Source organism: Microtus oregoni, unplaced genomic scaffold (genome assembly GCF_018167655.1).
Source record: "Microtus oregoni isolate MIOR12 unplaced genomic scaffold, Mior012 000006F_ref0000085, whole genome shotgun sequence".
NCBI lineage: Eukaryota > Metazoa > Chordata > Mammalia > Rodentia > Cricetidae > Microtus > Microtus oregoni.
In genome coordinates, this window is record NW_024543065.1 from 11034843 (window position 1) to 11091330 (window position 56488).

Here is a 56488-nt window from a genome sequence, read left to right on the forward strand (position 1 = left end):
GTGGAATAAACAGGTTAACATTCCTACAGTCACAAAAACTCATGTTTCTGGGAAGGATATTATAAGATATTATAAATGAAGGTCACCAGCCATTCAGGCTGTACAAGAACACAAAGCAACTAGAAAATCTTCAGAGGTACTAACAGCTTTGCCTTTAAAATGGTTAACTGAGAAACCCATATGAGTTAAACAATGGCCTTTAACAGAAGACAAACTGCAGGCTTTAGAACAGCTGGTACAGGAGCAACTAGATGTTTACCATATTGAATAATCAATCAGCCCTTGGAATTCTCATGTGATTATTGTTAAAAAGAAATCTTGAAAATGGAGAATGGTGATAGATCTAAGACCTGTCAACAAGGGAATTCAAGCTATGGACCCTCTACAACATGGAATTTCTCTGCCTTCTCTATTATGAAAAATATAGTTCTTATAGTTACTGATTTAAAGAATTGTTTCTTCACTATACCTTTACAAGTAAAGGATAGGAAAAAATTTGCCTTCACAGTGCCTAGTTATAATAATTCTAAGTCTACTAGGAGACATCAGTGGACTGTCCTCTTACAGGGAATACTCAATAATCCCCCTCCCCCATGCCAATACTTTGTAAATCAGCCATTGGAAATAATATGCAAGCAATTTCCTAAGTCTATAATTTACCATTACATGATGACATTTTGTTATCTGACTCAAATGCAGATACCTTAGAAAGAATGTTTGAAGGAGTAAAAAAAAGGTAGGGATTACAAATAGCTCCTAAAAAATATAAAAAGGAGATTCTGTCAGTTATTTAGGTTACAAAATACGTTTATAAAAAATTAGGACACAAAAGACACAAATTAGATGAGACTGATTACAAACTCTTAATGACTTTCAAATATTGTTAGGAGATACTTCCAGTCTACATTCTGCTGTTGGGATAACACCTGATCTTATAGTTCATTTAAACAAAACCTTACATGGTCACAAAAACTTAAATAGTTGCAAGGAATTAACAGCTGAAGCAGAAAAAAACTGATGGTCATTGAAGAGAAATTACAGGAGTCACATGTAGAGTGAATCCAAATCTCAATTATATTCTAGTCGTATTGCCTTCCAGAATTTTCCCTACAGGAATTTTAATGCAGAGGAAAGATATTATCTTAGAATGGACCTTTTTGCCACACAAACCAAGCAAAAAATTTAAGCACTTATGTGGAAAAAGTCTCTGAATTAATTGCAGGTATAGACCCAGCAGAGATTATAGTTCCTTTCCTGCTGATGGAATTTAAACATTATGGGAAGAAAATGAACAATGGCAAAGAGCTTGTGCTAATTTCTTGGAAGAAATTAATAGCAATTATCCCAAAAGTGATAGATTTAACATTATAAAGAGAAGTACTTGGATTCTTCCCTAAATTGTACTTGATGCACCAATAACTGGAGCTTATACATTTTATACTGATGCAAGTAAATCAGGAAAGGTAGGTTAAAAATTAGAAGAATTAAGTAAGGTGGAACAAAGCTCTTATAATTCTGTCCAAAAGGCAGAATTATTTGCTGTTTTCATGGCACTAAGGGATTTAAAAGAACCTCTCAATATCGTTATTGATTCAGATTATACAGAAAGAGTTGTCTTGTATATTGTAACCATTGACTTTATACCCAGATGATTTAGAATTGACTTCATTATTCATACAGGTTCAAGATATCATCAGGAATAGGCTTTGTCCCATATACATAACACAATCCAATCCCATATGGGTCTGCCAGGTCCTCTAGCTCAAGGTAATGCAGAAATTGATCAATAGTTGATTGTAAGTGTGATGAAAGCCTCAGAATTTCATAAGAAATGTAATGTCGATAGCAAAGGTTTAAATAAAGAGTTTTCTATTACATGCCAACAAGCTAAGGAGGTTATAAAGAGTTGTCCTACTTGCTCTTTTTATAACCGAACACTGTTAACTGCAGGAAGTAACCCAAAGGGTACTCAAAAGAATGAGATATGGCAGATGGATGTGTTCCACTTTACAGAATTTGGAAAATTAAAATATGTACACTACACCATTGGTACTTATTCAGGTTTTCAATAGGCAACTGTGTTGATCTCAGAAAATGCTAATTCAGTAATCATGCATTTATTAGAAGTTATGGTCATTATGGATATACCTGCACAAATAAAGATAGACAACGGTCCAGCATATGTGACTAGGAAAGTGAAACAGTTTTTTTGCTTATTATAATATAAAATATATTACAGATATACCAAACAATCTTACAGGTCAAGCAGTTATAGAAAGATTAAATCAAACTATAAAGAATATGTTAAATAAACAGAAAGAGGTGGAAAATATCCTCAGAAATAGATTGCATAATGCTTTACTAACCTTTAATTTTCTTAGTACTAATGAGAAAGGGACAACAGCAACAGAGAGAAACTGGATAATAGAAAAAAAACTTCTGAATTAAATCAATTGTTATATTTCAGGGATGTGCTAACCTCATGATGGAAACCAGGAGATGTGCTATGTTGGGGAAGCGTTTTTGCTCTTGTTTCCACAGAAGAAGAAAAGTTATGGATACCAAAAAAATATTCAAAATTTGTTTTGAAAAAGAGAAGCCACTTGAGAAAGAGAAATGATATCTCATCCACAAAAGTGACAATCATACAGGTGGTAAGAAAACTTCATAAGGGTTGGGGCAGGCTTCTGTTCTTGTCTTTGTGGGAAAATATTCATCTTCCAAGAATCAAGAGACTTTAGACATCTAGATGCCTAAAATGAAAAGATAACTATGTAGAAAGAATTATCAAGCAAAGAGAAATTTGACTGATGATGCTGTATTCCCTCTCCCAACTAAGTTTGGCCTCAGAGTTAGGGACACCATTTTGGGGTTGATTATTACTCGTATAAGGTTAGAGGGTTGAAGTGAAAGTTAAGTAGGTCCAGAGATCACAAAAAAGAGAGAAAACTGATTGGGATAATAGGTAGATTAGTGTGAATTTACTCATAGTAATAACAGTAATAGTGAGTAATAGAGTGAATACTTGTTAACTATTATTTATGGACTTTTTACATTGGTATAGTCTTTTCTTGCACCCCTTTTTAGTGACTCTACTACCAAACACTTAAATGGTGTTGATAAATAGCCAAAAGCATGTGTCTTGGTGGTGGCAGGGACCTTGAAATGCCATTGACTTGTGGCAATAAATTGGCTCCAGCCAGTACCTCCAACATGTGGCTATACTCTCAGAAATCTAAGGAATATGGAGGATCCAGCAGTCAAAGCCACGGCTTAAATCCTAGACACATCACTTAGCAAATTAAAGACTCATGTGGTCAGAAAAAGAGAGATATACAGTAAAGATAGATTCAAATGAAGAAAACCTCTAAATTATTTACAGTGTGTTAAAAATATATATGTAGGCTTGAGTGAAAAAAGGATAAAGTTCTTAAAATAAAAATGAAAGAAAGAGAGGAGTTGGGTGTTTTAATCCCAACACTTGTGAGGCAGAGGCAGGCAGATCTCTGCAAATTCAAGGTGTGGTGGTACACACCTTTATTTCCAACACTTGGGTGGCAGAGGTGAGCAGTTCTCTGTGAGTTCATGGACAACCTGATCTACAGAGTAAGTGTCAGGACAGCCAAAGTTACACGGAGAAACGCTGTCAAAAAAAAAAAACCTAAAAATTAAAAATAGAAATAAAAAAATATGGAGTTTAAAATAAAACCACCTAAAGATGGAATGTACACATAAAGTCTGGATACTGTATGTTATTGTGTTGTCTTTGAATGGTTTCATGACTGAGGAAGGAACACAGCAGGTAAAAGACATTCGTCTATAAATGCTGCTGGATTAATCTAAGATAAGTATTTTGAAAATGCCTTGACTTCAAAATTGAAGTTAAAAGATATTTTACTTTGGAGAAGAGGTTTTGCTTTTGTTTCCATAGGAAATGAGAGGCTATGGATTCATTCTGAGTTAAGAAAACTCAGGCTTGATAAAGGAAGACCCCCTGAGAAATCTCTCATAAGTGCAGATGGCCCAGATGTCTGAGTTCTACATCCAGAACAGGTTCAAGACTGTTGCCTGAGATGATCAAGCCTCACTGAATATTCCAGTCAGTGATAATATTTCTAAATTTTCTTTTGGTTTCTGAAAGATTGTAGCACCCCCTCATCAGCAGGAAGTAGCCTAGAAAACTACACCCACATACCAAAAAATGGAGTATTGATATTTTTCTTTGTTTAGAGTGTTGGTTACAAGTGGTTATGGATAGTGGTCAGGAAAAAAGCTAAACATGTGAGATTAGATTCAGAATTCTTGTTTTGAAAAAAAGGGGGGGGGTACTGTGGAACAATGGTTTTTACCCTGTAAAGATTTGTTTCTTGTACTTATTTAATAAAATGATAATTGGCCAGTAGTCAGGCAGGAAGTAGCGGTGGGCCTACTATCCAGGAAGTAGAGGCATGACAGTGAGAACAGGAGAATTCTGGCAAGAGAAAAGATTTAGTCTGCAGTCATCACCCAGTTGCAGAAGAAGTAAGATGAGACTGCCTCATGGATAAAAGCCATGTGGCTAACACAGACAAGAATTGTGGTCTAATATAAATTATAACAGTTATAAGAATCCTGTGCTAACAGGCCAACCAGTTTATAATTAATGTGGACCTCTGTGTGTTTCTTTGGGGCTGAACTGCTGTAGGACCTGGCAGGACAGAAACTCTGTCAACACTGATTGGTAATTGCTGCCCTTAGAGAAACATAGAAGAGAAAAAATAGAGAAAATCAACCTGTTGTTAGCAGAAGTCATAATTACTGTCCTATCAGAAAAGAAAAAGAGGAGAACTGCTCTACCCTCCAACTATCTGAGCTCCATAAGATTTAGTTACTAGGAGCCCAAGATGACAGCAAGAGTAGGGAATAAAACTGTTAACTTTCAACCAGATGAAGAACAAGTGTCCCCTGCCACTCACCATGGACTATTCCCTTGTTCTGTGTCCTGAAGCCTGGGACTTGACTTCCAGCCAGTACAGGATTTAAGAGAAGTCAACAAATGAGTGGAAATCATCTACCCCAGAGTACTAAACTCTTATATCTTCCTAAGCTTGCTGCACCCCAAAGGAAGATCTATATATGGTCCTGGATCTGAAAGATGCTTTCTTCTGCCTTCGATTTTCTAAAGTCAATCATATTTGCCTTCGAATATACCACCACAGAGGGTGGATATTCTGGTCAACTAACATGGGCTATCTTCACACAAGGGTTCAACAATTCACCAACATTGCCTGATGGAGTTGAGTGAAGATATATTGGAACGTAGACAAAAATTCCCACAAAACACCCTACTTCAGTACGTAGATGACCTCAAAGATTTGACCACTGAGACATAGTGTATACAGGCAACAGAAGATCTTTTAGAAACCCCAAAGCCCTGGGAAACATAGTCTCTGCCCAAAAGGCTCAGATGTGCTTCCCTCAGGTCACAAACCTAGGCTCCAATCTAGAGAATGGAAAGAGAAGTTGTTTTTACAACCACATTTCAGTCATCTTGGGTGTCCCCACTCCCATATTGAAAAGACAAATACAAATACTTTTAAGGGCAGTTGGATATTGCTGGATATGGATAAGGATTTGGTGAGCTAGCAAAGCCTTTCAATGTCAGTATCCCAGATATATAGCCTTTATAATTGACTGAGATTGAACAGAGGGCCTTCTAGGTCTTGAAAAAGTTTCTGGTGTAAATGCTGGCCCAAGTTTTCCCAGGCAATACTAAGCCATTTCCCTTGTATTTGAATGAAGCCAGAGGAATTACCAAGGGAGTGTTCATGTAAAAACTGGATCCCTGACCATGATCAGTGGAATATGTGTCCAAGAGACTTGACCCAGTCAAAGCCAGATAGCCAACATATACAAGTGCCATAGCTGTTACTGGCATGTTGGTAAAAGAAGCTGACAAATTAACTTTGTAACAAAAACTGTTTCTCACAGCCCCACATTATACTGAGGGTCTCTTAAGTGGAGCATATGATAGATAGATGTCTAACACCCAGATGAGCCAATACCAAGGATCAACCTTACATTTCGTTTCATAAGATATAGGCTCTCAACCCTCTCATAACAAATCTGTGAGGGGTATCTTCTATTCATATCACTATTGTTTTAGCTGAGCCTATAATCTCAGAACTTGGAAGGAGGTGGCAGGAGGATCAGGAGTTAAAAACAGGCTGACAACCTAGTGAGTTTGAGGCCAACCCAGGCTGCATGAGACCCTATGTCGAGAAAACAAAACCAAGTGTTGTAGTTTTAAAGATACCATCCATAAGAACACCAAAAAATTACTAAACATCAATAATTAAGCCTAATAAAATGAATACATGGTGCTAGTTCAGAAAACAAAATTATTATTAAAATAAATGAAAGAAATTATCAAATATATGAGATGATAGTCATATATAACTGATGCCTACTATAATATCATCACGCACACATATATGCATAGACAATTCGAATTTTTTTTCCAAATCTTAGTTAAGCTCATTATGAACCTGAAAAACTGGTTTGTAAATGCTGCGGTAGCCAAAAAAAAAAAAAAAAAAAAAAAAAAGTCAAGAAGAATGTCAACAATAAGATAAAAAGAGCTTGCTCAATTATGTAGCAATGTTTATTACAAATCAGTCAAAGCTGAAATGTTGTATGGTCTTAGAGCAAATAAACACTGCAGTAACTCAGTATCAAGCCTATAGATGATTACATAAATGCTGCTTCATGTATAATTGAGTGACTTAGGCAATTGGTATCAAAGAGAAGGTTATTTCAATAAAGATGCTAATTATTCATATGCATAAAAAGTATCCATATGTCATAGCATATTTAAAAGTCATCACTTAGATTGAACTCATAAATATAATAAACAAATTGCAAAACTCAGGAAATTATGAGATATGACTTTATTACTTTGAGCAATAAAAATGCATAAACTGTTTGTTTTGTATTTTTGAGATTAATATAATTCCATTTTTCTCTTTTTTATTCACATTTTGAGATTAATATAATTCCATTTTTTTTCTCTTTTATTCCCATTTTGAGATTAATATAATTCCATTTTCTCTCTTTTATTCCCTCTCTCCAAACCCTACCATAAATTGCTCCTTGTATTCTTTCAAATTCATAAGTTCTTTTTTTAATTAATGTTGTTAAATGCATGATATATGCATATATATATTCCTAAATATAATTTTCTCAGTCTGTATAATGGTTCTTTGTATGTATGCCCTTGCCCATGTCCAACAGGTGTGTTCTTCCCGTGGGGAGACTATTTCTTCCACTCTCGGCATTCCCTATTGGCCGTAATACTTTGTGTAGTAGGGTTGAGGCCTCACGGGTTTTCCTCATTCACTTAGGAATATCTACTATTGAAGACACTATGCACTTCAGACACAGGGCTCAGAGATCCTCTAGCTGGAACAGACCTGAATGCCTCCTCCCCAAGGACTAGCTTTTATGGTGCCAGAAGGCATCATGCAAGCTTCCAAAAAGTGAAAGCAATCAATAGTCCTACCCAGGTATGACGCCTATGAACTGCAACAATAGCCAGTATGGTACAGAAACCCCAAGGTGCAGTAGTGCACACATAATTTGGTGGTAACAAACAACCCCTTAATGGGATTTAAGACCTTCTTAACAAGGGGGAACTCGTGCCTAGTACTGGAAACCTGGTGGCTACCAAGGGCTAGTGAAGTCATAAGTCTTGGAAGAGAATCCACAGTCACCACTTTACTAAATGAGCATCATTTCTAGCTATAGTCTAAGTATTTGTCCTTATGCCCCCAGATAACTGTAGTCCTCACCCTTCATCAAGGAAACATCTCTTTGCAATAGACAGGGACCATACAGAAAACCACAGCCAATCAAAATGCACAGTTGAGAATCCAGTCTCAATGGATACATGTAGAATACAGTTCCAGCACCTAGGGCACTGGGGTCACTGCAAAAGAGGGAGCAGAAAGATTGTAAGAGCCAGAAAAGAAGTGAGTTTGCTGTGAGATTGTGTCTCCTCTAAATGTCAGAAGCTACACCCAGAAAGCCTAACCAACATGCTGTCCAAATATAAGCTGAACAAGAATACATAAAAGGTTTTAAACTGTTTCAGGGGCTGACAAAAAGATTGGTCAGTGGTTTAAAACACCTGCTCCTCTTGCTAAGTACAAGGTTCGGTTCCTAGCACTCATACTGCTGCTCACAACTGCCTGTCACTGATGTTCCAGGGGATCTGACACCCTCTGTTTCCCTTCACAGATACTATGGACTTTCATGGTACACATACATAGATATTCAGGGGCAGAATACTTATACCCAACATGTTTTAGCCTATTTAAGCAGTTTAAAGTAAACCAAATGCTGGGAGAAGACATTTGCAGTATGTATGAAGAGTTCAGCTTCTGGTATCAAACAGATTATCAAATATTTTTAGCATAGAATTTGTTTTCCCATTTTAGAGATTCATTAGGTATTCATGATTCCATGAATGACTAGATAACAATTTTTCTCCATTTTCATTTAAGGAAAACGCAGTTGTAGACTATGTGTTTTTAAAATTCACACTGTATGCTGGAAGCCTGAGGATTGAAACCTTACTTCCTGTGTTTCAAATGCCTGAGTTCTGGGTACTACTGCTCCAGGTTTGGGACTTACCCAACTCCTCCGAATTGCCTTTTACAGATATAAGACTTGCTATGCCACACATATACTGTTTGTAGAGCAGTGTCAAGACTTGCTGCACAGCCACGTATGCCCATGATTAAAATAAAGCCAAGCATATCTTCCCTTCGCATTTGCTGGTAAGCCAGTCAAGGATGCCAAAGTAAACCCAAGGCATGCCTGCCCACTCTCCAGAAGCTCACAGGTTTCATAAAATGGAAAGTAACATTTGATATAGTCAGGAATACATTAGAAAATGCTGTCTAAATATTTCAGATAAAAGTTTGAATTGTTTCCCTGGCCTGACTCGAATGCCTGCTCGCTCTATCTCCTTTATTTTCTACCTTCAGGCACAGCTATATAAACCTGCCAGCATTATTAATGCATCTCACAATGGTTCTTGGTGTTACTAAATATGGAAGAGCAGAGGAGTGAGGCCTTAAAAGAAGAAAAAAGTATCACTGTTGAGGGAGGAACAGTGCTGCCCCCTTCCCTTTTCTTCTCTGTACTTCAGACCTTCACACAGGAGTCTCTGCAAAGAAAATTAAAAACAGCTAGCTCGATTGGATTACACACACACACACACATCCCCTATGGAGAAAAATGCACTTTACTTACATCTTAGGATATATTCTATTCTCTAGAAACTCCCAGATCATGTATTGATGGTAGGGTAAAATGTTTTAGTGTGGAACGAGCTGTATTGTTTTGTTATAAGTCAGTGCCTGCCAATAGTTTAGCCATCTGGCTTCTTTCTTCGCGTTGCATTCTTCCTGGTCTGTGTGATGGCTAACGTTATGTCCCAAGTTTAAATTACTGTGTTTAAAAGTTCTATAAAACAAAATGCTTCGAACCCATAAGTGCCACTTGCCCAAAAACAGATAACTTCCTGGAGTTCTGGGGGCTGTTGTTTATGTAAAGTAACACGCAAGTGTGTATATGCTTCTGTAAACAAACTTGGTTGCCTTGAGTGTGCGTGTGCATAGCCTTTTGATTTTTGCCCTTTATCTCCGTACATGGAGCTAGGAGACAGAAGAAGAGGGAAAAGTAAATTTTAAGTCTTTTTGAAAGAAACAAGAAATAAATTAAAATGTTGAAACTGAACTAATTGTACAAAGGCAGGAAGTATGTAGCCTTGTGTGTTTTTCCTTTGTAAGTTCCCAACTAAAGTAGTTCTGAGTTATACTCCGAACATGAGCCTCACATATGGACCTAGTCAGTATCTATGGTTCTGGCCAGTATTTTAAAAGGCTGTTACTTATTAAAATTTATTCATGGTCAGACTGGTGAATCTCTAAACAACCCCAGACAGATAACAGTCTGAAAGCCATAAACAGGCTGGAAATCGTAAATGAAGGTAGACTCAGAAGTTTTCTATATGCCAGGGTTACACACACTAATACCTTACGATATAGACCAAAGTGCTATTTCTGCTTGTTCTTCAGTGCTGATTTCAGAAATTTCTTTTCAGTTGTCACAGGTCTTATCAGCATTCTGTAAGCTTGTCTTTAAGATCTTTGTCTTCTATTTCATCTGGAACTGGACGCGCTGTACTACTCAGTTTCAACAGTGACTCCCACGTCTCTCTCAGCACCTAATCTCATCCTTCGTGGTTTGTTTTCCATTGTTAAAGGTCACTGCTCCATCTTTATGTGCCCTTGGGCTTCCTTAATGTCTATTTCAATGCCCTTCTTTAGTTTAGTTTACCTATTCAGCCTCTCCCTGGTTATAACTACTTCCATGTTTTTCCTTTTTAGCATCAAAAATTTAGAAATCATTCCAAGAATTTTAAATATGTGTCTAGCTCCCATCTTTGCTTTTCCTCAGAATGCCCAGTATTTACTGTATGGACCAGGATAGTCATAAATGGATCAAGTAATATTCTTCTAATTTTTGCTTCAATTTCAACAATTTTATTTCTTATTTCTTCCAAAGAGACCTCGAAGTTGACTTTTCCCTTGTCTTCTGTCTCTTAGTTCCACGATAGCCAGTTTTAGGTTAAGTAGAAACTGTTTCTTCATTTGACTTCTATGGTCTCTCATCAACAACTGGTTTGTCATCAGATCACTTTTGATGACACAAAAGTCATCGACTTCCTGATCTTTACAGTCCAATAAGCAAGGATAATCATAGCTTGATAGCAGGGGTAGGGTGAAGAGCAGGATTCAGTTTCTTTGTTGGTAAGCCTCTTTAAGGAAGCAGAAACTGGCCAATATACTCTTCAGAGCCATAATATTCACAAGAGGCATTATGATTTCTCCAAGCTAATCACTTCATCTTTGTCTGAAAGCCATTCTCAGACTTAGTCAGCAAGCACCACAGGCCACAAGTCCCCACATGTTGACAGTTCTTAGTGGCAGGCCTTACACAACTCCTTGCTGTGGACACCTGCACATATGGCTTCCCAGAGCTACCAGTAGGACCAGACTCCATTTGTCTATTGTGTGGCTAGTCATAACTTCTTGCCTTCCCACAATCACCTTGACCATGTTCCTTGAAACCTTCAAGACAACCAAGTCACTTCACCGGGATCTAGTGGGTTCTAGATCTAGGGGAGAAGAGGATGAGGGCATTCTAATGTGTAATTTCCTGAAACTTACTCCTGGGGATCAGAAACTGTACCATAGCTAATCCTGTGGGATGAACCTACAATATCTACCCTGACTCCCAGACCCTAGTCAGCCTTGGCAACAACCATGGTCAAGGCCAGTTTGAGAACCTGTCTCAAAACATAATTTGCAATGACATCTTTTACCTTTCTCCCTCTTTAAAATATGGAGGGGGGGCATATTTCCTCTTTAAAAGTTGCTTCTTTCATTTTTATCTTTATTTATTTCTTTACTTATTTGGTTTTTTGAGACAGGGTTACAGTGACATTTCATTTGTATTTTAATAAATAAAGCTTACCGGAAGATCAGAGAGTAAAATAGCCTCACTGGTCAGCCTTATTGATCAGGCAATGGTAACACACACCTTCAATCCCAGTAGACACACTAGTAGCTATAGAAAACGGGAAGTTCATGCCTGATGGAGGAGGGTCATCTGTCTATCTGTTGCTTTCATTGGTTAATTAATAAAGAAAGATGCTTGGCCTGATAGGGCAGAATTTAGATAGGCAGAGTAGACCGAGCAGAATGCTGGGAAGAGGGGAAGTGAGGCAGTTGCCATAGCTCTCCTCTCTGAGATGGATGCAGATTAAGAATATTCCCAGTAAGACACCACCTCGTGGTGCTACACTCATTAGAAATGGGTTAATCAAGATGTGAAAGTTAGCCAGTAAGAGGCTAGAGCTAATGGGCCAAGCAGTGTTTAAAAGAATACAATTTGTGTATTGTTATTTTGGGTATAAAGCTAGCCGTGCGGGAGCTGGGCGGGAACGTAGCCTGCTCCCACTACACATGCCTTTAATCCCAGCCCTAGAGAGGAATATAAAACGGGAGGAGGAAGTTCTCACACAAAGTCTCATTCTGAGATTCCTGGAGGCAAGATCACTATTTTCAGAGTGAGGCAGAGGTAAGAGCCAGTGGCTGGCTGCTTTGCTTTTCTGACTTGATGACGGACGTTACAAAATAATCCGACACTAGTTAGGATCTGGAGACAGGATTGCTATTTTTGAAGTGAGGTAGAGGTAAGAGCAAGTGGCAAGCTGCTTTGCTTTTCTGACTTGATGACAGAAGTTAGAAAATAATCCCACACTAGTTCAGAATTACATATAATAAAGGGTTATTTATTTGGGGGCAGACTCATAGATCATAGTTTTAGATCACAGTCCTCTGCATGAACAGGGAATAGGAACTGAAGCCAGCAGCCAGAAGTAAGCACACACTTTACAGCAGCATTTATAGTATGAGACCATACCCAAGTGAGTAGATATCCTAAAGGCTATTGGCTGTAGGAGCTTCTATATCATTGTCCTTCAGGTTGAACCCAAATTTCTATCCCTGAGTTTTTATTAACCATACTTCACAGGATTTCTCTGTGAAGCAGTCCTGGCACTCCTGAAGCTCACTCTATAGACCAGGCTGGTCTTAAACTCACAAAGATCCACCAGCCTCTGCCTCCTGAGTGCTGGGATGAAAGGTATGAACCACCACCATCCAGCTTCTTTCATTTTTATTATGCATGATAACATCTAAAATAATAATTTATAGTATTACCCTTCCCTGATTAGTATAACTCCTCACAGATTAACTGATTAGCAAATAACATTCAATCAATACCTTTAGATGTGTTAGAAATATAGCTAAAGTTTTATTATCTTTTGAGGTTGTTTTCTATGTTAAAGTATTAAATTTGCTTCTTCTGTATATCAGTAATCTTCTTCTTCTTCTTCTTCTTCTTCTTCTTCTTCTTCGAGACAAGAGTTCCTCTGTGGAACAGCCATAGATATCCTGGAACTAGTTCTTGTAGACCAGGCTGACCTCAAACTCACTGAGATTTGCCTGTCTCTATTTCCCAAGTGCTGGGATTAAAGACATGCACCACTACCAACAGTTTAAGTTAAAGTATTAAATTTGCTTATTTTGTGTATCAAGAATCTGGTTTCATTTTCTAGGTGTAAAGTGTTTTGTTTTTATTATTTATTCTGTTTATTTATGTATGGATGAACCTATAGGCATTGTGCAGGTGCCCTTGAAGGCCAGAATGAAGGGACTCTGGCTAGCTTCAGTGTGGCAAACAAGGCTCTGGCAGGCCTTGCCCTTCTTTCTAATTTCCTGTTTAGAAAACAACAACATTAGATTACATTTCTAAAATTAGCCACCAAAGTCTATTCCCTTATTCGGTCATTTCCTCCTCTTGGGGCTGACTACTAAGAAGTATTGAAGTACAGATATCAGAAGGTTCCCTTCAACTCACCCAGTTAGCATGCCCAATTAAAATTAAAACTTTATCCTAATACAGGGTTTCCCCTTGTACCTTTATAAACTGCCTCCTGTTTACCATGTCTGTCTCCCCTCTCCAGAAGCAGTCCTTTGTCAATCCAGGACAAATACTCCTGCTCTCTCACCTTTGTTCTGTTTCCCTTCTCCCTGTCCTCGGTGTCCTGTCCTTTCCTCTTATTTCCCAACCTCTGTCCCTCTGGGAAAATAAATCTCCTTTCTGCTAAGAACTTGACCTTGCAAGTCCTGAGACAATACTTCCCGCCTGGCTACTGGCCAATCAGCGTTTATTTAAACATAATTGACAGAATATAGACAATTCTCCCACACCAGTCTAGTTTTCTTCTTGAGTTGTCTATACTTTGGGAATCATATTTAAAATTATTAGATCCATGTCAAGAATATGTTTGCATACTTATTTTCTAGTAGATTTAGGATTTTGTGCCTTATATTTTTACCCACATTGAATTAATTTGCATGTTTGGTATGAGAAGATTCTAATTTCTTTTCTTTTTCATGCTGGGAAAATCTGCTGCTTAGAAACTATCTCATGTTTTCCAACCTTTCTTTCTCTATGACAAACAATATTCACCTTTCTCTTCTCCTGTAGGGACTGATGTCTGGTCTTACAAGATGTTTTTGCTGAAATTGGTGCTAGGTTTAGAGTCAAGTCAGATTCTTTACTAGCATTTCTGAATATACTTAGTGAAAGTCCTCTGAATCTTCTGAGTTTACTCAAATAGGACATCTGAAAAGACTCTTATGTTAGATTCCATGTATATAATGGATCTGTTGGTAGGTTTATTGAACTCTCCTGAAGGTACTCCAAGCAGCCTGAAAAAGAAAAACATATTTTTCAAAGATCCTGAAAAATCTCACTCAATTTTTTTTTTTAGTTCCATCCATTTGCCTACAAATTTCAAGATGTCATTATTTTTTTCTGCTGTGTAGTACTCCATTGTGTAAATGTACCACATTTTCCTTATCCATTCTTTGATTGAGGGGCATTTAGGTTGTTTCCAAGTTCTGGCTATGACAAAAAATGCTATTAGAGTGAGATGACCTAGACCCAGAAAGACAATTACCATATGTCCTCACTCATAAGTGTTTTAAACATAAAGCAAAGAAAACCAGCCTACAAATCACAATCCCAGAGAACCTAGACAACATTGAGGACCCTAACAGAGACCTACATGGATCTAATGTACATGAGAAGTAGAAAAAGACAAGATCTCCTGAGTAAATTGGGAGCATGGGGACCAGAGAAGGAGGGTGAAGGGGAAGGGAGAGAAAGGTAGGGGAGCAGAGAAAAATGTATAGCTCAATAAAATTAATTTAAAAAATTAAAAAGAAAAAAATCTTGAAAATCCCACACTTGCCTGTGATTCCATAGGTTGGGTAGTGGAAGTAGTAATATCAGGAATTTAGGGCCAGTCTTAGCTTCAGAGTGGATTTTTGATAACCTGGGCTACATGCCACACTATGGCAGAAGACCAAAAAGTAAGAAAAAACAATAACAAAATAAACACCCGAAGTTCAACAAATGACGATGAAATTATCAAACTCAAGAACATTTTTATGCACAATATTTTTGGTGAACTTCTTTTTCCAGCTAATGTATAAATACCCTATGATATAATTAAAATTTAAGATTTATCTGGTTTTATCACATTGCTGTCCCAAGCAACCTGGCCAATTTAGGCTTGCCAGCAGAAGAGTTTTGGATCCTTACTAACCCTGGTTATTGTGCATAACATTTTAATATAAAGTCTTAATTGACTCCCAAGTAGCCATTGTCCTGGAGAGGACTCCCAAGTCCACATAATGATGTGAAAGTGATACAGTCCATGTCTCCCAGTCCCAGCTATGTGAATGTGACCCACTCAAGAACAAGCACAAGAGAGTATATTTTCAGTTTCTGTTCTTCACCTTTCAGCTGACACAGAGCAGAGCAAAGCCTTGATTATTGTCATAGTAGTTCTGATGCTTCAGTCCATTATTGCTTGACTCCATGTTTCTGGACCTGTAGAGAGGCAAAACATGGTGGAAAAGCATGGTGAAGCTGGGCACCCAATGGCAGACAGGTGGCAACGAGACCAATGTAGATTTTTATATAGGTGTGTAGATTGCTGCGGGAGGAATATTTCAAATTTCATTAAAAAATACACAAGCATTAATGGCTACTGATGTATTATGAATGTTTTTATTGTTTTTAAACTTTATTTTTATTAGCATATGTTAAATATATAGGAAGGAGCTTCTTGATTATGTTTCTATATGTACAGATAATATGCTTTCATTACATTCAACTACCACTCATTCTTCACCCTCCTTCTAATCCCAATTCTTCCTCTTTTAGTTGCATATATTTTCATCCTCTAGTGAATAAAGAAAGAAAATGTGGTATTTTCATTCTTTGTGGTATGTGTGGATTATTTAACATTGTATGATGATCTCTATTTCTGTTTTTTCTTCAAGAGATATAATTGCATTCTTCATTAGAGCTAAGCAAAATTTCACTATGTGTAGTAATATTTCATTTGTAATTTAACAAATAAAGCTTGCCTGAAGATCAGAGTGCAGAGCTAAGCCACTATTTAGCCATAGAGGCCAGGCAGTCGTGACACACACCTTTAATCCCTGAACTCAGAAGACAGTGGCAGATGGATCTCTGTGAGTTCAAGGCCACCCTGGGCTACATGAGGTTGAATCTATCTAAAACAGATAGATCTGTTACACAGCTGTAAAACAGCTTACATAAAGGTGATCCCAGAACTTAGCATCACATGCCTTTAATTTCAGCACTAGGAAAATGGAAACGGAAGTGATAAGGCTGGGCAGAGAGAGGAGTATAAGGTGGGAGGAGAAAGGAGCTCAGATGCAGTCTCAGGATTCACTCTGAGATACAGTATGAGGTTTTGTAGAGACAGCATACGATCTGAGGTTTAATAGAGAGAGCATGTAATTTAAGGATTCAATCTGAGCATGCGGTCTGAGGATTTGTAGAGACAGGATTACCCATAAGTCTGATGATTTGGTGAAGGTAATAGGCCTTTCTAGTGGCTGGCAGCACTGTTCCTCTGACCTCTCAGTTTTCACTCCTAATATCTGACTTCACATTTTTATTAAGAACAATGAGAATTCACACATCAATTGTTTATCAATACATTTTATTCAGCTTCTGAAACACATCTTGCTGAATTCTATAATTTAGCTATTGTGAATAGCACAACACTGCATTTTAAATAGAAAAAATTAAAGCAGTAGAGAATCATATGCTTTTCATAATAGTTAAGGAGACTACCAAAGGCCTTTAATTATTATAGAAGACAAAGGATGGTCTAAATGAAAGATACATTAAGGAACAGGTTTAGGGGGGCACAAATGCACATAGTAATAAATTTTGTGCTTCATGATTCAAGACTATTTTGAGTATGCTTCTTAAGAAGAGTAAACATTGAGAATTCTCTGTTCAGTTCAGTGCCCCATCTTTTAATTGGGTTAATTAGCATTTTAAAGTCTAGTTTCTTGAGTTCTTTATATATTTTGGAGATCAGAAGAAGTTCAAATGGCCAAAAGGCACTTAGGGTCATGCTCAACCTCCTTAGTGATCAGGGAAATGCAAATCAAAACAACTTTGAGATACCATCTTACACCTGTCAGAATGGCTAAAATCAAAAACACAAATGATAGCCTTTGTTGGAGAGGATGTGGAATAAGGGGTACACTCATCCATTGCTGGTGGGAATGCAAACTTGTGCAACCACTTTGGAAAGCAGTGTGGCGGTTTCTCAGGAAATTCGGGATCAACCTACCCCAGGACCCAGCAATACCACTCTTGGGAATATATCCAAGAGATGCCCTATCATACTACAAACGCATTTGTTCAACTATGTTCATAGCAACATTATTTGTAATAGCCAGAACCTGGAAAAAACCTAAATGCCCTTCAATGGAAGAATGGATGAAGAAAGTGTGGAATATATACATATTAGAGTACTACTCAGCGGTAAAAAACATTGACATCTTGAATTTTGCATGCAAATGGATGGAAATAGAAAACACTATCCTGAGTGAGGTAACCCAGACCCAAAAAAGATGAACATGGGATGTACTCACTCATAATTGGTTTCTAGCCATTAATAAAGGAAATTGAGCCTATAATTCGTGATCCTAGAGAAGCTAAATAAAAAGGTGAACCCAAAGAAAAACATATAGTTATCCTCCTGGATATTGGAAGTAGACAAGATTGCTGGGCAAAAATTGGGAACTTGGGGGTGGGGAGGGATGGGGGAAAGGGGAGACGGGGAGAGAAAAGTGAGAAGAGAAGGATGGGGAGAGCTTGGGGGAATGGGATGGTTGGGATAAAGGAAGAGTGGATATGGGAGCAGGGAAGTATATATCTTAATTAAGGGAGCCATTTTAGGGTTGGCAAGAGACTTGACTCTAGAGGGGTTCCCAAGTATCCAGGGAGATGTGCCCAGCTAGTTCCTTGGGCAGCTGAGGTGAGGGAGCCTGAAATGGCCCGATCCTATAGCCATACTGATGAATATCTTGCATATCACCATAGAACCTTCATCTGGCCATGGATGGAGATAGAGACAGAGACCCACATTGGAGCACCAGACTGAGTTCCCAAGGTCCCAATGAGGACCAGAAGGAGGGAGAACATGAACAAGGAAGTCAGGGCTGCGAGGGGTGCACCCACCCACTGAGACGGTGGGGCTGATCTAATCGGAGCTCACCAAGGCCTGGTGGACTGGGACTGAAAAAGCATGGGATAAAACTGAACTCTCTGAACATGGCAGACAATGAGGGCTGTTAAGAAGCCAAGGACAATGGCACTGTGTTTTGATCCTACTGCATGTATTGGCTTTGTGGGAGGCTAGTCTGTTTGGATGCTCACCTTCCTAGACCTGGATGGAGGGGGGAAGACCTTGGACTTCCCACAGGGCAGGAAACCCGGACTGCTCTTTGGACTGGAGAGGGAGGGGGAGGAAAGTGTAGGGAGGGGGAGGAAAATGGGAGGAGGGGAGGAGGCAGAAATTTTTAATAAAAAAATAAAAAAAGAAGAGTAAATGTTGAAAAACTCTGAATATATGGTTGGGATTGTAGCTCAATGATACAGTACTTGTCCAGCATGAAATCCCAGTTCTGAAAAAATTAAATTCTGACAACAAAGACATGAGAGGGGGAGAAAACAAGTTTAAATTTTCAAGAGATAGAGAAAACAGTTTTAATTAGATCTGTTTTTATGAAAACTAAAACATATTATTTGCCAATTGAGCCAAGAGTTAACATGTGAACAGCTATAGACTTGATAATAAATTAGCCCACTAAGAATGAAAGTGTGCTTTCTATTCTTTCCATCTAAATAAATAACCCTTTATTATACTCAATTGTGAGTTAGTGTGAGATTTCTTTTTAGCGTCTTCTCTTCACAATTTGTTCAAGATAATGATTAAATCATACCTATGGATACAGAGGAGACTATACATGAAATATAAACAAGGATTTGGTTACTTTAGTTCACTAACAACAAGAGTTCAGTATTTTTTTTCTTCTCCAAATTCCTTAGATACTTTTAAACTCTCTTTTAACTTTTTTCCCTCCCTTTTACCCATTCCATCTCAACTTGATAGTAAATGTTGAAAACTGGCAACTCATGAAAGACTTGAAAAATTGACAAAGATTAAGGTAGTATCATATCTAAATTACACAGGTTTCTCCTTACTTAATAAAGATAGTATTATAGAGTCACACAAAAAAATAACAAAGGCTATCAATCTTGCAAGTCTGCTAGAGTACAATGAACACAACCAGTCAAGGTGCAAAATGACTAATGAGTGCTATCTAGTCCCTATTGTTAAGAGGATTTTCTGTTCAACAGCATAACAGCTTAAACTGACTACTACATAAGAAATTGGAGATTTTGGGTGGAAGGAGAGGAGGGAGGGCAAAAGGGAAGAGGGGGGAGAAGGGGAAAGAGGAGAAGAATATAAGGGAACAGGATGGTTGACATTGGGGAAGAACAGAGAGAGCAAGGAAAGAGATATCTTGATTGTGGGAGCCATTATGGGGCTAGTGTGAAACCTGGCACCAGGGAAATTCCTAGGAATCCACAAGGATGACCCCAGCTAAAACCCAAAGTATAGTGGAGAGGGTACTTGAACTGACCTTCCCCCTAAAATCAGACTGATGACTACTGCCACGGACCGGCTCAGGGGAGCCACTCAGACTGCGGAAGAAGCAGGGTCCTGGTAACAGGAAGGCACAAGTTCGGCGAATGACAGACAGACACAACACACAAGAGAGTGGTTGGAATCTGCTGCGATTTTACTGAATTCATGTTTTCATTATATAGTAAACAAAGAACAAATCAGAAGGTTATGTATCATTGGTTGGCACAGTATGAAAGCTTCTTTTAGTCACATAAGCAATATTTAAGAAAAGTATATTATCAAGAACAGGTGTTAGACATAAAGCATCCTTAGAAGAGGAAATCTTGTCCTTGGGAATTTAAACCTCAGACAAGCGGTTTCATCTTATGAATAGAAACTTTCTGTCTCATTATCGCTATCACGGCCCTTCCTCTTCCTAACCCTTTATTTCATCTAGTGACCAAATATACCTAATCAGTTCTCTGCACCTGTTGAACTATACTTTTTAGGACCTTCTTATGCAGCAGAAATCATGGGGGTTGGGATCTAGCAAGCCTATCCATAAAGTTCAAAGTATAATATAACAGTCTTTGTCCATCAACATTAACCCATCTATTCCCTTGTTCATCATACACCCTGTGTATGACAAAGGTTCTGCTGTAGTCTTATACATTTCCATACTGTGCTTCCCTATCCCAGAGCTGTTTCTGAAGAGAATGATCATTGTCTTGTATATATAAAGACTATCATTATTATGAAAGAAATTGTGCAAAGCTCATATCCTGCATAGCCAGCTACTCGAGAAACCCGTCTATGCCTCAGCCGTGGCTAATACCAGGTTGTCTGCCATTGACTTCCAAGAAGCCTAGTCCCATGGGACACGTAGCTTCCTGTCTGGCATAATGACATATGTAATGTCACACAGACAACACTGGAGTTGGTGTGGCAGACTACCTTAATTGTCATTATATTTTGTCCAGAAGCTGATGGAAGTAGATGCATAGATCCACAGCTAACAATGGGCCGAGCTTCTGGAGACCAGTACAAGAAAGTGATGAGCAATATTATGAGCAAAGGGGTCAAGACTGTGATGGGGATACTCACAGAAACAGCTGACCTGAGCTAATGGGAGTTTACTGACTCTGGACTCACAGAAGGGGAACTTGCATAGGACCAAACTAGGCTCTCTGAATGTGGGTGGCAGATGTGTGATTGTGACTATCTTTGCAGCCACTGACCATGGGACCAAGATTTATCCCTACTGCATGAACTGGAGTTTTGGATCCCATTCTTTTTGGAGGAATACCTTGCTCAGCCGAAATTGTTGCCAGAGGTTTCTGTCCTGCCTGATCCCGCAGCTGTCCAGTACCAAAGAAACACACAGAGGCCTACATTAATTATAAACTGGTTGGCTTATTAACTCAGGCTTTCTTATTAACTAACTCTTACATCTTACATTAACCCATAATTCTCATCTGTGTTAGCCATGTGGCTTGGTACCTATCAGCAAGGCATTCTCATCTTGCTTCCTCTGTGTCTGGGTGACTACAGACTGAAGCCTTTCCTCTTCCCAGACTCTCCTGTTCTGGTCACCCCACCTATCAATAAAATGGCCAATCAGTATTCTATTAAACTTATACAAGTGGAAATCTTTACAGGGTACAGGACCATTGTCCCATAATACTAAATATATAGTGGAGGGCCTTTTTCTGCATCAAAATTAGATGTCAGACTTTATTGACTCTCCATGGAAAGCCTCATGCTCTCCGAGGAGTGGATGGTGGGGGGGAAAGGTGGGGAAAGCTGGAAGGGGGCAGGAAGTGGGTCTGGGATAGGTATGTAAAATGAGAAACAATCGTTTTTAAAAATAAATTAATTTAATAAATAAAAAATTGGAGAACTGACAAAAAGAAAAATTCGAACTAAAGGATATGAAGTGTGTTTAAATACTGCAACTATAAAATCATTTATGGAACACAAGTAACTATGTAGAGGAGAAAACATATAGCCAATCTAGTTTTACAAGAATCATTATTGATTACATTGTTTTCCTCATCTGCTATCTTCACTTTGTTAGGCCAGTGCATGATTGATTTTGGGTGTGTTACTCATATTATATGTCACATTATGCAAATAGAGATGAAAAGATAAATCAGACATAAATCAATCTAATGGCCAGTAGATTCGGATGAGGTGCTTCAGTAGTTTCTTCTTAGTGGCTTTACTAGCTACTCGTTTCTCCTCCAGACTGATTTCTTGCCTACCACTCAGCCTTGTTTACATCAGATTCTAGAAATGAGACTCCGAGCCACAAAGGAAAATTAGCATGTGGCCTTCTCATTGGAAAAAGTCAAGGGGAGAACTATGAAAAAAATTTTCTGGCAAGAACTACAGGGAACACTGAACCTTCTGCAAGGCTAATTATCTGACTAAAGCCTTCAATGCTTGTGGAAAGACCGGAATGTTACAGGTCCAGAGTCTAATGTCAATTCATCTTGGGCCATCTTTAGCCCAGTCTGCATGACCTAACGATTTTTGTGATGTTGTAAATCCTTTGGAATAGACAAACTGGTAGCTTCCACCAAGTGAAATACTAAGAAATCTGTCAGACAGCATCTGAGATCCACAGCTAAGATTTCCCTGCCTTGTTTCAACATGCTTAACTCAAGTTCCCACCAATGTATTTGAAAAATATCTTGATTTTAATACTTTTGTTGTTGCTGTTCTATTACTATAACACCTTCATAAAGCTGTAACCATTTTGGAACAAAAAAGGTGGGGTAGTCCAATCCTCATCCATATTTGCCTTTATAATAAACTAGCTCTTATTCCCTTTTGCAAAAATATTGGACTTCTTCCTACTGGTTCTGCTAACCTAGGCTTCTGCTCTTATTATTCACACCATTGTACTCTAAACCGATCATCATTTTTCACCAGTGCTTTTCAGGGTTATATCCATCCCACCAAATGGTTCTATTCCTTTGATCCTTATTTATGATAATTCAAGAAGTCTAGGAACATGAGAGTATCTTCCAAACAAAGGCACAAAGCTGGCCAAACTGGTTCCCAACTACTCTTAAAATGCTCCCAAAATCTCATTTATTTGTTTTAGTCAGTGTAAAACTGATGGCCTCTAGATACCCATCTTTTAATTTCTACCCTTTTCTTCCCCTTTAAAAAGCAAAAACAAACAAACAAACAAAACCCAGAGTTTCTGTAGCTCAGGTTGGCCCTCGACTCTATATAACTAAAGGTGCCCTTAAACTCTTGACCCTCCTGCATCCACTTTACAAAATATTGGATTACAGGTATGCAACATCAAGCTTGGTTTACACTTCCTTTTCTTAACAAAGTACCTGAAAAAAAAAAAACCTTTACAGTTGTATGTAAATCAACCTTCCTCTTTTTCTCTTACACACACACACACACACACACACTCAACATTTGTGAGGACCCAAGAAGCACACCTTATAAGAAAGGCAAAGGCTTTTGTCTCCTCAGTGTCTGTAGGTTAGATCTTGTCGTAAACACAAACAAAAAAATGCTGCTGGACTTTCTCTACACTGACAAGCAAGCTGCACTTTCTTCATTTCTCTACTTAGCTCAGACTGTCCTCTTAAAACATCCAAATTGCATCTGCTCAACTAGGAACAGACATCCCCCTGCTGTTCCAAGTTATTAATGTTTCAGCCGCTCTAATCTACCTTTGATATCATCTACCTGAGTCCTTTCTCTAGGATAAAATGATACAAATGATAAAATGTGGAGTAAAAGCACCTCTCCTTTCGGTTGGCTTCCAAAGTACTTCTTTACAGCCTGTGTCATAAAAATAGAGGTCAATACAGATTTCTAGCTTGGTGCCCTTAAAGAGCACATGCCATAGTGCATGGCATGTCACAGGTATTCACGGAATATTTAATTTTTGATGACATAATACTGCCCACAATAACTCTTAAATCTAAAAAGGCTCGATATCCTTTGCCATACTATCCCTTTCTCTTCTTTCTAGGTTAGCAATCGAACAGGATGGGAAGCATCTAGGGTCTCTCCTTTCCCTAGCCTGAACCCTACAGCAAAGAACCACAGAAAAACCCAAGTCCCTCCTCCAGCTCGCGACATCTGGGGAGAAAGTTCCCGAAAAGGGGGGGGGGGGGAGGGGATCTGAAGAGAACGGGTGGTTTTCTAGGGCCGGGGACTTCCTTCGGATGGCCCAGGGGCTCGGGCTAGCGAAGGGCCCGAGAGTGGGCAGGCTCTGAGCGGCCGGAGCGGAAGCAGGTCAGCGGGCCAGAGTCCCAGAAGCCGGGGTGAGAGCGGAAGAGGGTCGCGCGCAGCGGAAGGTAGCGTGTGGAAGGTGGCGTACGGAGAGCGGAAGAGGGGGGGCTTAAGAAAGCGGAAGGGAAAGTCAGCGCTGGGGTTCTGGGGCCGTAAACCTGGACGGCGGCGGTCGGCGTGCGTGGGAGTGCGGCTCCTCGGGGAACCCCGGAACCCAGTGTGGCATGATGGGGGAGGAGCGCCGTGCCCGGCGAATCCCGAGCGGAGGAGCGCGCGGCTGCGCACCGGGTCGCCGCGCAGGCGCGCTGCCCTCTGCCGGCTCCTGAAGGCAGTGCAGGCGCTGCTCAGGTGGGTCTGGGGCGATTCCGGGGTGTGTTGCAGAGATCGTGGGGAAACTGCGAGATTTGAATCGAACCAATAAGCTGAGTTCTGAGTACTTTGGAATCCCCTTGAGAACTTAGGGGATGTGAACCGAACTAAGCGGGTGTTAGTAAAGTTTTTTTACCCCTTCCCCACTTTTGTCCAAGCCGGGAAAGGCTTTCTGGAGGGCGTAAAAGTTAATACTTCTTATTTTCCTAACTTCCACGTCTGATTCTATAACGTATTACTCTCTCTTCTTCTGGACGCTACAGGTTTAGCAATCAGAGCAAGCCTAATTGGAGACTTAGTGTGAAGAAATAGTATTCTCCTTGGAGGAACTGACAGGTAAAATTATGAAATCTCTGGGGTGGTTGAAGGAAAAAGGGGCAGGGCAACGAAACGGCTTGTTTTTGGACACCTCATTGTTACTTGACAGCCGATTAGCTGATGATCTGATGGGGCACACAGAGCAGTCAGTAATCGTCATTCCTGAAAGGCAAACCGGCTTGCAGCGGGGTGAGTTAGACTGAAGAACCAGCTATGGTCAAGTCCTGAAGCCTACGAATTTGTTTTAAGGAAATTATTTGCCAGGAAGTATTCCCAGCGCTTCAGGTGCTCTCTTGGCAACAAAGTTTTGCAGGACAATTTGTCAGAAATAGCCGGGACCGTGTTTGATGCGATCACAGATGTTGGTAATGGAGATGGGATTTTATGCAGACTAGGGAAGTGGAGGGGATGATTTGGCATTACTGTCCAAAATACAAAAGATTGTAACATCATGTAAGCTGAAGTTTAGGATGGCAAAAAATTAGATTTGAGGAAATGAACGTTACTTTCTTGGGTGTGTGTGGGCGCGGGGGAGGTGTGGGTAGCATGCAGGGGGATTTGAGAGTTAAGGTGTGTGAAATTGAAAACCTGAGAAACAGGTTATATATTTCAATCTAAAGTGCCTTCTGATTTTTTATTGTTTGTTTCTTTTCTTACTCTGATTGATTTAAATATGGAATTATGTAAACGTTCTAGCCCAAGTTACTGATTCCAGCTTGGGGTTAAATAGAAAAGGATTGTTAGTGGGAGAATTGACGAGGGAAACCTTTGGTCCCAGATGGCCAGAGGGGTATCCTTTTCAGCTGTCCAGTGGTTTGGCAGAAAGTTTTCTCAGCTGGAGCCATCCGTTCCCTGTTAGGACAGCAGAACAGCCCACATGATACGGTTTGGTTATTTTTTTGCACTGAAAAATGTTTTATAAAATTGTAACTGCCCCCTTTTCATTGCCTTGTCTTGCAAAGAGTAAAGCAAATGTAGGTTGTTTATGTGTGTCTAATCTGTGGCAGCACCTGAATCTTAAACTCTTTACTTGAATTTTCAGATGTTGCACTAATTCAGTAATATCTAAGATCTTAGTATCATGTACATTTAAAACCGATTTATTTTTACTGTTAGGATGATACAGATCTTGACTGGGTTCCCTCAAATGTACTAATCTTTTTTTTTTTTCTCTTTACTGGTAAATCACCTCTAAATCTAAGAGTGTATTAGTCCTAACCCTTAGCATCCATTTGCCTTGTGAGAGGAAACAAAAATTACTGATATATGTAACATGTTTACATGTTTACTTGGGGTAATATTAATAATCACTATTAGGGAAAACTTAGGAATCTGTTTTAAAGTACCAGGTCAGAAAAAAAGGAGGAAAAATAATTTAAGGGGGGAAATAAATATCATATTATATTTGTGAGACTCTGATTATTTGAGTCCATGTATGTATATATGTACATGTATATGTGGGGGGTGATCATGAGAGAAGAGATGCAAGTTGTAAGTAAAGGCTAAATCAAGGAAATCTTTGGACATACTTCTTTCGTTAGTAGAGAGGCATAAAAAATATCTCAATTTCAGAATATACCAATTGAATTATAGGGACATCCAGGTATAAATGAGGCCTGAATCAGAGCTAGGAATGTGAGATTTGTTATCTTACAGCCTTTAGGAAAGTTGTGGGCAGTAGAATAAAAGACCTGTAACAGTTGATAAAAAATGCACACACACAGTGTTGCAAGACACTGTTCCTGGGGGAGGGAGAGTTCAGTCTAAACTGAGAACCAATGACAGGCCAACGTCACAGTCCTCTAAGTACCTTGGTGAACTAGTGCACTTACTGGTTTCCTTACAGGAGCAGGAATGACTCAAAGGCAGCTGCATCCCTGAAAGTCCACACCAGCATGGACAAACACGTAGGAAAGCTGGAACCTTGAAGGAAAATGAGATGTGGGCTAGCCTGGCCTACTTAACCAGGCCATGTCTTAATATTTTTTTTAAATGGAACTTACCTTCATTGGAGAGAATTCAAGAGAAAAGCTTATCATTATATCTAGATATAATGGCAGAAAAATAAAACTGAGTCTTTTATTGGAGCAATTTCATACTTCTTTCTTTTCCAGAAATGGCAAAAAGTCTTCTGACTACATCTCTGTCTGCAAGGATGAAACTGTTACAAACAGGGGTGTCGCTTTATAACACATCCCATGGCTTCCACGAGGAGGAAGTGAGAAAGATACTGGAACAGTTTCCTGGCGGCTCCATTGACCTCCAGAAGAAGCAGAATGGCATTGGCATTCTCACTCTGAATAACCCCAGTAAAATGAACGCCTTCTCAGGTATGGGATATCCCCTCGCCAGAGAGAGAGTGACACTGAGTCAGAGCCTGCTATTGTAGTTTCCGGGCCTGGCCATGCTGACAAAATCCTTGAAAGTCTTGGTATTCGTTGTTGTTGTTGTTGTTGTGTGTGTGTGTGTGTGTGTAAATGTCTGTAATGTAAACCAGAAATATTTTGTAATTATGCATATGGTTATTTTTTCATTATGAGTGCAAATATTAGTAAAAATGAAATTCATGCGTAGAGGAAAATATTCTAGTAGTCATCATTTAGGAAGCAAAATCAAATAGAGCTGCCCTCCCAGCCCTGAGTCCATACCTTCCTTGCCATGATGGCATGTGCCCTCACAAACTGTGAGCTGAAATAAAGCCTTCCTTTCTTCATTTGTTTCTTCTCAGGAATTTGACATCGCAGTGAGAAAAGTAACTACCAAAGATTCCACACAGCAGCTCTATGGAGTTTTGTAAAAAATTTTTATTGTTTAAATGAAGATCAAAATGTCCCTAACAAGGAATTTTTGTAGCATTAGATTTATTTATTTTATTGTACTATTCAGCTAGTTTAAGAAACTAAGTTTTGATAAGACAGTCTAAGATTTTGGTTCTATGTATATCAAACATTAATGCTTTAAAATATTTTAAACAAAAATAACATACACGAAATTACATGTGAGATACTTTCTTTTTTATTTTTATTGTATGCCTTTGAAATCTGTTATTACATTTAGTTCATATCTCAGCTGACCATGCACATTTCGGGTGTTCAGAATTTGCATGTAATTAACGGTGGTAGTTGCTTATATTCAGTTATATAGGTGAGTATTGGTTTGATGCATAATGTGCAAAACAAATAAAAGCACAGCTGCTTTAAGTATGGTGTTTTGTTAGCTTGGGTGGGGAGATGAGTGAACCCCCAGTGCCCTTGCTTAAAAATAATCAAAGCAGACATTCTAAGGCCGTTTAGTGTGTAAGGTCTCCTTCAACTTGTTAGGCTTACTGAACTAAGTCAAAAGAGTGAGTTTAAAATTAACTAGTAGTACAGTTTTTTTTTTTTATGTTCATAGACACCATTATTGTTTAGGCACTTAAATATCATACATGATTGAAGATGTATATTTGTATAGATTGATTTATTCTTACACTAAAAGTGTGCCTCTTTGGTTTCTCCCAAACTAGAAGTAATTTGGATGCAATAATATTTTTCAAGCACATAGGACATTCTTCAGAAGTTTCCATTTTAAGTAGATAATTCTTAGAAAGGATTATTTTATTAGTTATTTGTGAGTGCATGACATTGATCTAACATTTACTGTAGAACCCCATCTCACTGGTTAAAGAATGGCAGAATAGTGATTATTGACCTTGTGTATTTTTTTTCTTAAAATAAGTCTGTATATTTTAGAGGGATCTGTGTAACAAGGCTTGTAAACAGTAGATTCTCCGGAAGTTATAACCTGCAGTTATGATCTATACTTTGGCTTCTAATTTTGTTTTCCCTTATCTTGGGTAGTAAGGACATTATGACCCTGGAAGATAACCAAAGATGTGCAAAGATACAGCTCATTCATTAGATCTTTAGATGACATTCTCTGCGGATTCCAATTTTAAATTTATTGTTAAAGGAAGGCTGTTAAATTTATTGTGAAAGAGTTTTGTAAAGATGTCACCATAATGATCTAAGATGTAACTCATTGCCTTGGCTGCTGGTAGACCTGTGAAGCACTTTCACGGTGTTCCTCAGGCATGTCAGTTTGTCAACCATGTCTTTAATTTATTATGTATTTAGTAGACCTAACTAAGATCTTGTCAGCCCTGCTAGGAAGAGAGCTAGACTCACTTTGTTCTATATTTTTATAGCCTTTATATCATAAAATCTCACAGTCATCTTATGCTCATAAAATTTACTGAGCTTGTTCACTGAGACAATGTGTATTTGCTATCTTTACTATAAGAAGTATTTTTTTCTTATCACTGTATCCAATATTATATATTCCATTTTTATGTCTAGGACATGTCTGATCATTTTTATTTTTCTTTCTAAATATATTTGTCTGATTTCTTAAGATACATAGATTAATGAATTAAAATTTTAAGGTGGGGCTGTTTTATATGCCTTGTTTGTATATTCCATTGTATCAGTGTAATGGGAACAGTAAAATGCTGCGGATCCCTGAGTGGGTCCAGCAGGCCATCAGCTGGTCCTAGGCAGGGAGCCACGCGGCAGGCGAGAGACAGAGACTTGGATAGGTACACCATGCAGAGTGAGGCTGGATATTTATTTAGTGGATTATGGAAGGGAAGGGGGAGAAGGAGAAGAGGAGAGAGTGGAGAGAGAGAGAGAGAGAGAGAGAGAGAGGAAGGAAGGAGGAGAGAAGAGAGAGAGACATAAACTGCCTCTTCGAGAGGGAGACGGAAAAGGAAGAAAGTCAGGCTGCAAGCAGAAAGGAAGATCTGCCTGCCTCAGTGGACAGAGGAGGAAATGGGCAGGGCTTGTTTCTTCAAGGGACAGAACAGATCATTACATTCCCATCTCCTTTTTATAATAAAAAGGCAGGAGGTTAGGGACCACAGGTTAAAGGAATTGAGGCAACGGATTCTCAAGACTGCTTCCTGCTTATTTGTGGGTGTTGTCTTTGGGTGGGGGGAACCTGAGAATGCTGGGTGCTGGTAACATCCTAGCGTAGCTGGTCTGTTTGTTCCTGTCCAGTGTTTGTGATATGGAAATGTCTGGTATCTCTTAACACCTGTCTAATGTATTGGCAGAACAGAGGACAAAGTTAAGGGGAAAAAAATTAGGACTAGGGAAATGAGGCGAGTGTATCTGACCTGTTTAAGGTGGATTCTTCAATTCAGCTCTCTGGAACTCACAACAATTCTTTGGGCTTGTGAAAACAGAAGTTTTAGATATACACATTGTATAAACAGTAGAATACTTATGTTAGAATGACTGTGACAGATATTTTTGCATAATGAAAAGTATTTTTAAGACTATGGAAGGCAGCGTGAGAGAGAATTTTGTTAACTTGTATTTGTCCTCACACCTTTATTACTTGCAGATACATACCTTAATAACTTGTATTTGTAAATTACTGCAATTTGTTTGGTGAGATTTGTTTGGTGAGGTTGTCCTTTTAAATGACAAAACCTCTCAGCTGTCAAACTACATCAGAGATCTTGGAAAAGGATAAAATTTTACTTGAGTTACTGATTAAAAAACGACAGAGAACTTACTTGGTTGTCACCTAGAGTTACTCCTCAGGGTCCTCCATGGTCACTGAAGGTTGTATTTATCTTTGCTGTTTAGCGCAGAGCCTGCCAGGCTCCAGAAGATCCTGTGGGCTAAGAAACCTGTAGGAAGACAAGCCTACCTTGACCTGAGCAGCTAGGCTGTCAATTCCAGCGATTCTGTCCATGTCTGTCATGGTCTTCAGTTTAGATGAAAGGCAGTTTTGCCCAGTGCCGGAACCAGCCGGTGGCCTGCTGCCACCACTCAGGGATCCATAGCATCTAACTTTTACCCCTACAGTCAGCAAAATACGCATTTGGTAGATAGACAGTAGTAATGTATACATCCTGGTAGGCTTGCTCGACGTGTTACTATTTCTGTTTTTAGCAGTCTCTTCCATCTGTTCATGTCTTTGCTCTCATCTGTAGGTGTCATGATGCTACAACTTTTGGAAAGGGTGATTGAACTGGAAAATTGGACAGAAGGGAAAGGCCTCATTGTCCACGGGGCAAAAAATACTTTTTGCTCAGGATCTGATCTGAATGCTGTGAAAGCACTCTCCACTCCAGAGGCAAGTATGTAGGCTGTGTGCTGAGGCTGCTTCCAGCAGACCATCCTATGTGGTTGTTGTCATAACTTGTACTCCTTAGCTTTCTAACTGTAGTTTCTGTTTTGTTTGGTTTGTTTCCTTTTTATTCTTTGTGAGAAATTATAAAGATTTATAAGGTGAATAATATAGGAAAACAAATAAATGTTGAGGTCTGACCTACAGAGGATATCTGAAAGACAGTTGGGTTGACATGCTGAAAGGACTCATCTTTGTGGTCTAAGAGGAGCGCTCTTGGTTGCGCTGGTGGCTTTGGAGGATGCTTTCAGTATTGCTCCTGCTACTCTCCTTCCCAGTAGTGCCCCCACATTTCTTTCCTTTCTAACTTGATTGAATATTTTTTACAAAAATTGATATTTTAGCATAATTTTAAGATTGTGAAACAGTTGGAAAAATAGTCTAGAGTTCTCCATTTGTGTACCCTATGCCCTTTGTTTTAGCATATTACTTTGGTATAAAGATTACTGCTTGTGAAATCCCACGCTGATCTCATATGTGGAATCTCAAATAGAGAAGCTTATTGGAACACAGAGTAGAATGGTGTTTGACAGGTACTAAGGAGGGAATATGGGAAATAGATTTCTGTTACACAGGTAAATTAGTGCTAGAAATTAGTTCTCTAGCATAGTGCCTATATTGAGCAATGCTATAGTATATCCATAAATTGTGGGTCTTACATTGAGTGTTCTTACACATATTCCACACTGATGATAAAGGGAATGATAAAAATACTATAATTGATGGGTGTATCTGCAGTCTGAATAGGTGCTGATAATTGAATTACTGATTATCTGTAAACTCAAGTTGCATACATTAGATATGTACTTCTTTTACATGTCAGAGTGGTGTAAAAGAGGAGGGAGAAGAAATTTCATAAATTGTTGGGATTGGTAGTTCTGTTGTGTTGTAAGAGGCTGCTTTTTCATTTTTAGGCTGCCCAGACTCTCGAAATAATCACACAGAAACTATATTATTTAAATCTTGCTTGGCCCATGAGCTCCAGCTTTTTATTTGCTAACTCTTACATCTTAATTTAACCCATCTCCATTTATCTGTGCATCACCATGAGGTTTTGGCCTACCAGCAAAGCTTCAGCATGCCTATCTCTGCCGATGGCTCCATGGCTTCTTCCTCCCAGCATTCAGTTTAGTTTTCCCCCCACCTAGATCTGTTCTACCCTATCAGGCCACACCAGTTTTCTTTATTCATTAATAGTAATCACAACATACAGAGAGAAATCCCACATCACTATTTTGTTTTTATTCTACTTTGAATACTATTTAGGAGTCATCATGATTCCTTAGAACTCTCATCTGTGAAAGTTCCTCATATTCTGGGTATATGTATGTGTGTGTGTGTGTGTGTGTGTGTGTATGTGTGTGTGTATGTGTACAGTCTTATTCTGTAGTTCAGAGTTGTTTTGTACTACTGCTGTCCTATTGCTCATTATGTACACTTTGTATCCTTGACTGTCTTAAAAGTCTCCGAAATCAGGGCTAGAGAGATGGCTCAGTGGTTAAGAGCACTGGCTGCTCTTCTAGAGGTCCTGAGTTCAATTCCCAGCAACCACATGGTGGCTCACAGCCATTTGTAATGAGATCTGGCGCCCTCTTCTGGCGTGCAGGCATACATGGAGGCAGAATGTTGTATACATAATAAATAAATAAATCTTAAAAAAAAAAGTCCCTGAAATCCTCCAACCCCAGCCTCCTGAGAGCTAGGCTTATAGTCATGACCCACCACATCAACGTCTTTGTGGGTAATATTCAGGGTTACAGTAACATTTTTAAAGTATAGGGTATATTTATTAATGCTTATTTTAGAACTGACAAGTAGAAATAGTATATATATATAATTCCTGAAATATTTTTTCAAATACTCTGTAATCTTCTGTACCTGAGAAGTAATTATGTTCATGTAAATATGAAATTTAAAGTCTTAAAGTCTAGGAATTGCAGGCAACTAATGTGAGTTGTATGTAGTTGGATGTTTGAATGCATCTAACCCTTGCAGCTGAGGCCATGAGACCTCCTGTGACTGCACATTCTGAATCTGTTCTCTCAGCGCTGCGTTTCTGTGGCCAGCATACTGATTCTTTGTGTAACAAATGTGTCAGTAGCATCTGCATGTTTGATGAACTTCCTTTCTGGGAATGATGAAGTAACTGATATATATGTATGCCAATTTAGGAAGTAGATTACATTGTCCTCCAAATATAATAAAATGCTTTAGTGTGATTATTAAAAAACTTGTCTTTAAAAGGTAATTATGTTGTTTTTTTGCCACTGTAATTTTTCAATTGAAAATTCTGAAGAAAATTTCCAAGCCTCCACAGAAACAGACAAGCCCAGTGTTACCCTCACATATCCATCATGGTGTAAGCACTGGCAATACTGTATTCCTAAGCTATTTCTTTGGATTTTTCCTTTCATGTATAACTGACCCTGTCAGAAGCTGATTTCTTTTGGGGTCTTTTTCTTCATGCTGAGGAAAGATTCTACAGTTATCCCTATTACACAGTTGGTTCGTAATAGAAAATGTGGAAACCAGGAGATGGTCTAATGAAACACAAGGATTAGCCCTGAAGAGGTATGAAAAGGAGAAAAGCAAAAAATAACAAAAATGTGTAAATATTACTCAATTATAAGATTGAGGTTATTTGCCATGGTTGTTTTGGAGACCCTAAGAAGTCTCTTTTTAAAGGTAAGTAGGAATCCAAGTCCATAGTGGTGAACTTCACTGTATAGGGAAATACAGCATTGCTTACTTCACAGCACATGGGTGTAATGCATCAAGGAAAGGTTTGGGGCCTAGAAACCTTCACAGTCTTAACCTAGCTTAAAGATGATGACCTCCTTTGTTACTCTTCTGACAGTGTATTGCTTGGGTCTTTGTTGCTTAAATGTCTATAGTGACCCCCCCCCCCAATTTCTGTCTAACTACTTTAGGCTTGTTGATACTCTTCTGCAATTTTATTTTAACCATAATAATATATAGGCAAATTACTTGTTTCCCAATAATCTTTCAGTGTATTTGGAGGAAATTCATTTATCCCTAAAGCTGGTTCTTATAGCCATAGAATAAGATATTTGGCAAGATGCGAGTTATTATACTCAAGATGGGTGCAAGTGCACAGTGCGAGGCTCGTGGCTTCCTTGTGTGCATTGGGTAATGTACATGTTTTGTCATGGATGTTATTGGGAAGAGCTGAAAGTAGGATCTCAGGATACAGACAGAAAACAAAATCTGTGGCATCTCTCCACATCTTTGTTCAGTACTTTCCAGTTGCCTATACCCAAACATTGGCAGGTCTGTTTTTTCCATGGTTAATTTTTTTCAGGTAGTATTTTATTTTATTTTGCTAAACTAGCCCTTCTTTCTCCCTTTCTTTTTAAATGTTGTTTTATTTTATGTGTATGGGTGTTTTACCTGCATGTATGCCTATGTATTACTTGCATGTCTAGAGAGGACATAACAGAGTATTTTATCTCCTGGAATGGAAGTTAGAGATGTGGTGAGCTAAAGTGTAGGTGCTGGAAATTGAACCCTGGTTTCTAGAAGAATAGTCCATGCTCTTAAGTGCTGAGTCATGTCTCTAGCCCCTTGATTTTTCTTCCTCCTTCAACTCAGGAAAATAAATGAATGTTTGACTTTGTCGCTTTGGGTGATGAATTAATTATAACAATTCATCCTCTTCCTTTTCCTGTTTACTTTCTTGTTTTTGTGTATACCAGACTGTCCTGAAACTGCTAGAGCTTCTCCTACCTCTGCCTCCCAAGAGTTGGGATTACAGTGTGTGCCACCATTCTTGATCAAATTATCCCTGGCTCTTTTGGGCCAGTATTAATTTCTGTTTTACAATACATTTATGTCAAAACACACTCCATTACAGGATTGTCATTAATACTGAATAGTATGCTACTAGCCTCAAGGAAGGTATCACATAGCCTAGCATTTTCTGCCACCCCCACATCTCTGCACCTCAGTTCAAATTGTTTCTTCACTGGTGCTCTTCTCTGTTAGTTCAAGCATTAAAAGACAAAAAACCAATACACAGTACCTTAATGGTTGTTGCACCAAGATTGTTGGGGACTTATTATATCCCTTAAGCTCTCATCCTGTAGAAATAATATGTTAAATAATGAATTGAAACACATTTTTCACAGAAAACAGTTTTTAAGTACTGTAGTTAAGACATAGGAGTTTTTTTTTTTTTTAAAGTACTGTGTAACACATGGACTTCTTAGTAACTAGAAAAGTCCGCCATGATCAGGAGGCCAGATATTTTGTGACTGAAGTTAAGATTTTTGGTTGAAGGTATGGAAGTTAATGATAGTAATAAGGTACTTTGCAATTATGTGGGATTTGGTTTATCAAAAATCTTAAAATCTTAGATCTTTCTGAGGCTGATAGGATATTTCTTATCCTACAGCAAGGGTTACCAAACAGCAGGATGGGAAGAATTCCTAAGAAAAAGAAATTAAATGCAGAAATATTGGGTGCGAAGTAAAGCTGTTTTTTTTTGTTTGTTTGTTTGTTTTTTGTTTTTTTTTGTTTTTAACTAATCAACCCATGAACTGAGAACAGGTCTAGATTTGTTCAGTTGGAATAAAAGTAGAAAAAAAGAAAGTAAATATTGGAACTATTTCAGCGGAGGAGCAGAGAAGATACACTTAGGCCCTGCTGATAGGATTGTGTGACCTGGAGAAATTAGTAATACCACCAGCATCTGAGCCTGATGACCATTGCTGACCATTCTCATTACTAAGCCGCCCGTGTTGTCTTACCCACAGAACGCACAGATTTCTGCCTTTCCCACCATCCTGTAAGCCAACTAGAATCCCTGGTTTAGTCCTCATTCCTGTGGATGAGAAAACCGTGCTCGTAGTCAGGATAGGCTCCCGTGCCCTGTCACAGTGACAGAACGCGAGGTCAGGCGGCCATTTTACTCCTGGGAAGTTTTGCAGTGCTGAGTTTGAGGTACTACTGCAGTACCAGTAAAGTCCAGAATGTGGAAATATCCAGCAGGTTCTAATACTTCACTTAAATCCAGCAGCAGAAGTGGTTTAAACTTTCAAAGAAAAGAATATGAATAAAGAAAAGAGAGAGACAGTGCTATGGGGAGTGTTTCGAAGAGGACTTGCCTTCAGCAGATTGGCTGAACCAGGTTGTTGAGTTGAGGGCGGAAGCTGGAGATGAACAACCAAGCAACAGACAATTAGGAGTGAAGAGTGTGCCTAGGAAGAGAGGACCAGAGTGAAGGAACAGGTGTGAAGCCGAAGAGAAGATGATATGCAAGAAGGACAAATAGAATATTAAAATGTTTTGGGACAAGGCTGAAAGCCGGATTATACTGGATTGAAGAAGGTATGGCTCCTATGAGAAAATATGGAGTTCGTGAAAAATCTGGTACTCAAAGCCTTAGAGTGCAAATCCCAGAGCTCACTAAACCTTCTCTCTTTACACAAGGCTTCCTAGAGGTAGCAGGTGGAGGGTCCAACTCGAGTTCTCCCGAGTCACTGAGTGGTGCTCCACTCTTCCAGGAAGCTGGAGTGGTCTGTCTTGGCTGTCAACTTGATAGGATTGAAGAGTCACCTTGGAAATAAACCTTTGTGCATTCTTATGAGGGGTTTTCTGGATTAGGTTAATTGAGATGAAAAGACCACCCTAAATGTGGGTGACACTTGCATATCCTGGGGTCCTGGTCCAAATGAAGAGCAAACGAGCTGAGTAATGCCATTCCCCTCTGCCTCCTGACTGCGCATGCCGTATTCCCAGCTGCCTTGGGGTTCTGTTGCCACGCCTTCCTTTGTAGTAATAGGAGCGGCGGCGGGGCTGCGTCCCCAACACCCCAGCCGCCTGCTAGCTTATGGCCGAAATAACAACACACAAACTGTATTCATTTAATCACTGCTTGGCCCATTCTCTTCAAGGCTAATTCTCACAATTAATTTAGCCCATTTCTAATCATCTATGTGTGGCACCCCAAGGTGCGCTTACCAGGAAGATTCTAGCCTATGTCCATCCTGGGTCGGAGCTTCATCCCGGGAGTGGGGCATGGCGTCTCTCTCAGGCGTCTGCTCACGAGAGCAGAGCTGTCGAGTCTGACCTCACTTCCTCTTCCTCCCAGCGTCCTGTTCTGTTTACTCCACCTACCTATGTCTTAACCAATAAAATGGGCCAAGGCAGTTCCTTTATTAGCCAATGACCTTCCTCCATCATTTCCCCTTTTTTGGTTTAAATAACAACAACAACAAAAAAAAGGCTTTAACTTTAACATAGCAAAATTACATATAACGAAACAGTTATCAAGTAAAAGTTACAATAATCTTTATCATAACTAAGGAAAACTATAACTATAACTAACTATTCTTAACTCCATCAAAGACTCCAGAAAGATATAATATTACCTAAGTAAACAAGAACTAAGAAACTTCAAACTCTAGAAATGACAAAGACATCTCGCTGCCTGGACAGTCACCCAAAGTTCTTTTGTACCGTTGGGGCATCCATCTTCAGCCTTCAGGCCCATGGTATCCAGCAGACATTTCCATAAAGCAGGAAAATTCAAAGTCAGTTCAGTCACTGTCTGTTGTGTCCTGCAGAATGTCTCGTAGACTCTTTCAAAATGAATCAGGAACCCTGAAAGATCATCTCACCTTAGGCAAGTTCAGTAGTCCTCTCTCTGTGGGTTCTCTGTGTCCAGTTTATGCAATAGTCCAGGCAAGAGCAGTTTCTTGCCCAAATGGCTATCAAACTCCATAAGGTGCCTCTTCAATGCCCATCTTCCTCTTGAAGCACATTGGTGCTGCCAGGAGCAGAGTGTCTCATTGTCATGAAAAGTCCTCAGTTATTAAAACATTAAATGTCCTTTTCTGTAATCTTTGAAAGACATGAAGAATGTCTATCTAAAATATATCTCTATATATCTAGAAAATCTAATTAACAAAATCTCTATCAATAAAGCAAAATCTATACTAATGCAAATTATTCATATCTATATCATATCCCCCTTTAAATGTAAAAGAACGTTTATAAACCATATTTGGGAACATGGGCGCAGTTTTTTCTCTCCAAACTGCTTCCTGCTGAATGGGGGTGTCGTTAATTAGGTCTTTCATGGTATAACCTGTGTGCTAGTTTCATCTCAGTTGGCAGTTGAGCAAAGCAATTTTCAGAAGATGTTCACTGCAACCCTTCAGGAGGGCGTGGTCCATCATACCAAATCAGAATAGAAGAAATGAACAGGGTCTCATCCTCTGTGAAAACAAAATAAGAAACTCCTTTCCAAAGTATCATATCCTTAGATCCAAATTCAAAATATCTATGTTGGATTAGTTCAGAAGCATTTATAAACAAATATCTTTTAGTAGCTTTTGCTCTTTCCTCAGCATTCAAACAATTCAAAGAGAGCATAATAGCATACAGTATCAAAATTCTCTGTATATTTTCCATCTTTGTGCAGCTTTGTTTTAACCTCTATTTTGTTTATTTTTACTTTTAACTCTTTGCTTTTTGAGACAGGTTCTCTGTATCTTTGACCTGAAGTAACTCTGTAGACCAGGCTGTCTTTGAACTCTCAGAGATCCGCCTGTCTTTGCCTCCCAGGCATTGGGATTAAAGGTGTAAGCTACTACACCTTGAACTCACAGAGATCTGTTTGCCTCTGCCTTCTAGGCACTGGGATTAAAGGCGTGTGCTACCACACACAACAACTCTCTTCCTTTTTTTTTTGTTACTTTAAGAACTTTAAATTTTAGTCTGCATATATTTTTAACACACTTCAAACCATTTAGAAATTTTCTTTGTCTTTGAATCTCTCTTTACTGTATATCTCTCTTTTTCTGACCACATGAATCTTTAATTTACCAAGCAATCTCAGTAGGACTAAAGGCGTGGCTTTGCCAGCTAGATTCAGTCCATTCCTTCGCTTTCCAGCCTCATGGCGGATATACAGGCTGTACCCATGTTTACTGCAACAACTGTATGGCATTTCAAGGTCCCTGCCAGCAAGTGAGCTACAACAGACAACACTCAAGTCCTCTCTCGGTAGCCGGCCCTCCTGCCTCAAACAGTCAGAGTTTGCTCTGGCAGGATGGCCCAGAAAGCCGGCATTTTTAAACGGCGCAGCTTTTTTCCTGCTACGGCTGAAAACCGAAAAGCATGTGTTCAGCTTTTCGTCAACACCATTTAAGTGTTTCATGGCAGGACCTCTTAATGAGCTGCAGGCTTTGCAGCTAAAGCTGAGTCAGGAAGCCTCTCTTTGATGAGGCGCTTGCTTGCCTCTAGCAAGCAGAGTAGAACCGAGAAATTGCTGCTACCAAGAAACCAGGCACAATGCTTTCATTTTGTTCTAGAATTACTTCCCAAGGTGTCTCAGGCTTTATGTGGGCGCAGTTGTTCACGTGGGCGCCATATGTAGTAATAGGAGCAGCAGCGGGGCTGCGTCCCCAACACCCCAGCCGCCTGCTAGCTTATGGCCGAAATTACAACACACAAACTGTATTCATTTAATCTCTGCTTGGCCCATTCTCTTCGAGGCTAATTCTCACAATTAATTTAGCCCATTTCTAATCATCTATTTATGGCACCCCAAGGTGCACTTACCAGGAAGATTCTAGCCTATGTCCATCCTGGGTCGGAGCTTCATCCCGGGAGCGGGGCATGGCGTCTCTCTCAGGCGTCTGCTCGCGAGAGCAGAGCTGTCGAGTCTGACCTCACTTCCTCTTCCTCCCAGCGTCCTGTTCTGTTTACTCCACCTACCTATGTCCTAACCAATAAAATGGGCCAAGGCAGTTCCTTTATTAGCCAATGACCTTCCTCCATCATTCCTTGCCATGATAGACTAGAGCCTCAAACTGTTACACCATCAACCCTTGCTTTTAAACTTATGTTTTTAGAACTTTTGCCACATTAGTGAGAAAAAGAGTAATTCAGGAACTGTCTGACTCGCCCTGTGCAGTGCTGAGCTCAAGCCCTGGGAGAACAGCCCATCCAGCATCATTTACGGTTCTGCCTCACAGAGTGGAAAATGAAAATGTCTGTTTTAAAAAAATTTGACTTTGTTTCCTTTCAAACTCTGAATTTAAAAAATATTCCTTATATATGTAATATTTATTTGTGTTTATGTTTATTTTTATTCAAAGAATGGAGTGGCCTTATCTATGTTCATGCAGAACACCTTAACAAGATTAATGAGGTAACGTATCTTTCTTTTAAAAATAAGATTTTTAGAACACCGGGTTTAGTAATTTATTATTTCATTACTTGTACATTTAAAAAGGTTAGCTGAGCTTCAAACTGTGTCTGTTGTAATAATGGACTATTTCTTTATGCCACACGTTCAAGGAGTCACACTACCCTTGATGGTTCTTATTGCTAATACTGCGAAATGTTGAAGACCTTAAAATGATGTATATAAATGAACACTTCCGTTAGAATTATTCACATCCATTTTTCTTCAATATACAGACTACCATTAATAAGCGTTGCTCTGGTTCAAGGCTGGGCAATGGGTGGAGGAGCAGAATTTACCACAGCGTGTGATTTCAGGTAAGGTAAAAATTGCTGTAAGCATAAACACATTTAGCACATGCATGAATGTAGTTTAGCCTTAATTTCAATATTTCATATATTCTTAAACAAGATAATCAATTAAAGACTATTTTCTTTTTATCAGTTATTTAAGTACATAATTTTTAGTTTAATACAGTTACTATTGTTCAATTATAAGCCATTTTTAAAAAACAACAAAACCCAGTGACTTAATCTATATTAGCAAAGGTCCTAAGAAGGAAAGTCAGTGAAATATATGAAACTCTTAAAATTCAAGAGAATTATTCAAAAGGAGTAAACAACTGAAGAGCATTTACATAGAAGAGAGTGGACGTAAAGATTCCCCTGTGGCTGTCTTCAAGAGGTTTTCTGAGATCCATTCCTTTCTGAGGTCAAGTCTCCACCATCGACTTTATAAATGAGAGAACAAAAAATGCAGGAAATTCTGGGAGCTTGTAGTTTTTCCCCCTTAAGATGATTTCCAGCTCTCCATAACTATGTGGGTACAGAGGCCATAAAATCTGCCCATGCTTGAGGCTGCCTTCTTACTACTGTCCCAAGGAACCACTCTGTATTCTGAGCAAACCTCTGTATTCTGTTGTATGCGTGTCCTGAAATCCATAAACATGGAGTAAGACAGTATCACATTGAACTGTTGTGTATTGACAGCTTTGAGGAGTCCCTGGGGCTTTGAGTCATGGCAGAGAACTGTGTTTGCAAGAAAGTTAGGTGCTTTATTTTTAAAAATACACTCGATCCTTTTAAGTGTTCAAAACTGGTATGTGTATTGTAACTGGGGCTAAAACGGGAGGGCCGCAAGTCCTGAATGCTGGCTGCACATCTGCTGATCTTCACTCTGTGTGCCGCTTTATCTGTCTGACTTGAGGAAGCAACTGTGTTAACTTTTTATCTCTCCCATAAATATTTAGATACATTTCAATGAGGTCATGAGTATATAGGTTATACTATAATGTTCACCCTTAGTGCTCACCAAATATTATTTTGAGTCTTAGTATTACCTAATATTACCACTTTATTTTTTTTAGCAGAAATGTCAATAAAATAATAATCTGTCATACTTTAAAACTGTTTCTTTTGTTTGGCATGCTTTCTGCTGTAGGACTAATCTTGATTTCATTATATGTTTTTTAAAAGTATTTATAGCAATACAGTTTACATATTTATAGAATTTACTTATATATTTACTTATAGAATGATTTGGTATAATATTAAACAGAAGATAGTTTCAGCTTCTAAAACCCTGCCCACATAATATATATTTTTAAAAATTTACTTTTAAAAAAGGGATTTATCTTTTTTGTGTGAATTTTTTTCTTCCTTGTGTGTGCACCTGTGCCCACAGGGTCATAAGGCATCAGATCTCCCGGAAGTAGAGTCAAAGACGTTCCGAACTGTGACGTGGGTGCTGGGAATCGCACTCACATTCTCATTAAGAACAATAAGCGCTGTTAACTGCCTAACCATTTCTCCAACTCCCAAAACCACTGTGTCTAAATGTGCTTATTCCTTCTTTTCTACTCATTATGTACACTTCATCTTTCAAAATCTTGGCATATACATTAAGAGAAAAGTTTCAGTCAAATTTTGGCTCAGTTTCTGAAGCTAAGGACATGACCCTTCTGCTCTGATAAATAGCATTTTGAATATCAGAGTTATAAAAGTTTTTGAAATAATCTTATATTCAGATATAAATTGTATGTAGCCAAATTGTGCAGTGTAAAGGTATTTTGATGATGCATATACCTGTGTAACCACCACAGTTAAGATGTGGAACATTTTTTTTTTTACACTTGTAAATAGTGCTACAATAAGCATGGGTATGCAGGTCTCTACTGTATATTAACTTTGACAGGAACAGTGCGTATGACTGATCAAGGGTAGGTCTGCTTTGAGTTTCTGGAGGAAGCTCTGTGCATTTTCGCAGTGGCGGTACAAGCTGCCATCTCACCCCTGCTGTCGTCCTCGCGGGTCTCTGTGACTTGGTGAGAGCAGTCTGACTAGGGGAGGCGAGATCTTCATGTAGTTTCCATTTCCATTTCCTAGCAGTTACTGAATGTTGAACATAGTCTTTTATGCGCTTATTGGCCATTTATACTTACTTTGAAAATTGTCCACTTTTCTTTGTTCATTTATTGGTTGGATTATTATTTGGGGAAGAATAATTTTGAGTTCTCTGTGTGTTTTGGATTACCAGTCTCCTGTCGGACAGATGAATAGCTGGGGAAGATTTCATTCTGTTCTGTGAGTTGTTTTTTCATCCTTATAGCTCCATCCTTTGCATTACAGAGCTTTTGTATTTAATCCAGTCCTACTCGTTCGTTTTTGCCACTTCCCAGGCCACTGATGTGGTATTCAGGAGAACATTGGCTGTGCCTGTATCTTGAAGTGGTTTCCCTTAGGAGTTGTAAAGTCTCAGGCCTTAAAATCTTCATTCACCTTCAATTAATATTTGAGCAAAGTAAGAGATAGTATCTGCTTTTCTCCTCCAGATGGAGGGTCCCAGGGATGAAGTGCAGACTTCGCCCCGCTTTCATCTGCCTCGTCTTCTTCGTCATGCTCACTGGCCGTAGCATCCATCTCGTCTTGATTCCCTGTGCCTGTTTTCTGTATTTCCTCAGTTCTCTTGTTTGCTTCACTTCTCTCATTCATAGTCACAAATGTGAAACCTATGATTCACCATCAGACCATGTCTTGCTTTCTTTTCTTATTAGCATCATGATACTGGGTTTTTATTGTTATTTGATATAGGACTTTTCTAGGCAAATGCATCTGAACTAGGATTCCTTTCACTTCATCCTCCCAAGTGTTGGGATTACAGGATCGTACCTCCCCACACTTGGTTTTCAGGGAGCAGAAATTTTTAGTTTTTTAAGTATTTTTAGTTTTTTAAAAATATTTACAAATGTCTGAAAACTTCTACTTAGTCTCCTTGGATCCTAGTAACAGATCTTCAGGTTATAATTACAGATCAGAAAATTCAGAGATGAAATATTTTTAACTAATCTGTAAATGTCATTCAATTTTTTTCAGTTACATATTTTAATATTTTTCCCTGGTCTGGAATTCAATCAAGAATCTATTTTGTGTGATAAAGATATATAGCCACCCTTACCTATTTGTGGTTAACTTTTCTGTTCTTTTATGTATTCCTGATGTTGAACTGAACATAAATTATAGTAGATCACATAATTAGGAGCATAATTCTTTCTATTTTTCATGGTACAAGGTACTGAATCCATGGAAACATTGGGCAATCCACCTACCATTGAGCTAAATCCCTTGCCTTTTTGTATTTTTAATTTTAAGATGGGGTCTTACCTAGTCACTCAGGGAAGTATTGAAGTTGTTCCTACTTTTGCCCTGGTTTCTCAGGAAACTAGGTTTAGTTACCTGTACACAAGGCCAGACTTAAGAGCATATGTTTTTTATCATTGTTGCAGCGTCTGCCTTTTAAAGGGCAGATTTGTACTATTTTATGTTCATTGTTGTTATTGATACTATTTCATTTCAGTCTGCCATCTTTTAAAAAAGTTATTTATTATATGCATTAGTGTTTTGCCTACATGTATATATGTACCACACGGTGCTCTCAAGAGGGCAAAAGAGGGTATTGGATCCCCTGAAAGTGGAGTTATTGGTAACTGAGCCACCATGTCAGTGCTGGGAACTGAGCCTGGGTCCGCTCTAAAAGCAGAAGCTGCTCTTTACCATTGCACTCTCTCTCCTGCCCCCCAGTCTACCATCTTAATATTATTTTCTAATCACTTGATTCTGTTTGTTCTTTCTGTCTTTTCTCACTGCCTCATTTGTAGATTGTGTAATAATTTTTTACTTCTGTTGACCTCCCACAAACATGCACACATTGAGGGGAGGGGAAGAGAGAGACAGACAAAGAGAAATCAGTTTCTTTTAGTTTTGAATTAACAGTAATGCGTCTTAAAGTGGTCATAGCCTTCCATCAAATAATAAACCAATTCATGTAAGATATTAGGATATTACACTGAACATCTAATTCTTGTGTCCTGGTCTTTGGACATATTTATTTTGCTTCAATGCATTGTAACGGCACAATTACTATATTTTTTCTTTAGTCAATTATCATTTAAATAAGTACACATAGTGAAAGTAAATTGCTGTGCTAATTATTTTCACCAGAAAGAATATTTAGGTACAATTATGCTGATTGTCAACTTGACAGGATCTAGAGTCATTTCAGAGACGAATCACTGGGCATGTCCATGAGGGATTACCTAAATTAGGTTCATAGAGGTTGGAAGATCCACCCTAACTGTGGGCAGCACTGTTTCCTGGGCTGAGGCTCTGGACTGTATTAAAAGGGGCATGCATGCCAAGCACCAGGACTCACAGCTTTCTGTCTCCTAAGTGTGCATGCAGTGTGCAGAGCTACTTTCCCACTCCTGGTGTTATACCTTCCTCCCGATGAAGGAGTGCACCCTCCCATTCCCAATGCCTTACCTTCCTCCCTATGATAGACTGCATCCTTCCCCATTCCCAATGCCTTTCCTTCCTATGATAGACTGACTGCACCCTCCTATTCCCAGTGCCTTACCTTCCTTCCTATGATAGACTGCATCCTTCCCCATTCCCAATGCCTTTCCTTCCTATGATAGACTGTACCCTCCTATTCCCAATGCCTTTCCTTCCTATGATAGACTGACTGCACCCTCCTATTCCCAGTGCCTTACCTTCCTTCCTATGATAGACTGCATCCTTCCCCATTCCCAATGCCTTTCCTTCCTATGATAGACTGACTGCACCCTCCCATTCCCAATGCCTTTCCTTCCTATGATAGACTGACTGTACCCTCCTATTCCCAATGCCTTACCTTCCTATGATAGACTGACTGCACCCTCCTATTCCCAGTGCCTTACCTTCCTATGATAGACTGACTGCACCCTCCCATTCCCAGTGCCTTACCTTCCTATGATAGACTGACTGCACCCTCCTATTCCCAGTGCCTTACCTTCCTATGATAGACTGACTGTACCCTCCCATTCCCAGTGCCTTACCTTCCTCACCATCATGGAAAGCACCTTCGTACTCCTGATGCCAGGCTTTCCTTGACATGATAGTGTGCACTCTTGTAAACTGTGAGCCAGAATAAAGCCTTCCTTCCTCCATTTCTTTCTTGTCAGGAATTTACCACCACAATGAGAAAAGTAACTATCACAGATTCCACACAGCAACTCTGTGGAGTTTATAAAATGTTATTTAACGTCATAAATGCAGATGAAAATTTTCCTAACAGGGAATTTCTATGGCATAGATTTATTTATTCCGTTGTGTGTTGTTTGGCTAGTTTAGAAACTAAGTTTTGATAAGACCATCTAACATTTTTGTTCTGTGTATATCAAACATAAACGTTCTGTCTCATGATTGGTTACAAAATCAGTACCTAGGGAACCATGACTCAGTCAAAAGTAGGTGCCTGGCAACATCTTTGAACCCCCCTTCCCCTCTTCACCACAAAATCTGACTGCATGCAGGGCTAATTTAATACATTTAATATTATCACAACACCTTTTGTGACTTCCAGTGTTATAAACTAAATATCTGTAATACATGTTTTCCTATTTTAACTTCTTATAAATGATGTAGAATAATAGAAAAAGTGTGAGAGAAGATTCAGCAAACTCTTGAATAAGAAACTTCTTGTTTCTCATTTGGTGATTAAGGACTTCTTTCAGTTAACAGTTTTATTTATTACTTGGAAACTTTATAAAGTTGTTTTGATGTAGGAGACTGATTTACCAAGATCTCAGACTCTGAAAACCAGTGTGAGTGGATTCATGGATCCAATGAAGAAAAGAAGTTCTATCATAGCACCCTCTGCTGTCAGGACTTCAGACTGCATGAGGTTGCTGCATTTTTGTCCTTCCAGGAAGTCACACTGGCTTTGTGGGTGATGTGAGACTAGGTAGGAATTGCTTTATATATAAGCTGATAAATGCTTGATTTCTTTATTTTACCCAGAAATTCAAGTGTAGAGTATAAAGTTAAATTATGTAATTATAGAAATATAAAATATACTTAAAGAGTTCTAAGCTGTATGCAAACATACTGATATACTTAATATTCCTACAAAAGAACACACTTAAGAGTTTATCAATGTTTGCTGTAGAAAATAAAAATCCTTTAATGTTATATCTGGTGCTCTTCTTCAACCATGTGCTAGATTCGAATCATCTTTCACATGAATTTTCTTCTCCATAATTTGGAATAGTTAGGATTTGGAATGAAAGGAAAAATATCAGATAAAACCATCAAAGACAACTTTATCTTTGATATACTCTGTCATTTTAGATTTAATGCCTATTCGAATCTTGCTAAATATTTGTTGTGATATTGATTGTATGTCTCTCCTAGCAGATGTGCATAGTAATGTAGCTGATGCTTTTTTGAACTGCTTTCCAGTGAAAGCTCATGTTCATGGAAGTCACCTCGTCACGAATTGAACATTTTTAGCACTTATACATGCCAGGTATACCCATCTGCAAAATATGTATGTCTTAGGTTTCTAGAAATGTTTCCTAGTACTATGTATTTATTATTTGTTAAAGCATTTAGTCTCAGCCAATTATAGTATCCATCCTCCCAAATCAGAATTTCGTGGTTTTGTTATCATACTAAGTTATTTCAGTCTGCCAAAGCACTTTTCCCCTGGAGGGAAGCGTGCCTGAATGAAAATGTCAGCTGCATGAATTCCAGGCAATTACCAGGGAAGTTAAGTAAGTTAAAGGGGGTTGAAATACACACTTTACACAGGAACTTCCCTTTTTAGTAGAAAGCTGTGAAAGCTGCTTTGCAGATACTATTTGGGTATTTGCAATACAATCTGTGGTCAAACACAGTCTAAAAATATTAAATGTAAAGGCCCAGAAGAGAACACTTTTTCAGTTGATAGTGCGTGCTCTTCCTAATGGCCCGCTGAAGTCATGTCATTCTGTTCTGTCTGCTGAGCGCTGACTCTTCCTTTGTCTGTACAGTGCTTAGGAGCTCTCTATAACAGTTTTTATCTTACTTAATAATTGCTGTAGAAGAGTAGTAATATTGGGAATTTGATTATACAGTTAAAATTGGTCTATTTTATTAATGGTCTTAATCTTTTAACTGTATTTCATTCAATTAGACTTTCTAGTTAGTATATATGTTTAGAGAAAATATCTATAGCATTTGGGGCTAGCTGTGTTCTATATAGAAAGGAAAGTCATGCTAGTTGATTTTTTTCAGTGCCTTACCAGTTATCTCTGTGATAAAGTATTTTAATTGGTATCTGCAAAGCAAAAGCTTTCACAGCTTTGTACTAAAAAAGGGAAGTTCCTACCTAAAGTGTGTATGTTGGCCCCTTTTAACTTTTCCAGTAATTGCCTAAAATTCATGCAACTGACATTTTCATCCAAGCACTCTTCTCTCCAGGGGAAAAATTCTTTGACAGATCGAAATAGTTTAATATGAACAATACCCCTTTTCCCCACCCCACAATCACCAGTTGATAAAAGATTTAGTGTGTGCACGGGTCAGAAACACTAGCTTAAATCAAAATTTTCTTCTGATTCTTTCCAAGAAAAAATAGCCTTTAAAAAAAAGGTAGATGTAGTGGTGCACACCTTTGATCCCAGCAGTGGAGACAGAGGCAGGTAGATCTCTGTGAGTTTCCTGAGTTCAAGGTCAGCCAGGTCTATGGAGTTAGTTCCATGATAGCCAGAGCTATGCAGAGAAACCCTGCCTCAAAAAAAAAAAATGATAGTAATAATTAAAGAAAAAGAAAAAAGACTTGGGTCCTAGGAAAATAACCCAGTTGTAAACTGCTTACTGTATGAGCATTAAGAGCCAAGTTTAATCGCTGGCTTCTCCATACACAGCTAGGCTAGTAGTGCATATTTGGACCAGAGCTGGGGATATGGAAACCATCTCTGCCTGCCCCTAGGGCTCACTGGGCAGCCAGTCTAGCCTAATGAGTCAGGTCCAGATCCTAGTGAACAACTGTCTCATGATGGTTTCTTGGGAATGATACCTGATCTCTGGCATACACAACACATGTGCTCATGTCTACATGCATGTACACACACACACACACACACACACACACACACACAGACTTTTGTGAAGTAAAAACGGGCATTGCTCAGTGCTCAGAGTTCAGCTTCATAACTACTTTTGATAATCAAAAGCACGTAAGCATTTAAATTATATACAAACTTATAGAAAGGTGGTATGAATGATACAAGGAATTTCCCATGCCATTCACAAAATTCCATTTTTTTAAAGCATCGCTACTTTGATTGTTTTTTTTTTTTTTTCTGCATTGTGTTTTTGTTTATTTCCCCTCTGGACTAAAGAAGATAGTCAAATGTGTGCTTTAGTTACTTAGAATAGTCAGTATTTTTCGTTTGATGTGATTTTACGTGGAAAACATGGATGTATTCAATGTTTAATTTTTTTCTTTTGTTTTGGGAGGGGTGTCTGTATGTACATGTTTGTCCATTGTTGAGGACCGGCCTCAACAAAAAACACTCCTCACCAAGATAAAGGTGTGTTGAGAGGGTTTCTGTCCTGCCTGGTTTCTGTCCTCCTATCAGGTCCCACAGCTGTTTAGCTCCAAAGAAATCACACAGAGGTCTATATTTTATAAACTGATTGGCCCATTAGCTCAGGCTTCTTATTAACTCTTATAACTTATATTAGCTCATTATTCTAGTATATGTTAGCCACATGGCTCAGTACCTTTTTCAGTGGGGCAGGCCACATATTCCTTCTTCAGTGTCTGGACAGAACTGCGTAAGAATTGTCTTCTTCCTCCCCAGAATGCTCTTGTTCTCATTGTCCCGCCTCTACTTTCTGTCTGGTTACTGGTCAATCAGCGTTTATTTAAAACATAATTGACAGAATATAGACAATGGTGTGGGAAAATAAAGACACAAATCACATGACAGTATCAGGAGGGAGTTTCAGGGATTATTCAGACCCCGAACACCCCTCCACATACCCCCTATTTATTTTTCCTCAGCTTTTATATGAAAGTAAACTGGGGGAGCAGGTAACAAAAGCCTTCATTAACATTCTGTTGCCTAGGTATCAAGATGACTCAAGTCAAATTACTTGGTCAACACTTTGTCACACAGGCAAAAAACACCTCCTCCTCCCCATAGTTGCAATAGTTACAATGGAAGAAGCAGAATCACATTAGCATATCCTGACCACCTCAGGATGGCCCTGAGTTTACTTAACTTCAAAAAGGCCAGATGACCACCTCCTGTGTTGGAAGGTGCAAATTATGCCTGTTAGTCTCTCAAATTCTCTCACCACCAGACAATGTTGAGAAATGGGCCTGCATTTCTCAGTTCCTACAGTCCAAGTGCACACATGTGGAAGATAGCTCAGTGTTGAATCTTCCTCTGCTCCTCTCCATCTGAACTTTAGAGATAAGGCCTCTTTTACTACTATGGCTGGCCAGCAATCCCCTGGAATCAACTTGTCCTTGTCCTCCAGCTTTGGGGTTATAGATAAATGCTGCTGTGCCCAGCTTTTTGTGGGCTTCAGTATCCAAACTCAATTACTTTATATACTAAGCTGTCTCCCAGCCTCCACATTTTATGTTTTGAAAATGCAGACTATAAAGAGTAACTTAGTATTCTTTTTAGTATTTTAATCCTATCTCATGAGAATAAACTCTAGAAGGTTGTATCAAAAGTTAAATGAATATTAGCATGTTAATATTAGTTCTTAACGGATTTTCCTTAAAGAAAATACACTACTCATACATTCTGCCCTGTTTCACTTTAACCTTTACAATATCACTGCTTTAAAATCTTTAAATATTATGTTGTTACTTTTATTGCCTAATTTCCCTTAAGAAACTTTAAAGACATATCTGTTTTTCTTTCTTTCACAGTTTGAATCCTCTATGTCTTGTAAGACAAAGAATTGTTTTTCATTATTTAGAAAGACAAAAACATAAATGTTTCTTATTGTCGCCATTCATGTAATTACTACTGAAGGGCAGACTGCACACTACCATTTACTGCAGTGGTTCTCAACCTTCCTAATGCTGTGACCCTCTAATATAGTTCCTTATGTTGTGGGGACCCACAACCATAAAATTATTCCGTAACTTAGCTATTGTTATGAATCATAATGTAAATATCTGTGTTTTCTGATGGTCTTAGGAAATTTCTGTCAAAGGGTCACTTGATCTCCAAAAAGGTCACCCACATGTTGAGAAGTACTGACTTACTAGGTTTCACTGTGTAAATACAGTTGCTTTAATTTTGAATGCACTAAGGATGATGTAATATTAGATGAGGAAACAATTTAGAATTCTAGAAGACACACTGTGACTGTGCTGACCTGCTTAGGGACTACTAAACCATTGTAGAAGGAGCTGTGGGCTGCGTTCCCGCCCAGCTCCCACACGGCTAGTTTTATACCCAAATAACAACTCACAAATTGTATTCTTTTAAACACTGCCTGGCCCATTAGTCCCAGCCTCTTATTGGCTAATTCTCACATCTTGATTAACCCATTTCTAATGAGTGTACCACCACGAGGTGGTGTCTTACCAGCAAGGATCTTAACCTGTGTCCATCTTGGAGAGGAGAGCTATGGCGACTGCCTGACTTGGCTTCTTTCTCCCAGCATTCTGTTTTGTCTACTCTGCCTACCTAATTTTCTGTCCTATTAAAGGGCCAAGGCAGTTTCTTTATTTAACCAATGAAATCAACACAAAACAGAAGACTCTTCCATATCAAACCATAGTAAAAGCTAATACACAAAGCTGCTTATGTGTTAGACTATAAAACATACAACTTTATGTCTGAATAAAATATAATGTAATACAGTATAGTTTTTAAATAAAGCATACAGTTCCTCTGTTATTATTTATAAAGTATATGTTCTAAGTATTTATCATATAAGAATACATTTGGTTCTATGGTATAAGTACTATTGAATGGGTACTATTTATAGACAAACAGACTCGGGCCAAAATAGACTAAATAACTTTTTAGGGTCTAAATATTCCTCTTTCTCTGTCTGTATGTCCCATTCCTTAACTGCACTGTATGAGGTGCGATGTTCAGCCAGAGAGTCCATGTTAGGATTTCCAGCCACCCAGTGGCTGTGGTTCCTTGTACTGCACAGGAAGGCTCTGCAGTCTTCCAATTCAACACATATTTCAGGTACCTTTCTATAAGTACCTTTCTTCATCAATGAACATTTCTAAACTCCAGCTTCCCTGTTTAGTGGAGTTTAAGTTTGTTTAAAAAGGTTCTTGAGCCAGGCGGTGGTGGCGCACGCCTTTAATCCCAGCACTCGGGAGGCAGAGGCAGGCGGATCTCTGTGAGTTCGAGACCAGCCTGGTTTACAGAGCTAGTTCCAGGACAGGCTCCAAAAACCACAGAGAAACCCTGTCTCGAAAAACCAAAAAAAAAAAAAAAAAAAAAAAAAAGGTTCTTGAATATGTTTGCTAACCCAGAAACTTAGGTTTCCCTCGTTGGAAAGCAGTAGGAGCACAGCAAAGCCTTTCCTGCAGTTAACAAGTGATCTGGCATCCCCTGCTCAGCAGGCAAACGTGCCTGAATTCAATTCCTGGGTCCCACATGGCAGAAGGGGAGAAGCACCTCTCCCAAACTGTTTGGAGACCTGTGCGTGTGTGCTGTGGTGTGTGTGCACATACACACAAATAGTCTTCACCCAGCGGTAGATGTTTTTTCCCTATGATTGTTCCATCCAAATAGTAAGAAACATCCTTTCCTCTCCGTTATGTCATATGCACTTGAACTCTTATAAGGGAATTTATAATAGTTTTATAAATTTAATATTATGATTTTATAATTACAAGGGCTAAGTCTGGGTTCACAGATTCTCCCTAGTAATAAGGATCCCAGGTGATACCATGTCACTCATGAACTCTAGTATTACTGTATAATCCTGGGAGATGATGAAGCAGTTCCCATTTTGAGATATTATCTTATTGACTGGATCATTTCCTCTTGAATTATATTTTCCAACCTTTGAAATTTTATAGTTTAATTCTGTGAGGCTAATGAAGGATCTTGTGAAAGGTTTCCTGCTGAGAGCTATGTATATCTCATTGTTGAGATACTTTGTTTTCCCAGTGGAGTTTTAAAATTACGTTTACTACATACTAAAAGGTATGTCAACACAAGCATATACTAGCTATGTCATTTATAAAGAATGTATGTCAGATTATAATGCATACTTTTACAAAGATTACTTGAGGATTTGTTAGCTGTAAAATAGGATTCAGGAAGGCACATACTTGGAATAGTAAGATGGCTGGGTGGGTAAAGGCACTTCCCACCGAATCTGGCAACCACCCTTCCCATCCTCACGACTCGTTGGTAAAAAAGAGAGAACCAGCTGACCTCCATAGATAACCCATGGAATATGTGCCCACATGTGTATATGAAAAATGAATGTCATAAAACTTTTTAAACAAGCATATATAATTGACCTTGCAAATAAAGAGAAGACAAAATATATTATTTTGGATGGTTGCCTAGGTTATAACAACACATGGATGGCTACTGTAATAACTCATATAACATCATCTATATTATACTGATAACTACTGTCTAATTTTTATTCAGTTCTAAATGAATTTATTCCTCACATCATCACTTTCTCAGCTGTGCTAATAGTTAAACCAACACATGCCAATTCCAGAATTTAGTTTAAAAACTGGCATATTAAGTCAGTCTAAGACTGGGCTAAAGAGTAACAATCATTTGTATTTTCATAACTATTATATATTTTGAGTGTAACTCCTTCCCAAATTTTTGGCAGATTCCAATTTAAGGGTTAGGTTAAGATTCTTTTGACATAATAACTTGCTGTGCCTCATACCCATTTAAAAGCTTTATTTTTGCTTTTTTTAAACTATGGAATTTTCTTTAAATTTTAAATTTTTTAAATTATGGAATTTCTATATTAGTTGACTGTTTGAAGTAACTGTTCATCATTGTGGCATATTCTTGGTGGAAACTCATCTCTCTGAGAATGTTTTCCAGTGGGTTAGTAGGCTTTTGCAAAAATCTTCCACTGCAGTGTTTCATGATTGAAGGTCAGGCTGCAGTCTGAGAGCCTTGATACCAAGAGAACTAAGGCATCCACAGTTGAATTTACAATGTATTGGAAAGGGAAGTCACTTCAGCTTTTCTTATAGTGAATAGTTGTGAAGACTATTATGTCTAAGAAAAAAAATTAAGTTGTAATTTGACAGGTCAGATTAGCTTCTAACGTAATAATCTTCTGTTGTTTTTTTGCATGCAACAAAAACAGTGCACACACACTTTCCAAACACTGAGCACTTTATAGTCCGGTGAAGGTGTGTAAACACTAGCAGATGCTTTTCCCACAGGCACAAATAACTACATTAACTTCCACTTATTATTCTCTTCATGAATTACCCTGATCAGGAAAACACTAGTGGGGGATATAACTCCTTCTGCAGGAGCTTACTGCTGTCAGTGCAACCCAAGCCACTGCCATCTTCCTTACTGCTATTCCTGCTCCTGCTTCAGTCTTTGGTTTGTGCCAAGACACCAACTCTCTGGGGCCAAGCCCTGGTGCATGCTTATTCAACCATAAAATGAGAGTGTCTATCTCAGTTATTCTAAGAATTTGTTAACATAAAGTTCCTTAACTGTGAAGGCTGAGTTCTTAAGTTTGGAAAAGCTGTTATTTTGAAAATGTTATTTTCAAAAGCAAATGTTTGCTGAATAGTACATGGTGAATTAAATTCTAGTTGGGAACATTTTCCAACAGTGTTTTAATATGTGCCTAAAAAGACCAATTTTCTTAGCCCAGGAGCACTTACTGCTTTGTGGTTGTGGTATATACATTAGTTACAGTTTTCCCTTTTTGTCTTCACAGGTTAATGACTGCAGAGAGTGTGATCAGATTTGTCCACAAGGAGATGGGTATAGTTCCAAGCTGGGGTGGTGCCAGCAGGCTGGTTGAAATCATCGGTAGCAGACAAGCTCTCAAAGTGTTAAGTGGGACCCTCAAAGTGGACTCCCAGAAAGCTGTAAATCTAGGCTTGGCTGATGAGGTCTTACAGTCTTCTGATGAAGCTAAGGCTCTCAAAGAGGCCGAAGAGTGGCTAGAGCAATTTGTCAGTGGGCCTTCAGAAGTCATTAGAGGGTTAAAAAAGTCTGTCTGTTCAGGCAGAGAGCTGTACTTAGAGGAAGCGCTACAGAATGAAAGAGATGTTTTAGGAACACTGTGGGGTGGCCCTGCAAACTTAGACGCTATTGCTAAGAGAGAGAAACATACTAAATAGTTTCTAAGGTGTGGGTGTACTACAAGCTAAAGCTGCAGTGAGAACATGGTGGAAGTGAAGTGACGTTTAAAGTGAGCAGAACACTTGACGCTGACTGTTAATATGTTTATTTGGTTTCGGTGGTGTTTTCTATATCTCAATTTGTTGGTTTTTCTTTAACATTCACTTAAATCATTTTTTTTTTACCAATTTGTACATTCCTATAGTAATTCTTATCCTAGAACCAAGGATCAATTCTCAAACAGAAAGCCTAACTTTAAGCTTATCCTTGGTGACATACTTATTCATCTAAATATTAAGGCATGGTGTTATACCTGTCATGTAGCCAGGGTGGCCTTGAATTTCTAATGCCTCTGCCACTACCTTCCAAATGCTAGTATATACTATTGTGTCTGGCCATTTTGTTCTTTCTTAAAGTTGATTTAATTTACAAAAACAAAATAAAAAGACCTCAGTAAAGTTTTCATATGAAGCAAACATCAAGGAGGAATAAAGTAGTCATTTCTGCTCTGTAGACTTAAGGGTACTTATTGGTGGGAAATGGCCCTTCATTGAAAAAAACGTACACTTTTTGCTGAGTTTGGAGCTTTAGTTGGTCTTTTTAAACCATATTTCAAATGAACCAATGAACAGTGAAAGCCAGTACACAGAGCAAGCACTCACTGGCTGTACAAAGTAGCTTTGCATTGTTCTCTGGACTTCTTCAGCCAATGGTAAAACAATATTGTCAATGGGGTTTATAACTGAAACTATTAAAGATCTGTGAAGCTAACTTTCATTTTTGCCAGATTTATTTCTTGAATAATATTTAATTCTTGTGTGGCTGTCTTTTAATACTAAATTTAATCAAAACATGTAATCGAAGCATTACGTCATCCCAGAATTCACTTCTTTAAACTGTTTCTCTAAGAACTGTTTTTCCAATCTGTTTCAACAAGCGGTAAAAAACACTCAAAGTAGTGACTATTTTTTGTTGTTTTAGCACTCAGCTAACTTGCTAGTCCTAATAAAGGGAATTTAGAAGTATGTACCCACATGATCTCACATTTTAAAGAAAACAGACATGATTTTTCCAGAGACAAATTCTTCCTACTTTTGTATTCACCAATACTTTCTACCTTGCCAAGCAATAGAAAGTGGGCTTATTTGATCTATAACTTCATGCTTGTGTAACCCAGACATTAATACCACTGATAGAGACTGATACAAGAAACGTAAAATTAATGTTATTAGCTGCTTGAGAAATTTTAATCTCATAGCCTTTGGGTCTTTTTCCACATCATCTGTTTATTCCAAACACAATGCCATAGATACCTTCTCTGTACACATTCTCTTAGGAAGACATCAGACTTCTGAGTAGGGACAATTTGAGCAGCATTCAATCAATTCAAACCCCACCTTTTAAAAGCTCTTTAGCCACAAATACCAAAGTACCCCCATCCCTTTTCCACACTCAAAAGAAGAAACATTATTTTTGATAAATTCTAGTATTTATTAAATTATAAAGTTTTTTTAATCAAAAAGGAAAATGCAGACTAAGAAACCTCAAGGTACAAGGACAAGACAGCAAACCCTATGGAAAGGAACGCCACGAAGTGTGTTACAGGTTGTGAGACAACCTATTAGCTGCTGCTTACCTTCCTATCTCAGTAAGACCAACTAAAAGTAGTTGTTAGTCATCTATTTTTAAATCCCGAATTCACATCTATTTTCCACATTAAACTTCCTGCTCAACGATATCAAAT

At 38.7% G+C, this 56488-nt stretch overlaps 1 protein-coding gene and 1 long non-coding RNA gene across 6 annotated transcripts; one reads left to right on the forward strand and one right to left on the reverse strand.

The window, feature by feature from the left end:
• Positions 1–14936: 14936 nt before the first annotated feature.
• LOC121449190 lies at positions 14937–19788 on the reverse strand. Its single transcript, XR_005974501.1, has 3 exons — positions 19737–19788; positions 15489–15582; positions 14937–15039 (listed from the first exon to the last, which is right to left on the reverse strand). It is a non-coding gene; the product is annotated as an uncharacterized LOC121449190 (long non-coding RNA).
• Positions 19789–24037: 4249 nt separating this feature from the next.
• Echdc1 (ethylmalonyl-CoA decarboxylase 1) lies at positions 24038–55515 on the forward strand. Of its 5 annotated transcripts, none has more exons than XM_041653476.1 (7): positions 24038–24057; positions 24625–24697; positions 26794–27009; positions 30663–30805; positions 39988–40040; positions 40313–40393; positions 54335–55515. In XM_041653476.1, exons 3-7 carry the CDS (start codon positions 26796–26798, stop codon positions 54741–54743), a joined length of 900 nt encoding a protein of 299 aa, XP_041509410.1. In that variant the 5' UTR covers positions 24038–24057; positions 24625–24697; positions 26794–26795; the 3' UTR covers positions 54744–55515. The 5 variants fall into 5 exon arrangements, with proteins under 5 accessions (XP_041509410.1, XP_041509411.1, XP_041509408.1 ...); XM_041653474.1 differs by lacking the exon at positions 24038–24057 and adding an exon at positions 24147–24340; XM_041653475.1 differs by lacking the exon at positions 24038–24057 and adding an exon at positions 24349–24478.
• Positions 55516–56488: the final 973 nt, after the last annotated feature.

Bases quoted from the DNA above. Each gene is read 5' to 3' on its own strand.
- Echdc1 (XM_041653473.1), top strand. From the start codon at position 24,808: ATGGGGCACACAGAGCAGTCAGTAATCGTCATTCCTGAAAGGCAAACC. The intron at 24,869-26,793 runs GTGAGTTAGACT...TTTCTTTTCCAG, and splicing joins GCAAACCGGCTTGCAGCGGG to AAATGGCAAAAAGTCTTCTG. The intron at 27,010-30,662 runs GTATGGGATATC...TCTCATCTGTAG, and splicing joins TAAAATGAACGCCTTCTCAG to GTGTCATGATGCTACAACTT.